A 72,089-nucleotide genomic window follows, 5' to 3' on the forward strand; every position below is an offset into this window, starting at 1 on the left:
AATGTGCTAAAAGGACGAATGAAATACTAATATTTGGGAATATTATCGGAAGGCTTTAAGCACATAAATTCTCGGGTTTTGGCCGGGTTATATTTCTTTAATATTATTTGCTTTTTCACTTGTGCTTTGTAGTGATATATATTTATTATATTTATTTGGACTAGATGGGGGGTTGCTGGGAATCCAAGGGGAACATTTTTACTATCCTAAAATTATGTTAGAAAACAAACAAATTTACGTAAGAGGTGATGTCCTTACCCCCTTAGTTGAACCTATGATTATTATTACAGTAAAACGATATTTTAATTAGCTTTCACTTGATTTCTTTTGTATAAAAAGTTTTTTTTAAATCTGCGATATTTATCTAAAAATGTTAAATTTTGTCTTCAACTTTCTGTCAATTATATAAATATTATACAAATATTTCAAAAACAGTAACAACTCTATTTCATTATAATAATATTATAGAAAACTTCAATAATTATGGTGCTTAAATGACGGTTAAATGAAGACCCCCCCCCCCCCCCTCAAAAAAAAATCTGTTATCTAAGCCTCGAGATTACTCATATAGATGGCAGGAAGTTTTATGGCCAAAGGCTTGGTATATTTTTATTTGGATAAAAACCTTGATTTAGTCATTTTTAAAATCAAATAATTGAGGTTTTTGACAATAATAGTTGGTGGAATTACATCATTTTAGTAGTACGTGTTTTATATGTTATTTATTGTGGTGTTCTTCTATCATAATAATTTTGAATATATACAAAAATAAATAAATGTTAAAAAATTTTGGAAATAAAATTTCTCCATCTATATATATATACTGTAGCACTAGAATGAATTCAAAGATTCTAACGAAAATTGAGTAGGGAATGAAGGGGATCTTTATTCAAAGTTTTATATTGAAGTCATTTCTTTTTCTCCTATATTGTAGGTTGCCTTGTTGCTGCTATAGCATTTATTATCGAGGAATTCTTGGAGCATACTTTTAAGCTCGTTGATATCGCCTCTTATTTTTTCGCTTGTTTGCTTTAGCATGGTGTATTTGAAGTCTATCGGTTGGCCATTAGCGAATATTTAATAAAAAATCCGAACGATCAAAAAGACTAATAGGTAGAAATGATAACCAATGTTAAGCAAAAAATCAATCGAAAAAAAAATAAGATAAAGGTTTACTTTTAAAAAACTAAAGTGCCTTTCGTAAAAGAAGCAAAATCAAAAAAAAATAATATAAAAGCACTCCAGCAAGCAGGAAAGAAAGAAAGAAAGAAAGAAAGAAAGAAAGAAAGAAAGAAAGAAAGAAAGAAAGAAAGAAAGAAAGAAAGAAAGAAAGAAAGAAAGAAAGAATAATTTAAAAAATATTTGAATTTAGAAAATACTCAATTAAGAGAATGAAAGAATAATTATTCAAATATGTGTAATTGGAGTAAGTTTATATGGAATGAGAGTTAATCCTAAATCCTCTTTTGGGGATTCAGAATCCCCCAATTTTATACCATTTACAGTGAGCAATTTTTTTTTAAAAAAACTCTAATTTTTCAGGTTAATTTCAATTTAGCCGTGAACTTTTGAACTAATTTCTTAATTAATATTAATTTATAATATAGATTTTTCATAAAAGTTAAAAAAATACAGAAAAAAAATGTATGAGGAAATTATCCAAAAATCTAATGAATGATATGCAAGCTAGAATTTACTTCCGGTAGAATCATATTTCAAATTAATAATCACTCTTAGTAAATAGTTTTAAAAATTAAGAAATTCCGATTTACCATGGGAGGATTTTGGATTATTCTTATTTCCGATAAACTTATCTCATATCGTCTGTTCTATATACATTATTTTTCTTAATTTAATAAATTTAATCGTGTGTTCTATATATATTCTTTTTCTAAATTTAATAAATTAATCCTAAAGTGCTATATTCTTATATATCTACAATAAAAATGTTAAAATATAATTGAAAAAAGTCTTTTATTTGCATTATTACATTGTGATCTTCTACTTAAAATTCAAGGAATAAATTTTATTTAATAAAATATTTTTATTATACCTTAATTAGGGGAACATTGGTAAATTTGACCCAAACTAAAGACAATAATTACCAGAGTTGTTAAAGGATCTAGATAGATTTTTGATTAAAATATCTGTATCTAGATATTATTTTAGACGATGTATCTGTATCTAGATCCATTTAAAAAGTATCATTTAACAACTCTAATATTTACCGATTAATTAGGCAAATAAAATATTAAGTGGGACAATTTAATACTAATTTTTTTTAAAATTTCAAATGTAAAGTTCCCCATATTTCTTATTCAACCGATATTGAATAATTGCCGATTGGCCTGAGTTAATGAGTAAATGTTTTATATTATTGAATATCCTAATTTCTTCTTATAAAACATAATTAATTAATACCATTATTTTGTTGAATTCCAGAATAAAGGATAGAATGCAAGTACCGTCTTATAATTTTTCGCATTATAATCTGTTGGTTTAAAAATTTTTAATACGTTTGTGTAAGAAATAACAGAAATAATATGTCTATTTTTATGAGATAAAATGTGACTGCACATTCGAAAAAGGCGATAAATTCTTCTTAAAGAAAAACGAATGTATTTTTTTTTCTAATTTTGTAATAATTTTTAAAGTAGTTAAAAATATAAAAAACATGTAAAAATTTTAAAATGAAATATTTTCTTGAATTTAATTGTTGGTTTAAGCAAAATTATTTCATAAATTTAACTTTTTAGTTAATTAAATCTAGAACTAATGATTATGATGCGTATAGGATTGCGATAAAAAAAAATAAAAATCAGATGATATTAGAATAATCAAATAGATCAAACCTAATCTGAAAAGCTTCTTCGAAATATCATTTATTTTGATAAATGTTAGTTTTCACCAGGGAATCAAACCGAACCTGAACCGAACCGTTAAACTTCTAAAAACCTGTATTTTTTATCGAACCTAACTGAACCTAAATCTCTAAAAAATTTCTAGCCGAACCTGAACCAAACCGCTAAAATGCCTCTGAACCGGTTCGAGTCTCATAATTTTATGCTTATAAAATAATGTGTAAGTTATTACTAGTAGTATATTGCAAATATTTTAATTATATTCAAATTGTTTTAAAAATTATTATCAATCACATTTGATTGATAAACGTCAGTCATAATTTTTATAAACTTTAGTGTATTGCCATTTTGAAATATTTTTTAAATATTTAAAGCTTATAAATTATAATGAAAAAAATTAAATCTAATATATAAATTATTTACATATAGTATTATAAATGACACATCAAATCTGATATCATACTGGCAATGCCAGCTACCCAAGTTATTGTGGAAGGATGTTTTTCAACCATTAAATTTATATTATCTCCTTATAGATGTAATTTGAGTGAGACGAATTTTGAAAATATATTAATTGTGCAGCTTAATAAAAAAAAATTAAGTAATTGTTCATATTTAAATTAATCATTGATATATTTATTTGTTATATTTATAAATTAAATATTATTTTATAATTGTTGTAACTGTTGAAAAAAAGAAGAAATAAATTTAATATAATACATCAAATGTCAGTTATTTTCTGACAGGGAAATTAAGTTTTCCTTGGGGGAAGAAGAGGAGATAGGGATTACGGGGTGTGTTTCATTGTTCGGAAAAACCCATAGTTGGAGATTGGGAGATATTGGATTAGATGTCAGCTGTGGACCTTTGGATGTCAGCTGTGGACCTTTGAGAAATGAAGAATTGGATAATTATATTATGTTATATTTTTCTAAATATTTTATGTTAGATTGTTGTGGTTTTATTGGAAATAAAGATAATTATGTTAAATATGGATCGTCGTTAATGGTCAATGGTATTTATTTAATATTATTAGAAAGAATTATTTTGGGTTGTTAAGTTATATAATTGAGAGTAAAGGGCATTTTTATTATATTTAAGGTAACTTGTAATATTGTTACCGTTGACAGGATCGGATCTATCTAGGGATTAATGTGAAATCACAACACAAGTACTAAAAAAAAACTATAGTGAGATTAAGGATTGAGTTTAAAAATTTCTATACTTTTATATTTAACTTTAAAAGGTGTAAGATAGAAAGTATGTAATGAGTATTAGGCAGAAATATGGAAATAAGATCAGGAATTTAAGACAGTAAAATTTGGCATATTATCTTATGTCTAGATGTATATGGTACATATAATTTTGATCATTATTTGGTATGCCTTAAAACTCATTGAATGGTGTTATAGGTATTCCGTCATAGGAAGCTGAAAGACCTCATGAACAGCAGGACAGAAAGGATTGTTAAATATTTAAATATGTGAAATTTATGAAAATATATATGGATATAGACTTTTGTAATAAAGTGTGTATTATTTAATTATGCATTTTGGGTTTGTAAAGGGATGAATATGTATGGGATAATTTATTATTAATTAAGGTTAATATATTGCATAGGTAACATATGATATATTTAACTATGAATTATTATTTATAATGTTAATATATTGTATAGGTAACATATGATATATTTAATTATGAATGAGAATTTGAAGGAATTGAAGTATGATGAAGTCAGAATAATATCTATAATGTTAGATGTGGATAGTTATTTTGATTTAGTGTCTGCATTTAGTGTATATATAAATTGGATAGGAATTTGTATGATACATTAGATGGTGTATAATATTTTTTTTTCCAAATTATGAAATCTTTATATTTATATATATATTTTTTTTTTGTTAAATTATAAAATTTTATAAAAAGTTATATTTGCAATTATTATATTATTTTTATGGTATGCAATGATTGAAGGGAAATATTTTTACAGATAAGGTCAGCCCGTGTTGATGGGTATGCCTTGAGGTGAGAATATTGTTTAGTTTGCATACTGGAGAAAGTTTTTTTTTTTTTGGTGTAAATTTTTTTTGTAAATTTATGCTGCATAATACATTTTTTTTATTTTTGTAATAATTTTATAGCACATCACATTTTACTATTTAATTATGAACATATTTTTTAAAGAAAAGACTCAAATTATTTTATATTGTGAAGGTATATTAAAAATTCTTTACATATATACCATATAGCCCATTATACTCAATTGTTGTTATTTTGCATTCTACATTTTTGTGAATTTGTGCTAACTGTGATGACAGAGTTAGGTAGAAATGGTATATTTTTCTTAGGATACTGAGTAATTCCTAGATGGGAAATATTGTATTTTCTACGTATTATATTTGTTCCTTCATATAAAATATTAAATGTATTTGTATATGGATATATTGTAATTTTAGGTAGAATCTTTGTTTGGCAGAGTTTCGCAATTATTTGTAATACCTAAGGATGGATTTTTCTATTCATTTTAGGAAATATTTACATAAATGTAGCTTTGTTTTTTTTACATGACAGAAGGAAAATTACATGTGTTGAAATTGCATTTCACACACAGACAATATGTTCACATTACATTATTATATGTAATATCATTATTTCTTAATTACCATGAATCATATCCAAATAATGTGTATTATAGCTCATATTTCCCAAATGTCTTAAAATGAATGAATTATTATGTTTTGCTGATATTACATTGTCCATATTAATGTTGCATAGATTATAAATGCAGATACCCCAATGTACAGGTCATTATATATTATAAATCATCATAAGGGAAGACGATTCGACAAATTCCCTGAACGTCTTCAAGGCGTCTCGATACAATTCAAAAAGGTGATTCGATACAATTCAAAGAGGTGATTCGATACAATTCAAAGGGGTGATTCGAAACAATTCAAAGAGGTGATTCGATACAACAACACCACAGAGAGAGGGACGCTGGGCTTGTGAAGGGTGGGCGTGTTGTAACTGTTGAAAAAAAGAAGAAATAAATTTAATATAATACATCAAATGTCAGTTATTTTCTGACAGGGAAATTAAGTTTTCCTTGGGGGAAGAAGAGGAGATAGGGTGGACCTTTGAGAAATGAAGAATTGGATAATTATATTATATTTTTCTACATATTTTATGTTAGATTGTTGTGGTTTTATTGGAAATAAAGATAATTATGTTAAATATGGATCGTCGTTAATGGTCAATGGTATTTATTTAATATTATTAGAAAGAATTATTTTGGGTTGTTAAGTTATATAATTGAGAGTAAAGGGCATTTTTATTATATTTAAGGTAACTTGTAATAATAATGTGCAATTAATAAAAATGATGGTTTTTATTTTAATTATGAAATAAAAAAAAATTTTTCCTGATACATAATCCTAATGTAGGTTTGAATACAAATGTGTTCAAACCGGTTTTTAGAGGTTCGAACCTAACCGATATTTTTATTTTTTGCAAACCGAACCTGAACCTTAAACCATTATTTTCCGAACCTGAACCGAACCGATATTCGTTTCGGTTTGGAACCCTGTTTTACAAAAATTAGAAAATTTATACTAGTACATTATGAAATTTGAAAATAAGACAGATAAATAAGGAAAGAAGTATGAGTAAGATTGAGAGTCAATTTATTGATAACTAGACTATTTAATCAGTTGTTGTTGTAACGGCAATAACATAAATTTAAAACATCTCCCACTTTATTTTACTATTAATCTCCGTTGTTGACTTATAACTATTAAACTAAATGATATTATAATATCTAGTATATTATACTACAACTTACATCATATTTTTCATCAATAATTCCATTCAGCATATTTCCACGTTTCATCCCATTGGTCAAGGCATATTTGCGCTTTTTCTAAATAATAAAATTTCGAAAGATTTTATATCTTTTTTTATTGGTTTTTTATTAGGGCTAAAAACAAAAACAAGTAAGTGCCTTTTGTTTTTTAAAAGGAAATTTGTTTTTTAGTGGCAATATAATTTATTTTTGTTAATTTATTTTTAAAATTAGTAATGTTGTAAAGCGGCTCGAGTTGAGTTGATTTTTAAAAATGGCTACTCAATATTTTATCCATAAAAATATAACGCAAGCCTAAAGATTCTGCGCATAGATGACAAAGGTTTGGATACAACGCTTAGGCAATACTTTTCTAACTAAAATATTGGGTTCACAGTTTTGAAAAATCGGCTCAAATTGAGCCATTTAACAACACTATAAATCAGTTATGGAAGATGAAAAGGAAGACTTATTAATGTCTTAAATAAATTTTCCTTATCACGGATTAAAAAATTATAATAATATTTTTTAAACAATATACAATAATTTGGGTTGGTTTGATAATTCTGTATACTGATGAAAAAAGAAATTAGTTCTTTTATATTTGGTTTTTGATTTAACCTTAGCTCTTAATTTATTTTATAATGAAAAGAAGAATTTTGAAAATATGCATTTTGAATTAAATTGTAAAAATCATAAATAAAAAAATCTAAGATAACGGCATGTGTATTTTATTAAAAAGTGAAATAAGGATTTTTTAAAATATGTAAAAACTAAGCCATTCAAAAAAGAATCTATTATTGGATGTATTTTAAATATTTCAAATCGAGGAGTATTGAATACGAATAGCATATTCCATATTATCCGAGTACGATAAGATTTATTCGCAATCACAATAAATTTTATTATTCGTACTAATACGAATAACAAATTATTCGACTCATTTCGATGAATCGAATATGAATATGAATAGAAACTCAGAAAAGATCTATTTTTACAGCAAATAAATTATAGCCCTTAGTTCTATATAGTGTTGCATCGTGTTATATACCGATGCTTATTAAAATGTTATTTTAGTTAAATATTAGATATAATTAACGTTGTAATGCTTGGGGTCGTTAGCTTCGTGAAGAAATGATACTTTTTGTACCACGAACAAACTAACATGCTTAACAAATTCAGCCACTGCATATAAAATTCCACTCAAGAAATCGAGTGATGGGAGCAAGTTAAACGGGATGGGCAAATATTCTCGTTCCTGGATAAAGGACATCCAAAGCTTAGTACGAGCGTATTTCCATTCAACGTCTTCGTCATCCTATATGATAGAAAGGGGATGATTTGTAATACATTTAAAAAAATCACTAAAACATTTATATATCGTGTCTTGATTTAGGAACTTCTACCACCAGAATAGCGAAGAGTATTCTAGATCATCAATGAATTTAGAGGGGAATAGTTAATTATGATAACTATGATATATAAAATTGAAGAAGGGAGGGGGAATTACTTTTAAATTTTTGTTTCCTTTTTTCTTAAAATTTGATAGGGGTTAGGTAATCCTGTAGCCAGCATCAGTTGGAGGAGGGGGGGGGGTGGAAAAGTTTCTTTAAGAGCTAATATATTTTTGGGGTTATTTTTTTTATAAACCACTAGAAACCAATTTGGGAGCCAAGTTTGGAGGCCAAAATTTGGTAACCCGTGGGCTTACCTCCATGTTTATGTATGGGGCTGGGGTTAGGAGGGATGGTATGGTATGGGATATAATCTTAATTGGATTAGGTGTCTTAATTTGATCATATTAATAGTTAACAGTGGCAGTCACGAGGTAAAGAGCCAAATATCTGAAATGTTTATCCGATCATAATTGGTAAAAAAAAATATCAGGTTAATTTTTATGCTGAAGAAAATTTTATATCACAGGCCATTGTTGAATGAGTTTAGTTACAGAGCTTTATTGGATTTAAATATCTTTAAATAATAGTATGATAATTTTTTAAAAGGTAAGTAAAGGACCGAACATTATTTCGATGTTTTATTTTTGTATAAATGTTATTAGTCAAAAAAAATATACTTGATAAAAATTTTCAAAAATTTCAAGGAAAAAAGAAGATTAAACTTTAATTTGTTGAAAGGAATCAGCCATCATAGCTATAAGCATATTAACGAGCACCACAATAGTGATAGCTGTGTACATTCCGTACAGGATGTAACCCGAATTCTGTATTAAAAGAATCGGCTTGTCATCGAATTTGGGGGTATTTGGATCGCCCATGCCGAAAGTGGACCAAAATAGTATCCGGAAAGTGCCTTCCAATCTATATCCACCAACATGTTTAAATGTATTAATACATAAATATAACGAACAGTCCACAAACTAAGTATAAAATTTATAAAGTCGTTATATGAGTATTATAGTCCTCTATATCAGAAATAGAAATGTGAAATAATCATCTGGATTTTTTTATTCACATTACTATATTATTCCATCTTAATTTGCATAATAGTTTAGTTTCTTTATCCTAAAAACCAATACGAATTAATAATTGATCAATGATTTGATAAATTCGTACTTTTTTAAACATATTTTTTTATTCCTATTATTTATATTATCATATGTTCTTATATAGATAGTGAATATAAATAAAATGGAGAAGAAAAGTGAATTTTCTATAAACCTGAAAAACATAAAATAAGTTTATAATAGAAATGATAATTTTGAACCAAAATCCTTTTTAATAAGTAAAATATCCTTCAACATTTAAATTCCTTATAAATATATTTTTTGTGACTGTAGTAGTTAGATATTTGATGAATTTCATATTGAGGATAATTAGTAATAATTACTTATTAAAGTTTTATGATTAGATTTATATATTTATTTATTGTGACTGAAATAAAAGATAGTATAAATGCAGCAACTCTAAATAATGAATTTTATATTGAAAATTAATAAGTATCTAAAGATCTCAAATTGTATAATTTTTGTAAAAATCTCTTCAATAATAGAACAAACTTATTTTTGGTAATTTAATCTAACCCTAAAATACTTTATTCTATCTCCACTTTTTAAAAAGTATTAAAACACGTTTTTTTTAAGAAAATTATAATAGTTAAACATATGATAAGTGGCTTGCACTAATTATAATCTATAGGAGAAAAATAATTCTAGCATATTCTATAAAGATACAATTGATAAATATTAAAAAAATGCTCTCCTGAAAAGTTAAAACATAGACCACTATAATACTCATCAAACATAATATAAGATTATTTCAATTTTTTTAAGAGGAAAATGAACTGAACTATGTTTTAAAACCGAATTTTCCCTTTTAAAATCTTATTAAACATTAATGAATAATATCTTTTACGATGTAAAACTATCTTTAATTTCTTCGTTGCTATATTTACCATACATGCCGTACAAGTTTGTCATAGCGCAAATGAAGGCAGTTAAAACAAGCACAAAAATAAACCCAAATTTAACTATATCATCTAGCATCCGACCTAGGCTGATTTGCAGTGGACCGACTTGTTCGCTAGCAGGTAAGAAGTAGGCCATACGCATGAAACTCATTACGTTTGCGAACGAAAAGAATACATTAAAAATGGCTACAGGCGTTTCTAAGGATTCGGCTGTATATTGGGATTATGATGTAGAAATAAATTTAAGTTGAGAGTGGATTATGAAATGATTTGAAATATAATGAAGAATTTTAAAATGCAAATATATATTACAAGAAATTAAAAAACGTATAAAAACAGTGATGCAAATATTTTATTATAACTTTTAAAATTTTATTTTTGTTACAATTTTAAATATTATAGCATTTTATCTCGCAAAATATCATTTGAAATCCTCTAAAGTTTCATTATAAACCAGTGTTCTAAACGATATTTTACAAATAAGATTTCGCTATTTTCGTTCCTCTCTGCAAAAAAAGATAGATTGATCGTTACTTTATAAAAAAAATAGAGACATGATGGGTTAATTTTTCAAAATAAAATGATATGGCAGATAATTCCTAACATATTATATAGATACATATATCAAGGAATTAGTTTTATAAGGTGTTTTAATTGATAAATATGATGTCCCGTTCAGACTAAAACAGATTGTGTACACTAAGAAAATTATCTATGTAAACTAGGTTAATTACTGGTGAATATAAATCGCAAGAGGAAGAGAAATAACCCCAAATCGGGGAACAGAGAAAATGTGATAAAAATGGATATTATGATAAGTATAAAAAAAGATGTGTTAACAACAAATGTAAACAGCAATGAGAAAATAAAGTATACGTCTTCTTCCGTTGCGACCTTCGATATCAGACAAAAATTCCTGAACGGTCATGTAATTAATTTTATTGTAAGTTTTAAAGTATATCGTGATAAGTGTAGCGTAAGCGGCAACGTATAGAACGATGAGATTAAAATCCAAATAATTCCACCAATCGGTCAGGTAGTTGAGAGGTCCTTCATTATATATTTGGTTCACTTCATTGACCAAAAAACCTTTTACAATTTGTTTTTTAGGGAATTAAATGAAATGGGGAATTTTAAGGAATATATAATTATTTAATTTTAAGGAGATCCATGAAATAATTTACTGCAATAATATGAAAAATGTCGGTAAATTTAACGAATTTCTTTTATATGCATGAGTTATATAATAGAATTTATAAGATGTACTAATTATATTAAATAATCAGAGGAAGTAAAAAATAAATTTTAAGACTTAATCAAATGCTTTAAGAAAACGAAATTAAAATCAAAATTAGTAATAAAAATAAAAGGAAATAAAAAATTCTCCCGTTTGGCCGGTCTATAAATTATTTAAAAAATTAGGAATACAGAATTTTTAATTATATATAAATAAAAACTATCATTCTGAATAAACCGAATTGACATATTTTATTAATATATGTCGTATTGAATACGGAATCCATGAGCGATTTCTAAATTTAAAATATAATTTATCAGGAAATTCATTCCAGCATGTATAGAGTGTAATTCAAACTATGAATTTCTGACAAATTTTTTGAACTTTTGAGCTACACTTACTCTATAACATTTATATAAATTTTTTTTTAAATTTAATGCAAAAATTGTCTGAAATTCTAAATAGTTACTCTCTATCATGGATTATACATTTTTGATCAAATCAGACTTTATTTTAGAAATCTTTTCGAAATGTTACACAAAATCCCCCACCTCCCTTGAGAAAATCATGGAGATGCCTATGAATATCAATCATTTTCGAAAGCATGTCCCTTTCTTTCTCACCGATATTATTTATTTTCTAATAAATCCATTCATCACGGAAGATATGAAATATAGACTGACATTACACTTCTTATGATATTCCATTAACAATAAGTCGGGAGTGAGGGGGGGGGGGTGTTTATATAAATATCATATATTTATTGTGTATGATGTTACATGCAAATTATTTTGAAAAACCTATGACCCATAATATGACGAGGAAATGAATGATTCCTAACATATAAAGGTATTGAGCCTCTGCTGTTTCTTCATTAGCGTTTTTATTGGAGTATGTTTTCTTGAGTGGCAAGCCCAACATTTTTCGGAACAGATCATCGTTTCTTACACTCAAAAGTCCTAAGAAAAGTAAGAAAAATACTTGGGACGTAGCGTGCATCAAGAATTTCATGATGGGACTCTGCAAAAATCTACGAAACTTTATTTTAAAAATATTTTCGTATAAATATTTAGGATTTATTGATGGTATAAGAAATATTAACAGCATATTTAATAAAGAACCCTGAGCTATAATATCATTTGTAGTTTTACGTTGTTTCTCAAAAGTATAGAAAACTCCAGAAACCTGCAAAAGTCAAATTTTTAAGCCAGGCTGTTATGAGGTGTACAAATAAATGTTTATTATTATTTTCCAACTGATTAATTACTATAAAATATTTTTTTTTAAAAATATTATATTGCAAAGCCGGGCTGTGAAACACTAATTGGATTACTTTTTGGATTATTAGAGCCATTATTTTCTTTTAGGCCAAATGTTAAATAATTTATATAAAATTTAATAATTTGGATCAATAAAAAAATTTCTTTTTAAACTAACTTGTTTAATGGGGACGATGAAATAGGCAAGAACCAGCAAAGGAATGAAAATCCCCGCGAGTATGATTATAGTTATCTTTCCCATCGAATGACAATGTTGCCAAAATGTGAAGCCCTTGTACCAGAATATTGTCAATTGTTGCTGGCAACTAGGATGCGATATAAACTTTTATTAAAAATAAAATCATTCATAAAATTTTTTAATGATATAATGCTGCAACAGTATCATAATGCTTAAATTATAAGAGCTAAAGATGCGTTATCTGTTTAAATTTAAAAAAGATTATGGGTGATTTTTTAATTCTATAAACTGTCAAAAATAAATTTCTGTTTAAATAGAAAATATTTTAAGCATAAATTTACAAGTCGCTTATTTAAGTAGAATGATATCAGTTAAAAAAAATTAATTATATGGATGCTTTAAGCAGAAAATTGGATTTTATTCTTCTATTATAGAAAACTTGGGCAAGATAAAATAAAAATATTATTTTATTTCTATTTCTAGGTAACAAAGACTATTATTAGACTTCGTTCCTAAAAAGGGAGTAGCCAGTAAAATTTTGTAAATTATATTGATTTTTAATTAATAAATAGAAAGACAGGCCAATTTTTTTTATTAGAACATAAAGAATTATTTAAATTTGATATAATTGTGTATTATATATCGTTTTTTTATATAGTAAATGTATAGTTTAGTTTTTAATTGTTAATATGTATATGATACATTTTAATTCCACCTCATCAATGAGAATCTCTCACATATTACAGGACTATCTCTCAACCTCTCCAAATGTGAGATTTGCTTCCTAAATCCTACTTCTATCCCTTTAGACATGGCATATCATTTCATCGACGAGATGGCACATCTTGGATCACCTATAGGGGGTGAAAAGGCCAGCAAAACATTTTTAAACAAATCACTTAACAATTTATCCAAATTAAACATATTATTTAATTACCTCCCAGCCCATCAATTTTTTTTTTTAATAAAAAACTATTTCAATATAACTAAAATTCTTTACGCCCTGAGATCCTCTCCAATCTTTAAATGCTGCGACTTACTCGTTTCCCATGAAACCCAAATTAAGGGTCTCCTTGAAAATATATTAAACCTAAAATTTTCCAATTCATCCTGGCTTCAGGCCATCCTTCCCAGCAATTCTTGTGGTATTGGTATCCGATCCTCGATATAACTTTCCCTCTCAGCCTTTATCTCATCTCGTCTTGCTGCTCAATCTATCATCGATAATTGACCTCTTGCAGTCCTTCACCTTTTGGAACAGCAACTGCCCATCCACCCTTTGTCGTCCCGCTTCCAGCATTCAAAGATGCTCCTCTGATCGCCCGCTCCGTTGAATACCTAATTTCGAACAGGCCCTTTGAGGACAATCCCAATAATTTAGTATTATAGGCAAGCTCAGGTTACGAATGGCTGGAAGGCATCCTCAGTTCTAATCTTGGCCTCCTCTTGACTGGCGAACAGCTAGGCATTTCCATAGCCCTCCGCCTTGGCTGTAATGCTGTGGTTCTCTCCATTTGCATTGACTGCGGCCATCCCATCGAATCGAAAGCTTACCATCCCTTGCACTGCAAGTTCTCCCATAGACGACAACAGCGTCATAAATCTAGTAACAACATTCTCCTAGCTGCTTTTAAAAAAGTTAATATTCCATCCACCCTCTAACCAGTGGGTCTCTCAAACAAAAACGCCATACGCCCCAATGGCATATCTCTCATTCTCTGGACCAATGGTCTCCTACTCGCTTGGGACTATACATGTGCCGATTTTGTCGCCAAGTCCAACCTCTCATTTTCTGCCATCGAAAAGGCCGAAATCCTAAAAAAACAAATATGCTTGCCTCACCAACACCGTGTTTCTGCCAATCGTTACCAATACCCTAGGCATGTTCGGAAGTGATCTCAATTTCATTAAAACCATAGGAAAGAAATGAGACAAATTTAAGGGGGCCCCAATGAAGGATTTTAACTTGGTCAGCAGACTACCTGGAAATCTGCCGGTCCAATTTTTTAAGCATTCACTCTTCTCTAGGGTGATTTATACCATTTTTTTTAAATATTTTTTTTTTCTCAGTTCATATATTTTTTAATTCATTTTTAATATATGCTTATTTGTTTTTTAATATATGCTTATTTGTTTTTTAATATATATTTTAATTATAATTTGTAAAAGAAAAATTTGTGAAAATTTGTTTTTAAATAAATTAAGAAGATTTCACAAAAATAAAAGTATATTTTTTATAATAAAAAATACTAAAGTATTTCTTTAAAAATTTAAAAATATACATGATTTATTTATAAAATGTTCCTATATTATAATTTATAGGTTGTGAAAAAATATGTTAAAAAAAATTAACATTTTTTATTATATTCATCCATTTTAAATTATTTATGAATTATAAAAAGGTAGCTATGTAATTTTATCTTAAGAAATCTAATAATTTATCTTTTCTCCATAAATAAATTATATTAAAATAAGTGAATGAAAGAATTAATAAATGAATAAATGATTGATTGAACGAATGAATAAATGAATGAATGAATATTTGTATCAAACTTTTTTCTGTTTGGTTTTGATGGCGATTTTGAGCATATTTAATTCCGAACCATTTATCTCATCGTCGTCGGTAGTGTCTATATTTATCATGTAGTTATTGTCCTTGTCTTTAAAGAATTTGTTAGGTTTTGGTAGGGATTTTCCTTTTAGGATGGTCAATACTTCATCGGTGGATCGGCATAGGTTCTCAAGATCAACAGAATAATCTTTGCATTGGTTGCTGAGATTGACGTATTCCATCTTAGATTGAGTTTTTATTTTTGTAAAAAAGTTGCTTTAGGCTATAGATAGAATTATTTAAGAATAAGACAATTTATTTTAAAAATAATGATTTGAAGGATTAAGATGATATTAAGAATGGTGAATATTTACAAAGGTATGAGGGGAAAGCTATCCAAAAATTAATCCCCCCCCCCCAACATACTTTGGAAAAAATTGTACAGTCCAAATAAAAAAATTCCAACATAGTATATTGGTGAAAATGTGAAAGAATAAAATAATTTGTTTTTTTATCATTCAAATCATATAAATTAATTTACCATCCTGTCCTACAATAATAAATTCTTAAATTGTAGTTGTATTAAGTTTTCACTTACAAATAAATAAATAAAGTTTAAAAAATATCTTTAATTAATTTTAACTTTAAATTCCTTCTCGACTTTTGACAAATCGGCAAGCTCCTTGCTGAGTTCAAAAGCTGTGTTGAGAGGATCGTTGCTAGAGAGGCTTATATAGATCGGACTCGCTAGACCTTTGTAAGCGTTCAGCCTGGAGAGCGAATGTCTTACGGAGTCGAATGTTCGCTGATTATTGCAACTTATACATTTACAGTCGTAACAATGAGGTCGAGGTATTATGGCCCCATTAGCCAAAAGCAGTTGGATAAGTTTCACATTGTTTCTATGGGCAGCCAGTATAATTGGCGACATATCAGCGGAAAATTGCAAGTTTTCTGTCTCCATACTATAGAAGGAATCGTTGCCGAGAAGTTGGTTCTTAACTCTAGTATTTTTATGGAATGGGTGCAACAAGATTTGCTCGCAGATGTGCACGTTGCCTTTATCAATGGCGTGTAGCCAGGCTTCTCGTACTTTTTGCAACTGCATCCGTGGGATAAGAAAGTCTATCATATCGCTTTTCTCTTCCAACACTGCCAGTTGCAATGCACTTCTGCCTAAGTTATCTACGCAATTGAGGTTCAGGCTAGGACTATCTTCTATTATCTTGCAGAGGACAATTAGGTCACCCTTTTCCGCAGCATGTAAATATATACGCTCTATTTCAGTCGATGCCGTTTCACCAAATATTATTTGCGATATTTTTTTATGCATGTTGTTTTCGGGTCTAGTTGAACTCTTATATTGATTTGTTTGATTACTACGGTCCTCTAAAGGGGTAGAGGGAAATGTTTAAGAGTTTGGCATTATCTTTATACTACCATTCATGAGTTTGTGGTCTAGGAATTATATAATAATATTTTCATTGAACTTTTATTGAAAAATATAGCATTTTAACTGAGATATAAATATATCACTCAAACTAATATTTATTTTAAACTTAGGGTAAGTAAAATTTTAGAATATTAAATTTTCTAATTTTTGTTGTGGATATCGCACATAATTTGCAGCATAATTTCTGAAAACTTATTTTTTATTAGAATATATCATAGAATAGAATTCATTCCACTGTAGTATCTTTATTTAAATATATATTAAGCCCCTCGCAAATGGGCCCAGCTCCCAGAATTAAGCTATTTTAAGGGTCGCCAAATTATGTTCCTTATGCATTTAAAATTGATGCCTTTTGAATTATAATTTAATTTAGAAAATTGTAAATATTTCATAAATTATACTTAACATTTCATTAACTAAGTAAGGTTTATATGAAATATGACCCCACACCCTTTAAATGAAACTATTAATTATTTGAGTCTTTTAGAAATTTAATATTGTTGTCTACCAATATTCATATAAAAATTTGTAAATTTTTGATAAATACTTTTTGAGATTTCAGCATTTATTACTAACAAAATTCTCTGATTTTTATACGATTCAATATTTTGAGTTAAAAATAATTTTAATGTTTTATTTATGATAAGAATAAATTCTATGATTTATTTTAAATAATTTTTAATTTGAAGGTTTGAAATTTAGATTTTTTTTGCATATATTAATTGATTTTTGACCATGCTTGATAACTCTTATAAATGCATTATTATTGGATAAAATTTAAAAAAAATAATCATGTTCGATAAAATGAAATTTTATTTAACATATTATATATAAATTAATTTTATATCAACCCACTAAAGTAGTTTTGGATATTTCTTTAACCAGGGGTTGATATTACCTACTTCAGTCATTTATTATGTAAATTATTATATTTTATTATATATTCAAAGCTGCTCATTAACAACTTAAATTTAAAAAAACATTAAGGCCTAGGTAAATGTAAAGTTATTTAAGGACCACAGAATTTCTTTTCGTCCCTGGCTGCCAAAAGCCTTAGCATGCCCCTATTTTTTAACTTAAGGGTTGTCAAAGATATTCCAAGAATTATATAAAATGTAAAAAGGAAACAGTTATCAAGTTATCAATTAATCTTTAGAAATATCAGGGATTTAGAATGGAGAAGATTAATTGTTAAAATTTGTTTTATTGCTGTACCACTTTGTCAAAATTTTTAATAAATTTGACTATTATAGGAACGGTTTCGAAATTCGAAACGTTCCGAAATAAATGATCATCGTAGATATTTTTAATTTTTAGAGGAAACTAGAAAGGAAAGAAAATTATGTGCTGAATAAATTATTCGATTTAAAAATTTCGAATCGACTAAAAATAATAATTGTAAAGATCTTCGAATGATATTCAAAATGTTCTTAAATATTAATATATTATCGATTTATTTTTTAAAAAAAAAATAGGATTAGATCTCACTATGTTAATTAAACGTTATATTTTTTTTCCAGTAGTTAATATTTTAAGTTCATCCAAGAATACCTACAGAAACTAAAAATGGCTTCTTTTAATTTAAAATTTTAAAATAGTATATTATTGAATTATATTTGATTTTTCATTCCTTCTAATTATAAAAATTAAATTTTGGTTTATTTCTAAGGTAAACATTTCACAGTGACAACTCTAGAAGAATGATTGGGGGCTCAAACCCCCAGAAAAGTTTGAAAAGGCCCTCCCACTAATATTTGTTATCGTATGAGCCGGATGAAATTTAATCCTTTAAAAAAAATTGTAAACATACACTTATTGTCTATATTTTTGTTCGCTAATTTTAATTTAGATTTTTTCGCTATTTTTTTAAATTTATTCTTAATGTTCTTAAAAGATGCGTTGCGATTTCAATTCCACCTTTAATGCTAAATATAATTGATAAGCATTCCAGAATATTAATGACCTCTGGTTTGATTCGCGTCCATATATAAAAAAATATTAAATTTACTCACATTATTTTTCTAATTTTATTCGATTGGCTATTAACCAATGGGCCTCAAAAAAATCATATGACATATTTAATTATTATTCGTATTTTATTCCCTACAAATATTTAATATTTGTTCGTATTAGTTAGTTCAGGGGCGGACTGGCGACGCTACGGCCTCGTGGGCATTTTTTTATAGCAGTTTCATTTATATGGGGGCTTCGCCCCCATACCCCCATTTTTGATTTAAATGATTATTACTTCTTATTTTTTGAAAATAAGTTCAAACATTTTACATGCTTAGTAAAATAAAAGTATTATACGATAATCATATATTTTATTTTAAAAAAATGCACTAAAATCATATTCATTACCTATATAAAATAATATTCATTGAAAATATATATTTTATATTAGATTTACAACGATATTGCACATTAAAATCAAAACATACATCACAAGTTAAATATAAAAAAAATGTATACTCAATATATTAAATCAATTAATTATAAATATAAAATTATTGCAGTTATACAATATTACAGAGAATAAAATTTCTGCACTTAAAAATCCTACACCGATCATATTGTAAATAATATTAATAAGATTCTAATAAAAGAATTAAGAAAATATATAATTTTACGTAAATAAATCTCTCATTAACTTTGAACCTTTGCGCAAATATACAGGAATATCTTCTAGTTCAATCTACGCTAATAGTTCTCGTTCAACTGATATCATTAAAAACGCCTCTAATTTTTCTTGGTCAATATTAGCTCTCAGCTTATTTTTATAATTTTTAATTTACTAAATGATTTCTCGCAATTAACCTGCGGAAACGATAAAGTTAAAATATATTTATATGCCAAAAATTAGTGAATGCACTCGTGTGCATATTGTATCTAAGAATTTCATACACGCATATTGAACACTTGTTACATTTATTATCACACTGAGTTATTATCATATTCTGATATTCCATCTTCTTCATTTGACTCCTCACTTGTACATACGATATCATCTTCCGTTTCATTTAATTCTGCTACCAAATCTTTGAATACACTGGCAAATGAACATAATTCGTTGCGTAATTTAACATTCAATATATATGCCATTTGTGCCAGTTTTTCCAAGGCCTTTTCAGAAATACCTTTACTATTTATTTCATCAAAATGTCTTGGATGCTATTGCACATTCAAAATAAGCTCTCAATTCGCAGAAAGCCGTTCCGAAAAGCTGTTTATAATTTGATCAATTATAGGACGAAATACTTCGAACTTATAAAGGACAATCGATTCTTGGGGATGTTCATCTTGGCATTTATCACTATATATTCTCTTCGCTCGTCCTATTCAATTTTTGGCAGAGCTTTCTGTACCCTGATACTCTCCGGGAGCTTTAATATGAAAGTGTTTCATTTAAATTAGAAGCCATTTCTTTGCTTTATTTTGAATCGATGATACAGAAGACTTAGCATCTTCTATCATTTACCATGCTGACAAAGTACCTAATTTTTTAGTTTATAGATATGACAGTAGCCACATTATTTCAAAATTTTCCAAATATATTATAGCTGTACCAAGAGTCTTAAATTTACATAAATTATTAAGTTTTTGTCTCAAATAATTTATTATCTATTATAAATCGAAGTGCATTTATCGTTATTGGGAGCAAGCTCTCTTTACCATATATCTATCTAAGGGTTTTTTCACGTGTATCTCATCTATTTTTTACAGCCTTCAACTTATTTTGGCCAGATGAATTATTCTATTTTACCCAAGCATCCATCTTTTTATCTGATTCCGACCTGGATTTTATTTGATTTCAATTAATTAAGAACAAGTTTGGCTATATTATTTCTAATAAATCAATGTATAAAAATATAATATAATAAATTAATCAAAACTTAGCTTTCACTCTACTCAAACGGAAGCATTTTCACTTCATTTGAAAAAAAAACAAAGAAAAGAACTTGGTAATAATGTGTAGCGTCAAGCGACGTTTTTGATATATTATGAATTAAAATGTAGTAAACGACATGACAATTCTCAAGGAATGTGATATTCAAATCATAGAGATATTATTAAAAATAAATAAATGATAAGAGAAAATAATGTGAACATAATAATAATTTTTTTGTAATCGGCCTCTATTTTGATATTTTCCTCTGATCGGCCTCAAAAATCGACATTTTCTTGCAACCTCGTGGGCAAAATGCCCACCGGGTCATATGGCCAGTACGCCCCTGAGTTAGTTAAATAACAAATATTCCAATTTATAAAAAAAATAGATTTTTTTAGAATAGATATATGACGTTTGGTTCTTGGTTAATTGTTTCGTTCCTTTAAATTATATATAAAGGCTAGTTCATGACTAAGTTTTAAAGAAATTATAAAGGTTCATGCCGGTATAACGGTTCAGTCTTGTTCTCTCCGGGTCCTGGTAAACTTACATAGTAAATAACGCGTGAACGCAACTGCCCAAAATTAAATAGTTAATAAGGACAAGCTCGCTAACTTTTACACTGTGGAAGTGGGAGGTGGGGGAAGTTTTTTTTTGAATTTACACAATTTTAGACCCCTTGATAAACAGATTGGGTTTTAAAACCGACTTTAATATCTTGAAATGTAATACCTTCCTAAAGGTCATTTATATGAAATTTTCCTTGCTACGCTAAATTTATCGATTCATCATATGGGATCATTTCCCTTAAGTTCCATTTAAAATCCTTGATTCCTTGGGAACCTATTCTGCTTTGAATTTTAATCCATAATTTGGTAGCTGACTTAAAATATTATTTTAAAATTTAGACCTTCAATTCCAATAAATTAACTCTAGGCCCTCTCCTTAGACATTAAAATGTCGAAGAATTCCTAAATAAAATTTCCCTATTTTTTACAACCTGGAAAACATTTTTACCTAAATTCCTGACGCATCAATCCTATATTTAGAAAATGTTTATATATCCCAAAATATTTACGAATATTTCGAAATTCAGCATTATTTCGAAATTTAAATCAAAATAATTAATAACATATTCAAAACCTTCATTGGTTAAATTTTAAACATAGAATTAGCAAATTTAAATTGATCACTTTTAAATTACCACCAAATTTAGAGGTCTCGACTTCTTCCCCCTTTAAATCATTAAATAATTCCTCGTTCTTATCTCCCTAAAAATTCAAATATATCAGGATTCATATCCCCTTTCTGATCGTTTATTGGACAAGCTATCAAATTTGGAAAACTATTTTGCCCACAATGCTTTATTTCACCTAACCATAGCATTAGAAACCCTATATACACTTATCATAGATAAAGACATTTATTAACCCACCTATGAAATATATACAGCTTCTTTATAGATTGAAAAATCGGAGGGCATAAATGGCTAGAAGCACTACTTAATCGTTATCTTGGTAATCCCTTATTAGATAATAGTTAAGAGTTGACACTGGGGTTGGTTGGGGCATTACTCAACCTCATACTTTTGTTAAATGCAATAGGTTGGTAGACTCCAAGGGAAGACAAGGTGTAAACTAGGCATCTACATCGGGCCTAATTTTTCAAACCCTCTCGGCCCAAAACCTTTTCATATTTGTTCGACCAGCCAGATTCCTAACAAATTTACTATTTATGTCCCGACCCGTCACGAAATAAAATTTTATTTTTCCGCCCGGCCCTGTCTAAATTTACTAGAAAATTTAATATTTTTTTAACAGATAAAATATATTGGCGCCTTGTTTCTTGCAAAAATTTTAAAATATATTAATTTATTTCACAAAATTCTGATAATATATTTTAAGATTTAAGCCTGTCCCTGATTTTTTTTTAAATATTAGGCACGGTAGAGATTTGTATCAGGACTAATTTCTCAAATTCTGCTCAGCCTAATTTTTTTTGAAAAATTTATCCTGCCCGCCCTATCTCAAACGATAATTTTTTTATTTGTCTGAAAAGCCCGACCCGAAATAAAAATAAAGATTATTTGTCTACCCGGCCAGGCCCGGTACGAATTTATTTATATATAGAAAAATTTAATTTTTTTTATTGTAAAAAAAAATTCTACAAATAAAAAATATTAACGCCTTGTTTCTTGCAAGAATATTAAATATCAATTTGTTTCATCAAATTTAATGATATCTTATTTAAAATTTTAAACTCGACCTTGCCCGGCCCGAATTTTTTATAAAATATTATGCCCGACCGTGCTCGAACCATAATTATTTTTTAAAAATGGGCCGAACCGGGTTTTACAGATCTCTAGTCTCAACTCTCTTTACATTCAGGGAAGGCACAATTGCACGCAGTTATTAACCATAATAAATAGAGCTTTAACAGTTTCTCACGTTTCAAATACCATAGAATCATCTAACCTGTCGTCTGAGGGCAGCCTAAGACCAGATGGCATAGCTACAATCAGGAGTCCGGAAAAATTTTACCTGAGATTATAATTATGCAAGTTGTCATTCCCTTCAAATATAAGCTCATAATCTTCTTATTTTGATCGAAACAAAAAAAAATCAACAAATATAATAATCAGATTAAATTTATTTTTTAGCCCTATAGTAACATAAACAAATGACCATTCTATCCCAATTATTTTTAAATTTCTAAAAACCCTAGGCCTTAAAATCAAACGCCACTTTACAAAATAGACCATGATATTTTTTATAGGTAAAAAATTCAAATTGAAATTTTTAGATATGCCTAGGCTGTCGTTTTGGGATTATAATTAATTGTAGAATTTTTTTTATCTTAGTATTTCCGTAGTTAATAATTATTATATATATTTTTTTTGTAAATATTTCAATTCGTTATTTTTTAAATATTATAATAAATACTTTAATAAAATATTTAAAAAAGATATTATATAAGCTGGTTTTTAAATTTTTATCAGAAATATAATAATTTAAACATACCTTTGATGAAGAATATTTAATGGTATAAATCCATCCTATTTTGTAAAAGTCTTTATTCTAAGATATTTCGGTTATAAAGTAATACCAAATTTTTATTTTCCACTTCTTTTTTAGAATTATTTTATTTAATAAATATGGTTTACCTAAAATTAATATATAAATTATCATATAATTTACCTGGAAAAACTACCAAACAAAGGAAAAAAGAATCAAGAGATTTTAATAAATAATATTTTGCAACTTATTTTTGTACAAATATTTTTTAAAAAAATTTTGCAAACGATTATAAACATGATATCTATAACTTCACTTATGAATATCAGATTAGTAGAAAATGTTCCATCGATAATTTGTAAATGAATGTGTAAATATTTTATCAACCCAAAACATTAGAAAGAGTATTGGCAAAGTTCATTATTATATTTGAATATCTACATTATTTATTTTAATTCCTTTTTTTAAATTATTTTTACCCCCCCCCCCCTTCTCACCTCCTCCTTTTTCCAAATTTTGTCAAAGAAAAGTTACTTCGTTTAATTCTCTCCTATTTAACATTTATCACATTATTAATTAATATTATACAATACATTATTCCTCGAATTTTTCCTTATAAATAATTAATATGCTCGTCGATTTAACAATTCATTAAATTTGGCCCATTTTAATAGAAAATAAAGATAAAATATGTTCAAAAGCAAGATTATGAATAAAAAATCGATACTCTTGGTGAGATTTTTATGAACTGACTAGTTAGACAAAGTCAAAGGTATGTTCTATTTGAAAAATTATGGTAAAGCATTTAAGAGGCACCAACTTGTCTGGAACAATAAGGAAAATATAACATTCCAAAAAGTAGCTCATGTATGATTCCATGATTTATATTTAACATATCAAATTATATTAGACTCTTGAAAATATAATTTAACCTAATATTAATTCCCCAGTTAAGATTATGAAGCCATAATTCTAAAATTTTAATATAGCTGATTATTCTCTACCCTTCCCATTCCATCTCATTCTATCTCACCCCGTCTTAAATTTCGCACATTTGAAAATTATATTAAAATAGTTTTTTCTAAGTATATCGAGATTCCAACCAAAATATTTTTTTTATTTTCCATTTTAGGGTGAGTGGGTGTATAGTTAGTAAATATATATATATAATTAATATATCGAGCAATTAAAATCCATCACTATAATATAATCGAAATATTTTATGAAAATCGAGTGGGAAACGAAAATGATTTCTGATTCAAAGTTTCATGTTGAGATCCTTTCCTCCTATGTTAAAAGATCTCCTAGGGTACATGTTGCTGGAATATTTGTTGTCTATAAACTCTGCAAGCATACCTTTGAGTTCATTGATGTCGCTCTTCATTTTTTCGTTAGCTTGCTTTAGCATACCGTATTTAATGTCAATCGTGTCACCTTAAGCAGATAACATAAAAAAGGGGGGGGGGGTTTATATTATGAGTTTTACTCAAAATTAAAGGTGTTTTTTTAAAGTGAAAATTAAAAAAATCGGGAATGATAATAACCATCTTTCATAATAATTCTGAGTTGTCGTTAAGCACTTTTAACGGTGCTCTTTGGAACCCCAAATATACTAATTGGTGACATATTTTGATCTAAATAGTATTAAAAGATATAATTTTGAACGAATTTTCAATAAATAATAAAGATTTCATATTTCATATTTGATATTTATTTTTTTAACTGTGAATGTAGGGTTACAGGACACTTCATTATCAACAATATTGGGTGTAATATAAATATTTAGATAAGTAGATGAGCTTTATGGTAAGATAATATAATATGACGCATTAAGCACCGCTTGAACAAATCGCATCTACTACAAATGAGACATAAAGCTCTTGATAAAATTATTCTATAGGCTAGATTTTACATTATATTATAATTTATATTTTGACTAATTTGAAAAGTTTTTAAAATTAAAATTTTATTTAATAAATTCTTTAAATTCCTAATTAAAAGAAAATATCTAATATTACGTCTATCACACATTAAATTTAATTTTAAAAGATAAATAAATATAATAAATTGTTATATACAGTATTTGAATTTTTTAAAATGAGATTTCCCCTATCACATCACACTGTTCTTTTATAATAATTAAATTTCCTTCATTAACTAAAACTTCTGAAAATCTATAGTTTCTTTTAGATGGGCAAAAATATTTTATTTATTTCTAGCTTTTAAATATATTTGGCCAATTTTTCTAATATTCTGGATGAGTGATACAGGATTTCAAATCTTCTAATGAAAACATTCATCATATTAAAAAAGTTTTGAAGAAAAAAAATTCCCCTCATCCCCTAAAATACTTATATGTACTTAGGATAGACCTCCTTGTTGTACAAATTAAATAATGGGAAAATAGTTTATAACAATGGATAGCTAGGCATATGTTTTCTTATATTTTTTAATGATGTTATCAAAGTATCATTCCTATTAACTAAATTTCACCCAATTTTTAAAAATGATCCTTAGAAATTATAAAGACATTACAAATATGTATTTAAAATGACACCAACCAAATAACTAATTTTATAGAATAAACAAATATTTGGTTTGGGTTAATTTAAGACAAAACAAAACAAAAGGTAGCGTCATTAATCTAAACTTTTTAACTTAATGATATCAATGATACAGCATACGAAATGTTTTCCAGCAATAAACAAATTTTGGATAGCCATATCCCCAAAAATATATATTCACTTAGACAAAGTATGTAGGTTACCTAGAGATCTGTCTCCCACTCAAAGGAGGATTAGACATTAAATCTTCACCTGACTTAACTCTTTCAAAATTAATGTGCAGAGACTTCTACATCCCTCTAAGCCAATGACGATTTTACCTTTTTAAATATTCTACCCGCTATCCCCTTCTACCAAATAATTAGTAAAAAAGACGAAAAAACAACTTCAAATTAAAACAACCCTCTACCCCCCCCCCCTACAACCTCACAACTTTATTTAAATATCAATAGAGTTTTTATAATTACCTACATTACCTACCCCCCTTTCTGAAATATTCAAAGAATTGTATTAGCTAGAACTATTCTAGCATTGGCGCCTTCCAACTAAACAGCGAACTTTGCTGAGTGAAAGAAACAATAAAATATCGCCAAAAATTTTAAAATCTCTAAGGGTAATATTTCCATATCTATCATTTTTACCCCTCTTAAAACTTCTGGCAAATTTTCCCCTGTCGTTTTCTTTAGAAATCTAGGGGCAAACACATCCTATGGTAAACAGAGATACATTTTATGAAGGCTGATTTGAGGCAGAGGCTAACTAAAGCTATAGCCACTCTCACGGCAAATTAAATTAGTCTCACCGATGGGCCGCTATCTGAAGGAACTATCATAGATACTTTCTTTTTAATTCTTTATATATTTTCATGCATTTTATTGGAATAATAATGTAATATTATATATTTTTTTTATTAAGATGTGATTAATAAATAGTTTTTTTAAATAACTTAACTTTGATGAGTTAAAATTATAATAAATGAATACCTTCATTTTGGGGAATTCCTGTGTACAGAATTGCGTGCAAATAACGTCTTATAATTTTTCTCATCATAATCTACCGATTTAATAATAAATTAAAAATCCAATTTTTATCAATTTACATAAATGACTTGTTTAGTATAAATAAAGTTTAATTTTTATCAGAGACCTTGACGCTAAGGGGCAAAAGTAAATTTGGTATCTCTTTAAGAACCCCGATTTACATAAGTTCTAAGAAAAAATCCAAGCCAAAATTAACAAAGGGAAATATGAAAATTAATAAATTAACAAAAAAAAGGGAAATTCTAAATTAGTAAAAAGGATATGCAAATATAATTGAAAAAAGGAAATTTAATAAAAAATCATTGCACAAGAACCAAAATTTGATCATTTTGGCAGCCAAAGACACTGCCCAGCCTGCTCCCCCATATGCATGGGCCGGAGCCCAAGCAATCTATTTATGCTGGCATAAGTTGAATAGAAGGAGTATTTATAACAACATTGTGATTTTTTTTAAAAACATATGATATGAAGTTTACATATAAATTTAAACCTGATCCCTTAAAAAATTATCTACTATTCCTTTAATAAATGGAAAGCCACCCAGTTGACTTACATCATATTTTTCGTCAATAATTCCATCCCGCATATTTTCCCGGTTCAGCCCATTGGTCAATGCTAATTTCCGATTTTTCTAAATAATAGAATTTACAGTTTTATCTAGAACTTCATTGCAATAGAGAAAATAACCTGTGAGAAAAAAAACTGAAAAATAAACTCAAGGAAAAAATATACAAAAAAACTGAAGAAAAAAAAACTAAAGAAAAAAATAGGAATAAAATCTGCGGAAAATAAATAGAGGGGAAAATGCCTGAAACTAGAGAAAATGTTTAAAAATATCTCTATTAATTAAAATAAATATATAGTTAAAAATATAACAAAACTACTATCTTTTAGATAGACTGGAACTATTTGTTGATTAATTTAAATTGTATAAGTTCTTGATATAAAAAATTAATTTATGTTTTATTTCAGATACCTGCAGAAGTCAGAATAATTCAAGATTATATTTCGAAATCGGCCTGGGGACAGTTTTTTTTATTAATAATCATTTTCTAATAATTTTTATATTTTTTTAATAAAAATTGTACAAATATTCACTAAGTTTTGGATTTTAATTCGGTTTTAAAAAATAAGGATTCGGGGTCAAATGTTTTTTAGATTTCGATTTGTTACAAGTTCAAAAAATATCCTGAACCCAAATGTTTAAAACTTTGCAAACTTTAAAAAAAATTAATAATTAAGCTGTAAAAGAAAAATCTTAATTAATTTAAGATAAAAGAAATTCTTCATTTAAAAATAAATATAATAATTTAATTTCCACTTATTTTTTAACATTAATCTTATCATCAGACATAATTACAACCAATTTAAATTTACCAATAAATAGTCACCTTAAAAAATGCTCCATTTAAAAGATGGTATTTTTTTGTTGCTTGTTTTATTAGATATTTTTTTGTTTGAGATTTTTTCCCCAAGTTATTTATTCCTAAGTTTTTCTCTTTCCTTAAAATTTTTTTCTGCAGTTTTTTTTCTGTCACGTGTTTTTTTCCCAGTTTTTTTCGGTCAAAGTTTTTTTTTCTACAGGCTTTTTTCCCCGAGATTTCTTAATTTATTTATACTATATAGAAAAAATAATTTTGATGTCTTAAAATAAAGAATATGAATTAGAAGATAAGGTTATCCAAAAAATATAAAAGTAACTAAATTATATTTTAAAATAATCAAAAATTGGTTGAACTCCAATTACTGATTCGCTATTTAGGATTTCCCTAAAATTGTACATTTATAAAAATACTTAGACTTCAAATTTAACACTTAAGTATTATAATAGTTAATATATTTAATGTAACTTTGATTTTAAGATGCTGTTGTAAGAAATTCAAATTTATAATAAAGTTTTATTTTAATACTCTAATTTACGATTCTTAAAATGTAATTTTACATTGAAAATCTTGGGGTCATTAGCACCTCGATGAAATGACGCTTTTCGCATTATAAATAAACTGGTGTGCTTTACAAGTTCAGCCACGGCAAATAAAATTCCACTCAAGAAATCGAGCGATGGAAGCAAATTAAAGGGGATAGGCAAATATTCGCGTTCTTGGATGAAGGACATCCAAAGCTTAGAACGGGCGTATTTCCATTCAACGTCTTCGTCATCCTGTACGATGGAAAAAGAACTAAAATATAAGAATGCAAAGGAGGGGGAAAGGTATGAAAGGTAAATAAAAGCGAATCCCGAAAAAAAAGCCAAATGAACTGCAGGGTAAAAAAAAACATGGAAAAGAACTATAGGAAAAAAAATGCCGGAAGAAAAAAAGGAATAAAGATTGTGGATAAAAAATCTCAAGGGAAAAAAAACTGCAGGAAGAAAAAATTTAAGAAAAATAACTTCAGATTTTTTTTAAAATATATATTTGAAAATAAAATAAAAGCTTTTATTTCTGTTAATCATAGACAAATAGCTTTTGAACTATGACATCCTATTTTGACTTGTTTTAAACGTTTGCGGCATTTTTATTTCCGTATTTTTTTTCTCGTTTTCTTGTTTTTAATCTCTTACTTCTTAGGCTGAAGCCTCAACTAAATAGATCGCAAGTTTTTTCACATAGCCAGTATGGGGGTTTTCTCGGGTACATAGTAATTTATTTTAAAGAGAAAATCATAAATTTGCATTATTCAAGGTTTAAATAAAATTTAAAATAATGGCCCGGTACAAAAATTGTGCATAAGTAACACGGCTCGAATTAAATATTTATTGTGTGGGCTGAGCTGTACATGTTCCTGTGTTTAATTTCTTCACCGAACATATATGAAATTAGTTAAAATTCCTTTTAAAAAATATTTATTTTATATCTTTCCAAATTGGGGTTTAATAGCGTTATCTAAGGTGTTCTAGCTATTTTTCAGCGTTATTTCTCATGGGCAATGGTTTATTTAATATAAATATTTTTATTATTACGGGAGACCGGGGTCAGGTGGCAGGGATTTCCAATTTTTGCGATATTGTTTTTAATCACAAGTCTAAAATATTGATTTTTTTTATTGCAAAAATGAGAAAATCGCTTATTTATTATCCTAATTCTAGAGGAAGCAATATCATCTTCTATTTTTGTAAGATTCTTTATATATTTTTTAATTCCCTGCTGACTTTTAAAACCCAGCCATAACCGGCTTATTAAATTTATGAACCTGAACTAAGCCACCAAATTCTGACTGGCTTTCGGGCCAATTTGTTAGTCTGTAGATTGCTCATAAATAGCACAAAGGCTTGAACATATAGTAGAAATATCTCGATACTTAAGCAATATTTTTGACGAAAATATTGAGTTAGCCGTTAATAAAAATCGGTTCAAATGGATATTGTACTACTAGTGACATGTTCTTTATCTCTCATAAATATTGACCTACTGGATATACATGCGCAATTAATAAGATTCTTGACTCTAAATATTACCTGTAATTTCTTTCCACAAATTTTCTCCCATTACCAGATAAAGTATTTATAATTATATTATAAATGCTAAATAATTGTCAAAATGTTTATTATTATGCTATAAAAAATAATTTTCAAAATATTTATTATTTTATTATAAATGCTCTTTGTCAAATTTTTTGACGTTATATAAATTAAAAGACAAAAAATTGTCAAAATTAAGAATATGTCGTAATTGAGATATGGTATACCTAAAAATTATGAATTTCTCTATTTTAAATCTGTTAAAAGTGATATTTAACTTAGAAAATTGCTTGACCAGGAAAATATTCCAGCATGAATAAGGTAACACTGTATATTTCAGAAAATTTTGCTGAGAAAGTTTGAACTATTTTTAATTTATATTAATTTTTATATTGATTTTCATAGTTGATGGGAAAAACTGAAATTTATAAGGTATGTATTCTACAGATTTTGGAATATATTTGTGATCAAATCAAAACCCTTTTAAAAATAGTCTTCAAATTGAAAGATTCCAAACTCCTATGGATTCAATATCTCAATAAGAAATATAAATCTTTTTAATTTTTATAAAATTTAAATATGTCTATTTAGTTTAGTTTATATTTATTCAAAATTTTGTATTATTAGAAACTAATATTTAAGTGGCTATGAAGTCGATTAATTTACATAACATCATCATCATGATAGCAATTTTCTAAAAAACGTCCAAATTTTATTTACAATATAAAACCTATTCTTAATATAAACTAAATCTAACCAATAACTCTCCAAACTATAAGAAATCTTAGTCGTAAAATAGTAGATTTTAACCCTATTGTACCATGATGATATCAAATTAACTAGTTGATAAAAAATATTTGAGATTCATTCATTTCCTATATTTCCTATTTTGTTATCAAATTTATATAGAGTGGCAAAATTTTAAGAATCCTAATAGGGGTGTAAAATGCTAAAATTTTGAAAACCCAAGTCGGTTTTAAAACAATTAAAACAAATAAAAAAATTGGGGTTAATTGAAAAATGCAAAAAATTTTAATAGGTATTATTCCAAATTTCTTTGATTGGGAGATTTAAAATGATAAGGGTATTGGCTATAAGTATCGTCGTAAATATAAAGGATTGGCCAAAAAGTAGATAAAAGGGAATCAATATATTTTTTTTAAATTAATAACTTATCCTGTAGCAATTTTGAATATTGTCAAAAAAGGAAGGCAAAAAAACTTTGATTTGTTGAAATGAATCGGTCATCATAGCTATGAGCATATTAACGAGTACGACTATTGAAGTAGCTGTGTACATTCCATAAAGAATATAACCCGAATTCTGGATGAAAATCCTTGATTTATTATCGAATTTAGGAGCGTTGGGTTCACCCATGCCGAAAGTAGACCAAAAGAGTATCCTGAAAGTGCCTTCCAGTCTATATATATACAAATAATAAAAATAATTTATTTATTGACGCAAAATACTTTGCAAATTGAATAAACCAACAAGATATACGAAGAGTATTAATTATCTTTCTATTAGAGGTTGGTGCGAAGGTTCAAACTAGCCCGTGTAATTTTAAATTTTTAAGTTACAAGTCCAGCCCGAAGATAGCGTGCGGGCTTTAGGATAGGCCGACCTCTAATTTGCTGTATCAACTGACTTAAAATGCACTACCCTCCCTTTTAGTTAAACCATATTATATATCAGTGAATAATATATTTTACGATGTAAAACTGTCGTTCGATCCTTCTTTACTGTACATTCCATACAAATTAGTCATAGCGCAAATGAAGGCCGTCAAAACTAGCACGAAAATAAATCCAAATTTAACTATATCTTCCAGCATCCGGCCCAGACTAATTTGCAATGGACCGACTTGCTCGTTAGCGGGTAAAAAGTAAGCCATACGCATGAAACTCATTACGTTTGCGAAAGAGAAGAATACGTTGAAAATAGCTACAGGTGTTTCTAAGGATTCGGCTATATATTATATTTTATTATAAATTACACGAGCATGTATGGGTAAAATATTATTTTATGAATATTGAGATTTCGACCTTATTTATCATGGATAATATAATTTGAATTCGTGTTGCACCTGACTTAAGGCTAACTTCAAAATGACTTAGCCAAGTTTTTATACTAAAATTATTGGTCTCGATCTTCAAATTGAGGCTCAACTCAGAGCTTTAAATTCACCTTTTTAGGCTAAAAGCTTAACTAAGCTGCATTAAAGTTGGGAAAAGTTAGGTGAAGTTCTGACAAGAGTTATAAGTAGTGCCGCTAACACGAGGGGTTATGAATCAATTGCATCAATAAAATTCTAGAAGGCGCCTGCATACAAACATAGTAAGTATCCATTTTATATTTTAGTTTCATGGAGAGGAGGGTTTCATATTATCGGCAGGATAGTGAGCAGAAAGAGGGGTTTAGAGGGTTTTGGATAAAAGGTGCGACAAGGATAACAAAAAAATTTACATCTTTTTCCATTGCGGCCCTCAATATCGGCCAAAAAGTCTTGAAAGGTCGTGAAATTAATTGCATTGTAAGTTTTGAAGTATATGGTGAAGAGTGTAGCGTAAGCGGCAACGTAGAGAAGAATGAGATTAAAATCTAAGTAATTCCACCAATCAGCGAGATAATTGACAGGTCCTTCGTTGAAAATCTGGTTCACTTCATTGACCAAATAACCTTTTAAATATGGCAGAGAATTTTAAAATTAATTTTAAGTAAGATTTTCATATATAAATGAAAGCACAAACCGTATGTAGATATATATTTATATTTTAATGATCCTACCTCCCCTCTCCCCCCCCCGTGCCTTACATTATTTCAAATTATTTTAAATAACCTATAACCCACAGCACGACTAACAAATGAATTATGCCGAACAAGTATAGGTATTGAGCTTCATGTAATTCTTCCTTGGTGTTATCGTTTAAGTATGTTGCCAACGGTGGTAAACCCAACATCTGTCGAAACAGCTGATCATTTCTCACACTCAAAAGCCCCAGGAGTAGAAGAAAGATCACGTGAGACATGGCATGCATCATAAAATTCATAATAGGACTTTGCAAAAATCTACGAAACTTTTTCCAAATAATTCAAATTTTTTTTTAAAGCTTGTGAAGCATTAATTCTTGAATTATTTACTTTCACAATTTATCTTAAATAATATTTTAACACTAGGATATGAAAATTTTTAAAAAAATTCCAGATTCAAGGTCAGTAAGTGTTGAATTTCAGAAATAGGGGGTGGGGGCAAAAAAACCTCTCCAAATAATTTTTTTTAGTATAATTTTAATTTAACAAAAACTTTAATACTTTCACTAACTTGCTTGATAGGCACGATGTAATACCCCAGTGCCAGTAAAGGGATAAAAATTCCTACTAGAAAGACTATAGCTATTTTTCCCATCGAATTACAATGTTGCCAAAAGGTAAAGCCTCGATACCAAAATATGGAGAGTTGTTGTTGGCAACTAGGATGCGATATAAACTTTTATTACAATAAAAAATAGTACATATAATATTATTTCAGTCATTTTTATATATATATGTCGTAATTTTTAAAGGGATCATGACTATCCGGGATCTTCACGGGATTTAAAGAGATAAAAAATTAGGGTTTTAAGTTAAGGAATGATAATACAGTATTATCACGTTTTAATCGTGATAAAGAGGAATCTTATTTTAAAAGCATTTTCCACGCGTTTGGTTGCGTTTTTTAATTTTATTGTTATTCATTAATTTTCAATGTTGTTTTTTTTGGCCTTTTGATATAAGATATGTCTAATATAGGGTATCAATCGATAGCTAATCAAAAGATCTATTCAACTGGAGGTCAATCTCTCCTCCCCATAATTGGGTCTAGGTCTTGGGGGGTCGAAAATATTTTTATCAACATAAAATATCGATATGGGTATCAAATAAAAGCTAATTTTATTATGGTTTGACTGAAAGTCTTCATTCTTGGCATTCTTGGTCTTGATGGGTATAACTTGGTCTGAGGGGGGGGGGGGGGTGTAAAAAAATTTTTTTTTGGATATGGGTATCAAATAAGCTAATTTTAATATGGTTTGATCAAAGTCTTCATTCTTGGTCTTGATGGGTATGACTTGGTCTGTAAGAGGTGGGGGTAGATGGGGGGGGGGGGGGTGTAAAATTTTTTTTGATATGGTAAAATATTTTTTTTATTGTAATAATAATAATCACTCATAGAGGGCGGGTCTAGGTCTTGGAGGGTGAGGAATATTTTTATCAACATAAAATATATATATGGGTATCAAATTAAAGCTCACAAATATCTTTAGATTGAAAGTATTCATTTTTTGTCTTGATGGGTATGATTGCCAGGCCCTCAACATATTAACAAAATGTCTAGTTGGATAGAATTTACAGAAATAAAAGAGAATGAAGATAAAACAATTTTTTAAATCTTTTTTCGGTTCCAATCCTGAACTTGAAATATATAATTTGCAGTGTAGCACAATATTCCATAGCTATTTTTTTTAGTATCGATATCATTAGCGTGCAACATTTTTTTAAAAAGAGAGATAACGGTAGCTCGTTACTAAATAAATAGGAAAAATTATTATAATAATTTTATAATTAATTCTAAAATCATAATCTTTTAATTTAATTTTATTTTAAAATTTAAATTTACATTTAAAAATATGCATTGTAAATATATTTTTCAAAAAAATAAAAATTTTTAAATGTCGACAGTAGAGAATGATAATGAAAATAATTTTGGTACAGATCATATCGACAAAGTAATATCCCTTGAAAATGAAGATGATAAGGAATTTCCTTTTCTTTAATTCACAAATTATTTTAATTTCGATAAAAATTAACACAGGGTATAAATTTTCCTGTAAGATGTGGTCGAGGTTTTATCATCAAACAAGACTAGTTGCTTCAACTTAAGAAAACATTTAAAGGTAATATATCAACCAAAAATTAATATGTATAGCTCAATTCTTAATTTTTAAAAAAAAATTAGAGCATCTATAATAGTTTTTGAGTTAGATGAGTTTATTCTGGCATAGTCTAAACTTACTATATTTCAACTGGCCATAAGATAGTGAATTTTTATGGGTATCTAATAAATAGTAATTAAAAAATCTTTTTATTATATTAATTTTATCAGGTTAAGCGGGCATCCTAAGATGTAAAGAATATTATTATTAACGCAGAACATAAACATGGGTATTAAATAAAAGTTAAATACATTTAGACTTCATAAATACAATTATAAGCAGGGGTTAAATATAGTCATTATTTATAAACTCATTGTAGCTTAATGATAAAATTATTTGCTAGCAACTTAATCTAATTTGTAATTTTTAAATTTCAAAATTTCGGTTATATTTGAAACCATCGATTCACAAGTTTTATGACATAAATTTTTCTTATTGCAGTTATAAATTATTGCACTTCTTTATAAGCAAATCATCTATATTATAATTTTTTTTCAAGCCATATAATCAACAACATATTTTATTGATTTTGAAAATTAATTTAAAATATATGAACAATTATTTATTATTTACACAAATAATATTTAAGTGACATTTTGTGGAACAATTAATGCCATTTTTAAAACATTTACATTCTTATTGTTGCAACTTTTTTGGCAATTGCAAATTGATTTAAAATTACCATAAGAAGATGTACTTCTTGATGCTGTTATTATGGAGTTGATCTTATTAGGAATGGTAAAATTGGTAAATTTTTTTGATTTATGAACGTTCGTTTTTATAAATGGGGAACCAATTTTTCCCAAATTAGTTCAGTCAAACCATATTAAAATTAGTTTTTATTTGATACCCATATCAAAAAAAATTATTTTTTATACCCCCCCCCACCCCCCAGACCAAGTCATACCCATCAAAACCAAGAATGAAGACTTTCAGTCAAACCATATTAAAATTAGCTTTTATTTGATACCCATATCAAAAAAAATATTATTTACACACACCCCCCCCTCCACCCCCCCCCCCCAGACCAAGTCCATCAATACCAAGAATAAAGACTTACCGTCAAACCATATTAAAATTAGCTTTTATTTGATACTCATATCAAAAAAAATTATTTTTTACACCCCCCTCCCTCCCCGACCTTCCTCTTCCTTCAGACCAAGTCATACCCAGACCAAGAATGAAGACTTTCAGTCAAACCATATTAAAATTAGCTTTTATTTGATACCCATATCGATATTTTGTGTTGATAAAAATATTTACCCCCCAAGACCTATACTGGCCCATTATGGGGGAGAGATTGACCTCCAGTGAATAGATCTTTTGATCAGCTATCGATTACCCTATATTAGACATATCTTATATCATAAGACCAAAAAAAACAACATTGAAAATTAATTAATAACAATAAAATTAAAAAACGCAACGAAACTCGTGGAAAACGCTTTTAAATTAAGATTCCTCTTTATTACGATTAAAACGTGATACTGCCGTATAGTTCTTTATCTTTTAAAAAATTGAAATTTTAAAGGGATCCCTTTAAATCCTGTGAAGATCCCGGATAGTCATGATCGCTTTAAAAATTACGACATATATAAAATCATTAAAATAAATATATTTTTGTCTTGTGCTCTCTTAAATTTATGAATATTAAACCTAGGGGCAGTCCACTTTTTTTAACACCATCCTACAACTGAATGTTACAAAGATAGGAAATAAAATCCAATTTATACTTCTACAATTGCAAACATTTTAAGCGTACCTTTAATGAATTGGACCAGACCTAATAAATAGTTTTATAAAATTTAAAATTACAAAGAAAAGAGGCACTAAAAATAAAATTAGTAAAGAAGATGCCTCAACCGAATTAGGGAAAGAATTTTTAGGCATAGCTCGTAAAATTCTTTGTTCAGCTCGGTCTGAAAAATAAAATTCTAAGCCGCCACCCCCCCCCCCTCCCTCCCCCGGAATAGAATATCTTTTATTTGCAGTATTCTAAGTTTTAAAAAAACTTGTAAAATTTCCACAAGTTTCACAACCAGGCCTGATTTTTTTTAACCCGACCCTATAAGGATATCGAATTTCCAAATGGGTACAATATAATGGTAATAATATCATAGTTATTATGATCCATCATGCATTCAGATTAAAAATGGACGAACAGGTAAGGAGATAAAAATAGGGGAGACAAAAATCATTTTTTACATTAAAAAAAATGATAATTCCCCAATACAGAAGTGTATTACTCAAAAAAAACCTTCATTGTTTTAAAGGATCAATTTTAGAAGAATCAATCAAATTGAATTTTGACAAGGTGATTTAGTAAACAAATAATTTTCAACAAAATAATAAGATTATAAATATTATATACTAATGGTAATTCTGATAATTATAAAAGAAATGCAATATATTCGATGTAAATATGATCAATACTGCATTTGCATAAAAAAAAATATAGTTAAATTTGATTTAAATTAAAGGAATTGTGACAGGGGCTAGCTTCTCTTAATGATATTGGAATGGAAACCATCTCCATTTTAAAAACTTATTCTTATTAGTTATTTTAAAGATTCTAAAAATTATTTTATTAACTCAAATTTATTTATTAATGAGATTTAACATCGCCTACCTATTTCCTCCTTTAAAAGGATTAAAAAAAAGGTTTATTATATATAGAATTTATATATAATAGTATTATATATATATTGGGCCAGGGGGGTGAATCATATGTGGGCCTACTGCTATACTATTTGATACAAAGAACTGCCAGCCTCTTATTTTTGATCTTAAGACAAACCAATTATGTATGGCCGCCAGTCCCGCTTTCATTATAATCCCTATTTCCCAACCTCATAGAATTTTCCATCCTATGCTTATCATTCTTATAATAGTATTATATATATAACAGTATTATTCTAGTCTGGTAACATTTACAATATAATTGATTACATAATTGCCTTTTATCATTATCAATTAACCTAGTAATTGTAGGGGGTTTAAAGAAAATCGCGTTTATTTTTTTTATATAACATATACATTATACTAAAGTGTTTTTTTTGTAAATGTATGCCAAAGTGTTTATTGCATAGGGGATAATTATATAATTATTAATGAGATAAACCACGATATATTTGTGTATGTTTTTCGTCGAATATTTAACTGTAGTAAGAAAATTTTAGCTATGCTTTATTTACTATTCTCCCCATCTGCATATTATTATCTCGACCTCGTTTCCCCATTTTAATCACATATAAAAGTTAGACTACTTGTTAAATTCAAAGTGTCAAGCCATACTTTTATATCTTGTTCCTGTTCTTATATTTTTTGTTTGTTGTTAGATAAAACCTATACCAGTATATTTTTATAATGCCCCCGTTCTTATATTTTTACTACTCAAACTTGTATGCTCTTCTATACCTAAGCTAGGCGCTGACAAGTTCTTAGCGAAGTTTATTTGGGTTTAAGTTTTCTGTCTCTAGTTGAAGTAAAACGGTAGCTGGCAGGTACCCTCGACCCCACTAAGAACTCGAGTAAGTCACACTGCGCCTTACATTCTCTAAGCTGGCGGTTATAATAGTTGAGTTGTGACTCAATTAATATATTATATATAAATTTGTTATAGCTATAGGTTAGAACAGGAAAGTTTAGAAATATTTTTAGTTCAGAGATGATAATTACATTTTATATATGGATAAAATATCGTCTTAGTTACCATATAGTTTGGGTTTAAAAAATATAAAAAGGTAACTTAAAGTAATAATAATCTAATATTAATTATGCATAAACGACGAATTCATATTCTACAAATTTATCTTCAAAATTAGGAGTTATAATTATCAAATTCATGAATAAAAAAAAGGGTATTCGGACCTTATACCGCAAGCTTTTTCAGCAAAAGTCATAATAAAAAATATTTGCTTACGGATTAATCCGAAAGTATTAATCGTACCGCAAATGCATTACCGACCTTGAAAGTGAATGCATTACAGCAAAACAAAATATTACCAGGAAAACATTACTCCGAAAACGAAGCTATTCCGATATATTGGTAAACATAAATGTTTGTTTATTTTTACCGACATGAGGAACGGGCTTAGGTCTGAATCTGGGAACTGTCAAGGGCTATTAAATATTGGGTTAGACTAAGATTTATTAAGAAATATAATTAGGATATATAGACTGGATGTGATGCAGCTTAATAGGACCGTAATCACGGGGGGCCATGAGGGATTGCCCTTCACTCCCAAAAAATTTTAGGCTTCTAAACCTGGCCTCGGAATTTTTTTGGCCCCCATAAATGGCCTACAAAAATATTTCCGGCCCCTAAATATTTGATAAATTTTTAGTTATTAAATTTTCATGTATCATTAATCATTAAATCTAAATGGAAAAACAATAAAATTCAGAGAAAAATAGAGCTAAAAATAGAGCTATTAAAACATGAAGCCTTTAAAGGTCATTTAAATTCAATATGGCTTGATAAAAATCATAATATAAAGAATTACACGGAAATACCGACTATTTTAGTGAATTATCAAGTTTGTTCTAATTTATATTTTATGAAATATTTGATTTGACACAATTTCTCAGCACACAAAAGCCCCCTTTTTATGTGTAAGCTGCAGATAAAAATATAATTTATTCTTCAGGACCTTTTATTAAATGTTTTCATACACCTGCCAAAAAGTTGAAAAATTATAAAATCAATTGCCTAATACACATCACCATAAATTCAAAATGAAGTCATATATTATCGCAGAAATGGTTATGGAATCTATCTCAATTTTAACAATAGTGAGATGCCGTTTTTTTGAAGGTTAATAAATTAGATGTAGCAGGCTTGTGGAATAATCGATAATTAAATAGGGATAATTGATTTAGAAAGTCTTTCTGCTGAAAACTTTATAAATTACATTTTAAAACAACTTATTTAAAGATTAATTCATCTAATATAAAGAGTGTTATGCTGCAAATGTCATGTCTAGTTTAATTCATCTAATATAAAGAGTGTTATGCTGCAAATGTCATGTCAGGTTGAAATGGAAGTTAACAAACTTTGCTCCAAAATTATTACTTAGAAGATGTATATACATTGTTTCAAACACAACTTGCATCGTGTTAATAATTGGTATAACAATATTTATGTAATTTTTAATTTTTTCAATTTAGCAAACGAATTGTACAATTTTTTAGGTATTTTAATGTTTCCTGTAAATAGAGAGACCATTCTTTTAAAAGACTTTTACAAAGATGTGGACTGGTATTAGGAAAACATCTCATCATTTATGAGAATTTTGAGGATATTGGTGAAGTATTATTTTACTATTATAATAGAACTCTCAACTCGGAAGTTTCCACTCATGATTTAACACTGGTCTTTTGTCTCAATCCATGAATATTTATATTATTTGGCCGTTGCAATAAAATATTCAAAGATTATAATCTTGTATATTATTTTAATTCATTGACCCCCCCCCCCCGACTTAAAATATTTTATTGCTGATAAAAACGCCTCAATGCATCCTTATTAAATCTTAATATTATAATATCACATCATAAAATGAAAATAACAAAGAGATTATTAGGGGCTGAAGTAGCAGAAAAACATGATTTTGAAAATATTATTAATGAATAAAAAAATAATCATATGGCAAGGAAAGAATTATATAAATGCTTTTCAGCAGGTTATATCATTGGGATATCAAAAGCTTTCTGGAGGCTTCATTCTCTGCACTCAGGAGGGTTTTATCAAGCAGGAGAGAATCGATGAAAGATAAAAGAAAACAAAATTTAGTTTTGATGTCTTATGAAATAACCCAAAATTTATTTATTGTTAAAATTTAAAAATAAAAATCGTAATAGTATTCATAATATTTGCATTTAAAAATTTGGGTCTAATTATTTGTTTTATTTTAAAAACCCCCAACCCTCCACTAAATAAACAGACATCCTTCCCCTCCCAAATAAAAATTCCTGGCTAAGGGTCTGGGTTTAACATTTATAACTGGCATATACTATATATTAGATATAGGGTATATTATAACTCATTTTTAAATTAAATAAATTTGATAATCAATTTTCTTGTAGTAATGTAATTACGGTAATTTATTTGCTGATATATTAGCGGCTATGTATTCATGAAAATGCTTTAGCGGTAATGCATTATTGAAAATATACTTCAATCAAACATTTGTGAAAAAAGTTTTACGGTAAATGACATGTAACCAAAATTGTATAATTATTTCACGCATTCCTTGCCTCTCCGTTACTCAAGAAATACCCTATAGCCATTAAAAAATATGGAGAAAAATGGCTCCTATCAACCCCTCCCCCAAACTCCCTTTATATAGAAACTCTCCATAGTTTTAGGATTCAACATAACTATTTTTTAAAATTGCCTTGAACTTTGTTCTTTAGATTTTTTAATGACCGTCCGATTTCAAAAAATTGAAAATTTTATATCACAGAATCTTTAAGGATTGAGAATACAAAAGACTGAATCATCTGTTAGATTTTTGTTTTTAATTCCGTCACGAGGGGATCTCATTAATTTCAAATTTGCCAATATTGATAATGGATCTGAAGAAATTAAAGCCATCTCCGGCAAAGATCCTAGACTTATCTTTCATCATAGCAATTTAGGAATAGTTCTACCTAACGATTGTTGCAACATAGTATTTTATTCTTTAGCTCTTTTCTTCACAAGGATTTCAACATTATATCTTCTTTTCCTCACGTATTTAAAACATTCTTAAAAAATAGAATCATCATATTCCGTGAGAATAAAAATTCCATGAATAGCATATCCAAAGGCCTAAAAAGTTCAAATATCACTTGGTGAGACTCGAAAAGGTGCAAAATAACTTGTTGCCTATAACCCATTTATCTAATAAAAACTATTGGCAATAGAACCTACACTACCCTAGGGAAAGGGTTCACCATTAGCATGGATACACTTGCACGTCGACATTATAACTAAATCAAACAGGTTGAAATATTCGCTATATCACAACATATGGGAAACATATATTTCTTAATAAACAAAATGCATTTCATATCCGTGATCATATACACCTAGGGAATTCATAAAATTCTTTCTAAATAAAATATATATATTTTTAAACATATTATGTTGATCGTAATGAATTTTATATCTGCCAGAACATTATTTATTTTTTTAAAATCGGTTTATATATTGTATTTATTTGTACAAAAGAAAATTGCATCTTAAATTAAATTTTATAAGTTATATGTTAGTTTTTATTAGGGTTGGGTATTTGATCGGTTAAATATTATTCGGTCAATTGTATCTGACCGGCCAAATATGGTAAAATTAAATTAGGATTTTATAACGCTTTGTTAGGTATATCTAATAACTAATATACAAAATATATACAAAAATAAATATATTTTATTGAATTTGGTAATATATTGATTCATTCTTGAAATATTGTTTCGTTTTCACTCTATGGCAGGGTCGTTTTCTTGTTCAATTGAATAATCATTTTGTTTTATGTTTTTAATTGATCGTAAAATATAATGAACGCTAACTAATTTCTGGAAGTCAAAGTTTCCGATCGATTTCGGTTCTTTATATGAATATTACCCCAACCGGTCAATTTTTTCTGAAGTATAAGTTAATATTTCCTAATTCTTAAAGGATAAGGAGGGCAAAACGTTTTCCACCAACTTCGAAGTCGGATTAATAGTTATGGATTCTACCACATTCCACATTTGTTTATCAAAAACTGCTTACAACAAGAATTTACTATTTAAGATGGCTTGATTATAACCACCTTGCAAAATTCCTAGTTCATTGATTATATTACAAGTTTCGTGGAGTTCATTATTCGTGAGATTTTATTCTTAAAATTGAGGATCTAATAAGTAAGCAGCATCATAGTAATTGTATTTAGATTATTCTTTCTTGTTTCAAACATATTTATAATTTCTTCTGATGGAGAAAATATGTCCTTGGCATGATTGTATAATATGTTGTTCTAAAGATAACCTCTCATTCCATGGGACAAAGTGAACATGTCTTTTTGAATTCTCAATAATTACATAGCTAGCGATTTAAGTAATTTAATTTACATTTTTTATCCAAAATTGTTCTTCATTTAAGATATGTGATAACTTATTTCTCTTGAACATATATCACAAACAGTTTCTTCAACGATGGACGCTTTCAAAGCTATTATTAATCTGTATTTGTTGCATACACGAAGAAACCCAACTCGTTAAACAAATCAAACATAAAGTGTGGGGTGTTAACCGGCTCGATTTGTGCCGATTTTTAAAAGTTAACTCCATATTTTAGCCAGAAAAATACTGTCTAAGCCACGATATTTCGTTAATAGATGTTCAAACATATGTGCAACCTATGAGCAAAATCTTAAGGTTTGGATAATAATTTTCCTAATAAAATATTGAGTTAGCCGTTTTTTAAAATCGGCTCAAAATGAGCCTTTTAACAACACTATTAAAGTGGGTGATATGGCATGTTGATTTCTATAGGGAAAAAATCATGTCCTTGGTATATGTTTATTTTAAAAAAAAATTAACCATTTTTTATTTATGTGAAATAAATAACTTCTTGTTCAAGATATGACATTTTAGGACATTTGACCATAATTAACCTGTCAAATATACTGGTCAATTGACCAACTGGCCAACCCTGTATTTCTATTTTATTTTAATATTATATTTCAATTTTTATATAAAAAATAATAATTTCGATTCTTTTTTTATATGTACATGTATTATTTCGTTGTCGTTGGCAGTTTATCGATATTATAAATATAATGCTAAATTTATTATATAATATCTTTAACTCGTTAATTTTTTGAAAGAAATATAGACATTTAATTATTATATTTTTTATTTTGACAATATGTTTTTAAAATATTTTTTTATAAAAGAAGCTATAAAATACTTTATATTTATTTTCATTTTTTTTAAAAAAAAATAATAGAAAAAAAAATTAAATTATATATCCTTTAAAAAATGTTAAACAAAATATCATTTAATTGTTAACATAAATTATTTATAAAATGTCCTATCTGGGAAAAATATTAAGGGGATGGTTTAAAAAAATGTTGTTAGATTAGATTCGATTAAGTTTAAACATTTGCTTTAATTATTTATGAATTTTAAAAAGGTGGTGGTGTATTTTATATATGAAAAATCTATTTTTTTTCTTTTTCCCCATAATATAAAATTATAAGTGATTCAAGGAATGAATAAATTAAAATTAATGCTCAAATGAATGAATGACGGGGTGAATGAATCGAATGTTACGAACGTTGTACCTTTTTCTGTTTAGTTTTGATGGCAATTTTGAGCATATTCAACTCGGAGCCGTCTATTTCGTCGGCATTGAAAGCGTCTATATTCATCATGAGATTCTTGTCCCTGTCACTTTTAATAAATTTGTTTCTAGGCTTTGGCACGGATTTGCCTTTTAAAATTGTTAGCAGTTCGTCGGTGGATCGACATAAGTTCTCAAGATCAACGGAATAATCTTTACACTGGTTGCTGAGATTTACGTATTCCATCTTTAATTAATTTTGTAACGATAAAATAACTAGTTTACTTTTCAATTTAAAGTTAATTTTCAAGTTACTAGCTACATATTAAAATATGTTAAATATTTATTATATAATATATATCACATCATTCATTATTTTTACAATAGGATTTCCCAAATAAAATTCCTATTCACTTACATCTAGGGATAGACTGGCTATATACTCTCTGGGATCTCACCACGAGGCCCCTTAAAAATAGAGATTGAGGCCTCTCGAGGCCCCCAACAAAATATCTTATAGATGGGAACATTTTAAAGTTCGAATTATATTAGAAAGTTTAGCTATTCCAATTTTATTTTCAAAAATAATTATTATTCAAAGGAATGAATATTAACTGCTATTATATATTTGTATATTTTGTTATAAATTATAATCAAAAGATCTATATAAGCAAAAAAAATGCATAATGGCCTTTTATCAAACTTATATATATATCAGGCATTGTTTTTATAGTATTACATTATCGCCACTGTATTTTATTTTAATTTTTTCTTATTGATATAGACATTTTAGAGAGCAATCTATATAAATTTAACCTATTTTCTTTAATTTTTGTCTGATTTTTATTTTTTAAAGTTTCCAAATAACTTTATCAGAGATTATTGGGTCAACTAAAAAATATATACGTTATAATTAATTTTTATTAAAAAACCGAAACAAATCGAAAACACCGATATGTCACCCAAAAACCGGTATGAATTTATTTGAAATAACCGGAAACGAATTAGACCTTTTTCGAATTTTAACCAAATGCCGGAATGGAATTGAATCGCTTATGTTTAACGGTTTGTCATCTCGCTCAAAAATGACAAAAAATTAACATATTTTTTTTATATAAATTTAAATTAAAAATGAATTCTAAAAAATAGCCATATTATATGCCCTCTTCAAAAAAAATATAGTATCATAGCACTAGCTAGAGTTCTGTATCCCGACGCGAATTTATTTAATTATTTGTAGACCCGAAGCCTCCTGCCAGACCGTAAATTTTTAATTTAAAAATTATAAATTATTTAAGGCATTTTTATAAATTAAATAAAAATAAAAAATCCACAATTGCTTATCATAATATCAAAGAAAGGGAAAACATTATTTTCAGACAATTTATTTGAAAAAAAAATGAATATTAATTTAATTCTAGTCATCTCATGTAGGCTAATCCTATCCCACATTAGATATTTTTTTTAAAACCCCTAAACATATCATATATAATTTTAGTCTATGTCAGGAGTAAAATCGAACTCTATTAGTGAAAGTCAAACGTCCATCCTAGTTGAAAAGCTTACTGTCTGTCTCAAAAAAATTTCTCATTTGCATAGTGAAATAAGTTATTTTTTAGTATATCGTGTTTATTATTATTATGCAAATTATAATTTTTATTTTTGTTGTTTCATGTAAATTCATTCTTCCTCTTGCTTAATTAAAAGTTGTTACTTTTTTCTATATAGATTATCATATTATTATAAATAAAATTATTATAACTTAATCATTTAATTTAAAAAAAAGGATACAAGTACTGGTCTCATTTCGGTACGTCATTAGTGTTGTTAAACGGCTCGATTTGAGCCGATTTTTAAAAACGGATAACTTAATATTTTAGCCAGAAAAATATTGCCTAAGCCTCGATATTTCGTTAATAGATGTGTAAACCTTTGTGTCATCTATGAGCAAATTTAGGCTTGCATAATATTTTTCTGAATAAAACATTGAGTTAGCCGTTTTTAAAAATTGGCTCAAATCAAGCCGTTTAACAACACTATACGCCATTATCACAATGCAACCCAAGATATCTACGAAAATATTAGCAAATTTTTATAAATTGAACCTAAAGCCTCGTTTATAAAAACTAACAGCGAATTGACATCACTCTCCATCGTTATGCTTTAAATACAAAATTAAATATAAATTATAGGAAACATTTATTATGGTGTTGTTGGGCTAAACGATGAGACAACTGTGAATATCGCTTAACTAAACTCATTACATGTTTAAGCTTCCTCATGGTTTCTTTAAATGAAGCCTAACATGGTATAGAAAAAAGGAATTATTTATTCATATACTTTTATAGTGAAGAGTTTTATTATTCCTTTTAATCAATATATATTTTCAATTTTTTTAAAAAAATATTAAATTTTATTTACAAAATTATTAGGGACGTGAGCGAAATGTTCGCATCCCTTTGTGGGTGTTGTACATTTGGAATAGTTCTATCCCATCTTTTGCCACCTTTGGATGTGTCCTGAAAATTCGGACGTTTAACGTTATTAAATTCATAGACTATTCCCTTAAGAATTGGAGCACGGCAGAGATGAATTCTCTCTAACGGGTCATCTTTTATTTCAAATAGTATTTGGGCTGATTCCTTCATAATATCGATCTTTTTCCCCTATGTAGCGGGTCTATCTACTTTTACATTTCGTAAGACAAGGGACAAAGAGCACAAAATTAGGACTCACCTACATTATTTTTTGCAGATCTAGACTTAAGAATTTGTTTGTACGATGTGCATTTAACCATAATTTGGCCTCTTTTCTTTTTATTATTATTAAAATTTTTCATTAAAAATTGACAACTTGAACCTAAATTTTGATTTGTAATATTATCTACGACTTCAACTTCATCATCCGAATCACAATTTTGCAAATTAAATCGATGAACGAGGAAAAAATTGAATTTATAACTGATTTATACATATTACTTAATTTATTTAAAAATTGTAATTGTAAGTTGCAATCCTTAGATAATTTTTTTGTGATTACCAATTATAAGTTACTTTTATTTTTTATTTTTATAGTTATATATAATTAATATTATAAAATTACTTTTTCCTACATATAATTGATTATAATATTTATTAATAAGTAATTGTATTCTATACTTTATACTTGAGTAATCAATTACTATCTCGTTCTGTGGGAAATATCCTCTCAATAATTTGTCCAAACGAAAATATAATAGGAAAATTTTAATTATAGTAGCCAATGGTCAATGAGATAAAATTAGATATGTTAATCTTTCAAGATAGAATGATGCAAATACTAAGTAAACCTTTTTTTTACCCTTAGACGATATCTTTTCTTTCTTACATTTGAATCATCATAAATTATGGTATTTCGTCAATGGACTCATGGTGGTAAACATAGGTTCGAGGTTCTCCTCAAAGAATATTTTAATCTAATTATATTTTGGATATTATATGCACTACCGTACAGTGAAAAATGGTGGATTATCTTTAAGGGGGATGTTCGTTTTAATACCGACAAGTATATTATAAATCAAGCATAGCTGTTCTATATGGTTTAAATGACTTTATGTTATCAAGATTTTACTTCAATAAATAGAACAAACAAGGTGTAAATGATTATTTTTCTTAGGCAATATATTTTAACCTTAAATTCTTTTTCCACTTTGGACAGGTCGGCGAGCTCCTTGCTGAGTTCAAATGCCGTGTTAAGTGGGTCATTGCTAGAGAGGCTTATATAGGCCTGACTGGCCAACCCTTTATAAGCGTTAAGCCTGGAGCGCGAATGTCTTACGGAATCAAATTTTCGTTGATTACTACAGCTTATGCACTTGCAGTCGTAAGCGTGGGGTCGTGGTATTACGGCCCCATTTGCCAAGAGCAGTTGAATAAGCTTCACATTATTCCTGTGTGCAGCCAGAATAATTGGTGACATATCGGCTGAAAAACTCAGGTTTTCCGTCTCAGTACTGAAGAAAGAATCGTTACCGAGAAGTTGGTTCTTGACACGTGTATTTCTATGGAATGGATGCTGCAAGATTTGTTCGCATATGGCCAGATTACCTTTGTCAATAGCATGGAGCCAGGCCTCCCCCACCCTTTGCAACTGCATCCGAGGAATTAGAAAGTCGATCACATCAATCTGCTCCTCAAGTACTGCCAGTTGCAAAGCGCTTCTGCCTAGGTAATCGACACAATTAAGATTCAGGCCCGGATTTTCTTGTATAATCTCGTGAAGAGAAATTTGATCCCCCTTTTCCGCGGCATTCAAATATCTCCGTTCTATTTCAGTCAAGGAGGCATCACCAAATATTATTTGTGAGAGTCTTTCGTGCAAATTGTTTTTGGGGTCTAGGGAATTGTTGGTGTTTTGATTGCTATATCCACCGCTTCCAATTTTTGGATTTTGAATTTTTTGGGAGTATGAATAAGGATCTTTTGGTTGTTTCATTCTTTATATTATTGATTGAGTTTTGGATAGTGAAAAAGAATATCATAATTTTCTAAGTTATAATTGCAGAAAATCATTTTGGCTCTGCTTTATTAGTATGAGTGTCAGCATGATCGCCTTAAACATCTCAAGGAAAAAGGTTAATAAAAATATAGATCTTTTTTTAAAAAAAATTATATTTATATTATCTGTTTTTTTTAAAAAAAATTTAATAAAAGGAAAATGATATAAATCATCATACCTGTTCAATATATAAGGTATCAAATATAATAATATAAAATTTGAAAAATAAATGAAAAAAATTTATAAATATTTCAGTGTTTTCAATTTTATGTTAATAATTTTAAGCGTTATAATTTTTATTGAAGAATATAAAATGCTTTTTGATTAAGAACTAGACCGAGCTACATATTCTCTCACCAATGTTTACCAATTCCTCTTTTCTGCATTTTAAGAAATATTTTCCATAATAGTCGAACCTAGACAGACATACTAAGAGAGACATTTTCTCGGGCTCGATTTGACCAAACTTCAATTTAGATTTTTTATTCTAGTTGGGTCAAACTTTAACCTCAGGGAAAACGTAAATTATTTTGGTTTTTCAAATACTTATATTAAATTTCAAGAAAAATGAAAAAGATATTTTCAAAAAAAATTTATTTTTAGCATCTATAATTAGTAGATTTATTTTATTTTTTAAAAATTATATATATTTAAAATAATATGTAAACTATTTATAAAATAAAATTTATATAAAAACTATATTAAATAAAATAATAATTAAACATTTAATTGATCAACGGGGCTTATAGACCCATGTATAGATATGCAGTTAGAACGGCAGATTTCAGTTGATATTCTCTGTCGAAGGTAGAAGCCTTTTTTTAGATCATCTGTGATTAAGCGTAACCTTTGCCCTATTGTTTTGAATAATTTTAGTGCTTTTTAGCAAAAATTTTTCTTTAGTTTTCTTATCTGATCGGACAAGTTTTGATCCAGAACCTTTAAAAAAATAATTGTGTCGGATCGATGGAACAGAAAATATAAATTTTGGTTCTGAACTAATTATGTTTGCCGCCAAATTTTTATTAGACATTCTAAATAAAAATATTTAACCCTAAATTCTTGCATTCACACATTCATATAAAAATTTGTCGAATATTAATGGCGTATATTCTTTGTATTTTTGTAAGTTTTTGACTCTTTTTTAAAAAAATTTATCGCTTGAGGCTAAAAAGTATCTTAAAATATTGGGTGGTACCGGGCTATTTGTGAAAGATATTTTGTCATGGACCATTGTAGATTTTTTTTTTAATTATGAGTTATTTTTTTTAATCACAAAAATAATTACGGCCTGACCGGAAAAAATTAAATAAAATTACACCAGGCCAAAATATTTTTCTGGCAGAGCATGGTCCTACTATGCGGAGGGCATGTAGATCTCGCAAAATATTTTTTCACGGCCCGGGTCCGAGACCCGAGTTCGACTTTAAACAATTTTTGCTGTCCGAGTGCGACCCGGGCCCGAGCCCAAATTTTTTATTCCAGTCCCACCCGATTAAAATTATTTTGAAATTTGAGTTTATTAAATATTATGATGTCTAAGAAAAAAATAAAAATTATATGTATTTATTCACGCATTGCCACCTCAAATAAAAGTAAATTTATCTCCCATAAATAAACTCGAATCAATTGTCAAATAAAGTTGCAAAACCAAGTATAACATTTCATTAATTTGTATATATTTATATATAACAATAATAATAATAATAACGATGATATTAAATAGACATATTAATAGAATCAGAATGTGAATAATTATGTTATATAAACAATTGTGATTCTGATTGATATCTTGCAGAAACAAAATGAATATTGAGGCTATTTCTTTCGGGTCGAGTTCGGCCTCGGATAGAACACCTCTTGTAACCTGAAGACTGAGTCCGAGAAAAAAGCCTGCAACGTCCGAACCCGATCCGAATCTTGAGTCGGACTTTGGGCAGCTGTGTAAGCCTCTAGGCACGACACAAGATAACCATTAAAACTTTAAAGCAAGATTGAAGCCAGTTATGAGAAAATAGGAAAGGGGAAGAGGTATATAGATGTCGCTAATTTGATTTGGACATCTTATTTTGATAATTTTGATGAATTTTTTGCTAGTTTTGATGACTTCGAAGAAGATAAAAAGCGAATTTTTTTAGGAGGAGGGGGGGGGGGCATATCGTCATTGCATTGACTTGGTGATGTAGAAATTCTTAGACCGGGCTAAAAAATCACGGGTGAAAACACCTTTCTAAAAATCTTTATGGACTGGGTCATGCTGATATCTAATAATTATAATAAATTCATATGTAAAAATTTAATGTATTTTAAGGGAAAGATTTTTCATAAACATTCATAATTTATAATTTTATCTAATTTTACAATGCAAGACAATAATCAATCGATTTTAATATTAAATTATTTCGTCAGTGTTATTTATTTTATTATACAAAAAAAAACTTCTTATATGAATTTTAGACAATTATAAACATGATATGCGTATATCTATACCTCTCCTCAATTAGCATTAATATTTTTTTTCCATTTAAATCATCTTTTCAAATTAAAATTACATTTTTGACAATTATTAATTTGCATTCAAAATTTCTTTGGTCTTTTTTGGTACATGAAAATCTTTTGAACATCAATTTTTAGTACCGAATCTTAAACGTTGCACACGATTCTCAAACGGGAGAGCTCGTGGAACAACTGCCCTGGGCTGTCAAAAGGCGCTATGATTCTTGTGTACTGATTTTCAACTTCATTTTTTTAATATTTAAAATTTCCCATTTTTATTACTTTTATTTACTTTTCTTAGGGCATGGAGGAGTTTTTCCATCAAACTCATTAGCGCTTTAAGCTTCCAAAAGTCTTAATCTTTTCGCATTTTATTTTGAAAAAATTTTTTATTAAAAATATTTCCGAAAATGACAGTTTAGAATCTTTGTATATATACACTATTTTATGTATATAGAAGATACTAAATATTGCATTTTTCGAATTTTTTCTTATAAATAATTAATCTTTACGTCGACTTTATAGATCATGAAATTAAATTCTCCTACCCATCTATTTCTCCTTAATTTTTTTAAAATCGTGTAATAAAATATCTGCAAAGTTTAGAAGTACGAGACTAATGAAAGATTTTAAAAAATCGATAATTTTTGGGGAAATTTTCTAAATTAGCTTTTTTTTGGAAGTGGAATATGATTAGTAGAGGCAATAAAAAACTAAACATTCATTTCCTACGCTAACCAATTGCCAAATCATGACTCTTCGATAAGCAAAAATAATCTTTTATATATCAAAACATAACCCTTGGATACATTTTCACTAAATATCTACAGTCCAGCCCAAAATCACGGGCCCTCGCAAATTTTTTTAACCCAGGCCGAAAACTTAGATATTTGTATGTATGGACAGGCCGGAATTAGACTAATTTTTTTAAGTCTAGTATTTGGTAATTTAAGACACCTTCCTACTCAAAAAATTATTATGGGCCGAGGCGGCTAAATTGTACAAAAATATTTTACCAGCCCTCCGGGTTCGGGAAATCAAACAGGCTTAATATATATTCTTGGTTCTCGATATGATTTTAAAATTAAAATTTTTAATAATAATCTAGGTGCCTTACTAACATTTCCCTCTCCGTCCAGGATTGTCACTCTTGTTTTTCATTAAAAAACATGAGTTTATTTTCTAATTGTTGGGGGCTTCCCCCGCCTTTAAGGGGTGGGGGAGGGGTACTTTTTTAAGATTTATATCTTCATATATATCATATATCCCCTTTTATTAATCATTATTATCTTGATTAATTGAGGTTTTTATATGTGAATTGAATAATTTGCCATAATTTAATTACTTTAGCACGCGAATATTTTTATTTAAATAAAGGTGGGAGAAAGCTCCGGGGTAGACAATAATATCTGAAATTGAGAATCACTGCCTAATCGTAAGATCTGTCAACCCTGATCATTTTTATTTAATCTATACTTTTTTGAAATTAGGTAACGATATAAATTAATGTTGTTAAAAAGCTCTAAATTGAGTTGATTTTTAAAACGGCCCGATTATAACCAAAATAATATTATCTAAGAATGGAGATTTTGCTCATAGATGGCAGAAAGGTTTGAACATTTATTTACGGGTTTAAATAATATTATTTTGGCTAAAATCTTACGGGCCGTTTTTTAAAATCGCAAATCAGGCTTTTTAACAACAATAATATCATTTTCATATGCAACTTATTATACGTAACGCATAGAATGTCAAAATCTGCTTTCATTTTTTTTGATTATTTCTACTTGTCCTTCTTCCCATCTTTTGAAAATTCTACCAAAATGTTTATCCGTATTTTTATTCGTGGAAAAATTATTTTGAATATTAATAAAGAGAATTCTTAATTATTGAGGGTTCAATTCCATTCGATGTAACAAAATTAATTATTTATCGACAAGAAAGTTTGAGTTATGTTTTCATATTTAAAAAAAAATAAATGGATTTTTTTTTACTGAAGAGTGCATAGTTAATCATTTTCTTTGTTTGATTTAGATTTAGTCATCTGGTTTTTTTATTTTCAGTAAAATAGTCCAGTGTTCTAATTGTAAAGATTATTAAATACTGTAATAAGCATATGATTTACCTTTGATTGCTTTTTAAATACTATATGTTTTGAAGTCTGGCTTACTGAAATATTAATAGTTAGTTTTATTATCATCCTTTTGTGCAAAATTTGTTTGATATAATTAATTGTATAAGTAATTAAACTCGAACAGATACAAAATTTATTATAAAAAAATTAGAATATAATATCATAAATTTAGCAAAATAAAATTGTATAAAAATGCATAGGTCGAATAAAAACTAACACGTCTTAAAATGTATCCGATAACGATACAAATATATTTTATATATATCTATTTAGATACATATATCAGAGAGACCTCCAGTTTTTTAAAAATACCAGGGCCGGGCCTATATTTATAGACCAAATATTATAAATCGTCATTATTAGCTATAAAAATTAAAATTATATATTTCAAAAAAATTCTGGCCGGGAAGGGCCGAATTCTTCAAAAAATATCCAGGCCGGGTAGTGCAAATCATGCCTCTGAGGTCTCTGATATATATATTATTAACCAATTTTACCATAGATTAGATATTTAACAATTCGGATTTATTTAATTTACCAGGGGCGTCACTCTTTTACAATCTCTGCCCCCCCCCCTTAGTGGTGCTAATATTTGCTAAACGAGCCGATTCTTATCAATTTAAAAAAACGGTTCGATTAAGATTTTAGACAAAATATATGTTGAGATTTGGAATATAGAGGTCCAAACTTTTCAGCTATCTATGAACAAAATCTCCAAGCTCTTAATATTATATAGGATAAAATCTTAATCAGGCTGTTTTTAAAAATCGACCCAAATCACCGTTTTAAAACACTGGGCGCTACTGTAATATACCCAGTTTCATGTTGTCCCTGAATAATAAATAAACACAGAAAAGTGGCGGCAGAAAACTTTCAGAAAATTTCTAATCTTATTCTTGGTATTCATTACATACAAATCTAAATTTTAATATTCTATCTTTGATTAAAAAAAATGGTTTTCGGACATAATTCATTATGCTAGATAATTTTTTTAAAAAGTCGAAACACCTGGTTAATGTTAAAAAATATGTATTTTTATGTCATAATATTTTTATATTTAAAAAAAAGATTGAAAATATTTTCAGCGTTTTTTTAATGTTTCCGTAAACAAGTAATTTAAGATAAAAAAATTGACAAAATAAAAAATAGTTATGTATGCTCTTTTAATTGTCACCATCGATTCGTGTATAAAATATTTTTTTACGAATATAGTGTGTATTTAAAATTTTGGTCTCTGTGTGTTTGTCGGACTAAAAGTTGTAATGCGCAGCAAAGATCTATTTGGAATTGTCAAGGTGATAAAAAAAATAGCATAAATTTAGTTTAAATCCCCTAAAATTTTGCATGTCTGGCTCACAAAAATAAAATATCGATCTTTAAATTGGCCAAATATATTTATATAATTATTGCAGTCAGAAGAGAGAGGGAAAGATAGTGTTGTTAAGGCTCGATTTTTAAAAACGGTAATCCATATTTTAGCCAAAATATTAGCAAGCCTGGAGATTTTGCTGATATATTACAGAAAGGTTTACATCTATTAACGAAATCTCGAGGCTTGCGAAATATTATTTGGTTTAAAGTCGGGTAAACCGAGCCGTTTAACAATACTAGGCAAAGGGTTTCTAAGTACCCTCCTAAATTACAATTGTGTGTATACCCCCTAAAATCTATCAATATTGTTAGTTAACAAAATTCTTATATATATTAATTATATCTTAAATCTCTGTATTCTAATCCAAGTAATTTTTTTTTACTTTTAACAAAGTTTCCATAGCGTTAAAGTGCTGCATGCGAGATAATAATATAAATTAAATAGTGCAAATGAGCATAGTATTTCGTATTTTATTTTTAATTAATGTTTGTAGGGCCCTCTAAAAAAATACTGAGCAGCATTCCTGAATGGATCTAATGATACCTCTATATCAGGCGCGTACGCAGCGGGGGGGTGGGGGGCAAATCCCCCATCTCCCCCTCCCCCAAAAGCCCAAAAATGGAGATATCGGATATATTTAAAAAAAAAATATTGTTTATATTAATTTATATTTGTTAATATTTATTCCTATCTCATATTAAATATATATTTAATTATATTTATTATCACATTCATAAGTTATTTTATCAATTAATTTCGATTTCAATTTTTCCTGCGTAATATTTACTTATTATTTTCAAATTTTTAGTGGCATAATATTTATCTACCATTTTCAAATTTTTAGTCAAATAATAATTATTTCTTAAACTTCTTGTCCAACAGGGAGAAAGAAATTGCAACCTTGTTCAACGAGATAGAGTCTCCGCCCAAGCAGTAACAGCTTTTATGGAGTTAGAAGAGCCAATTATTTGCTCTTACTGAAATATCACAATGGCCTGAAAGAAATATTTCCTCAGAAGCAAGAAAATTATTGGATTCAATGCTTATTCCAAATTTTTTTTTTCATTAGAATGTGTTATTTAATTATACAACTATTTTATGTATTACTTTTCAAAAACATGACATTGACTTGATTAAGAAGATGAGAATAGCGGAGAGTATTTTATTAGAACTCAAGGAAATTAGGGCTAATGTTGATGAAGAATTTCATTTTTATATGTTATTGTTGAGTCAAAAACAGAGCTATACGTGTTTAATATTTGTCTCCCTCTTGTAGCAAGGCAAGCTTATCGTTAAAACCATCGTTAAAACATTAATATAGGATCAGTAGACGAGTATATCTGAGATACAGATACATTTATAATCCAAATAAATCAATGATTTTTAATTCATCATGCAGCACTTACCAATCTGCAAATATTACTTCCACAAAAGCCTTCCCAACCTTTTTCAGATGGATATAGAAAAAAAATATATTTGTTAGATTTTTATCATTAAGATGTTAAAGTATCTTATGATGCCTTATTAGCTGAATAACTATGTTTATAAGATTAACTATGGTTGATATAGTCCCAAAAAATGTTATAGATGCTGTGCATTATTTCAAACACATTTTTGATTATATTCTCAATGTATTAAAAGTTTATATATATTAGCAACTCTTCCCATTAGTAAACTAATGAGAGAACATTCTCTTTTTTAAGAAGAATTACAGAACCCTGCAGAAATACCATTTGCAGAACACGGCCCGGATTTTTTTTAAAATTATTTACGACCCGACCCGGAATTTTTTTAAAAAAAATTTCGGGCACGGCCCGGGTATATTTAAAAAAATTAAAATACAGTCCGGCCCGGGGCCGGGCCTACAGGTCTCTGAAAAACATACCAAGAAGTACAACTTCTGAAAGTAGATTGAAAGGTTTGGATCTTTTGAATATTCATAGGCATTTGACGACAAGCAAGGATGAGATAATTGTAAAATTAGCACAATCCCAACGAAGATTGGATTTTACATTGTAAATATATAACATACAAAATACAATTATTCCTAAGAAACTTTTTGTGTATTAATTTATATTTCCAACTTTTATTATTATATAAATTATAAAGGCTCAAAAAATTCAAATTTCTATTTTGGGTCATTTAAGTGATTCTTATAGTGGTTATATTCACTTTATATTTTATAATTCACATTTATTTTATAGTTTTTCATATACCGCCAGTTATATCCGTTTATTATTTTTTAATTCATTATTTTATAGTTTTTTATATGCCGGTTTATACATATAATTTTTTTATAATTCACATCAATTTAAAATTGTGTATTAGAAATAGTTATTGGTAATAATAAATTTATGCTTGATATTTAAAAAAACAATAATATTTCTTAAAAAATTATTATCTCCCCCCCCCCCAGACCTAATTCCTGCGTATGCGCCTGCTCTTTATATATCCAGTTAATTTATAGTATTCATTATAAAAGGTTTTGCTTATTTTAAAATGGCGATTTTCAGATAGTGTAATTCCCTATTTGGTATTATTCTATATATATTCCACATTTATAGAATTTTTAATCGTGTGTTAAACATTGTGCTATACAGAGAATACATTAGATGCAAATCTTGGCCTAATATATGTTAGATGGGTTATTATATAAATATATTAGAAACGGAGGATTTTGGGTGTTAGGTTAATCAAATATGAGTATTTTTAAAAATAATATTAATGAATATTTAATATATGTATTTTTTTTACTCTGTTTGGATATATTTAGGAGATTAAGATGTAAGAATCGGCTAGGTTGATAATTACTTTCTATATTAGATGATTAGGGTAGCTTAATATATTTTTTATTGATAAATTGTTTTTTTTCTTCTTCTGAAAGCATCATTAAATGCTGCTCTTTTTTTGGTAAAATCAAATAAATATAAAAGAAATATTAGTCACTGAATCTTCCCAATGAAATAAGAAATCTAAAACTAAAAGAAATATGGGTTAGCTTTGGTGTTGTTGAAGGGTAAGCATTTTTGCGGAAAAAATAGATCCATTCGCATTTTTCAACCTAAACCATGAAACTACAACCAATGCATAACGAAGCAAACCAATTATACTTCTGCATTGCCTTCACATCATTGATTAATACCAATCAAAGCTACAGTGCTAACTCTCTTAGACACCTGCTAGCCTTCTTTAAGTATCTAGGGTATAGCATTGCATCGATAATCAAAACCAAAATTTTTACCTTAGTCAAAGAATTGCAATGAGCTTCATTTTCTTCTTTGCTGGCTAAAACAATAATTAATGGATAGATTCTGATAACCATTTTTATGTCACACTATCTCCTATTTTATAGGCATTATTTTATTCCATTGTTCTCGTCTTATTTGATCCTTACGAAATCAAGCTCTCAGGTGATGTCTCATATCCCTGCTCCTATATTCTGAGCATTTCGCAAGAAAATTTATAATTAAATTTTGAAAATATATTTTTATTATAATGTATAATCATAATTATGAAATTAAAAAATAATTTAAAGATATATATATACTTAATTTTTTAAGGATATAGGTTATGATTGTAATGAGTTACTTCTCAAAGTTAACTCTAATAACATTAATAAGCTTTAAAAAAATTAATACATCTTGGAATTTTCCCCAATGAAATTAGAAAAGTTATAACAGAACGGGCATCTATAAATAGAGATTTCAATCATATTATTATAAGTTTATTTCTTCAAATATATTGGGGACCTTTTGAATCTAAAAATATATATACTTTGATGGCTATTTTACATTTTTAGTCAATCAAAAAAACCTTTAGATTTATATGCAAACGAATTTATATATCACATATTTTTATTTACGTGAAGGTTGCACGTTATCTATTTTTAGCTAGTAATAACTCAATATTGTTAAAAGTATAAACTAACCATAACCAATCTCTAACCTTTAACCCCATCTTCTTTCCTAAGCCTTCTTCGCAAGGAGGTTATTTAAGGTAAAATATTAGGCTTAAGCTTCAACATTAAGCTAGGTACCGACATGCCTCCGTTGGGAAGAGGAGGGGGGTTACTTCTAGACTTCCATCCACCCTTTTTTTAAAACATCTTTTTCATTAAAATAATAATTTACGTAATAATTCTGTTTTGTAAAAATAGTGCACGCAAATTACCTGGTACCGGGTTCGAACCCCCACCTTCCCATAGTATATGTTCCTAAGGTTAGCTATAAAAAATACTGTGTTTCAATAAAATTTGAAGATTGTTTAGCATAATTACTATAAGAATGAAGTTACTGCATTGGGGGGGGGGGGGGTAATGACATATTAATAATTTGGGTTCATCAAATTACTAAACAACTCCCAAATTCGAATTTTTTTAGATTATTTCTTTTAAATATATTGTTCCTTACTCCACATCTGACGATTCGATGATAAAACCAAAATTCTGCTGAACAACCTACCCTTAGATCTCCACACTCTGAGTCACAGTTCCCATTAAAAAACAATGATTTTTTTGAATATTTTTCATTAAAATAGGGATCTTCTACTAATATCTTTCCTCGAATATTTTTAAAAACATTTTAATATCATCCATGAAAGATTATTAAATTTATTAACAATTTTTTAAATTTGAAAAAATAAAATTATTAATTATGTCATAAAAACTTGGCTAAGATTATACATTTAAATCACCATAAATTATTTATATGTTTCGTGATAGATATAATAAAAAAAATATAAAAAAGAAAAGAAACGATTATTAAAATTCGTATTTTTTAAGATATTTTTTTTAAATGATTTTTCTATTTCATATGAATTATTATTTTGATATAACTGCAGTTTATAAGATGTCATAAAGTTGGAAATCAAAAATCTAGAAATTAAAAGATCGTGAGAAATTTAGTTAATTTAGATACTAAATCGACATTAAAAATTACGTGATTCGCGAAAGGCTTATATTAAAAAAAATAGATGTTCGGTTTTAGCATTAATTATTGATATTGGTATATTAGGAATGATTTGTATCTAGATGAAAGTATTCAGGGAGAAATTTTACCTTATATTTCTCTTGGAAATACCAATGATTAATTTATTTAAAACCTTTATTATTAATATTTATTTAAAAAGCGCTTTAATAAAAAATAAAATAATGCCCTTGCATAACCCGGCTAAAAAAATTTCATCGGGGTTGGAGAAATTGAAGGATATTTAATTTCATGTTTGAGCAGAGCCTTAATTTTAAAACAAAAATAACAATTTAATTACTAGTATAAAATCTTATAAATAAATATGAATTAAATTTATTTAAATACTGATTTTTACAAAATTTTATGTACATATTTCTTATATAAAAATTTAATAAAATAGGATTCATGGTTAAATTCTTATTTCTGTTTGAAAGAATCCAACCCTGCAAAATACTAATATCAATAATAGTCACTTATTTAGAAGATATATACTTATAAAAAAAATACAGTGCCCTCTAAAAATAAAATTGGTAAGATTTTGATAGTATAGTTCTCAGGGCGGGTCTAGCTTTTTTTCTGGCAGAACAAACGTCATTTAGCCACCCTAAACCTTAAGCCATCTTCTCCACATTTCCTTTTGACGAGCATTTAACTAGATTTTGCTCGGTTTTTATTCATAGATTTACATCTAGTATTTAACTATATTTTTATACAGATGTATTTGGTATTTATGTTTATAATAATTATTGTTAATTTAGAAATGTGACTAAAATGAACCCAATTTCTGAACTTAAATGGAAAAAATATTTATATTAATTTATATTAGTTATTTCTAATTATTTTTTCACTATTAACTAATTAATATTTTCTTTGGTCTAATCTACCATAGGCAGCCGGGAAAATCTGCTAAGCATTGAACGGGATAATTTATTTCTGCTCTACCCAAGTTAAACTATATTTTTAAGACAACCCCAAGTTAAGGTGATAGTTTTTCCCCAAAAATAATATATATTTTTAACCGTTTTTTAAGCAAAAAATAGCTTTTAAACGGCTCAATTATACAAAATTATAATCCAGCACAATATAAAATATATATATCATAATTAATATTGTTGTATTCCATATCAAATCAACTGAAGATTCAACCCGACCCCCTTCGATTTTGGTTAATAAGGTACTACCTATCAAATTTGAATTTTGTTTATTTTTCATTTGGATAGGCACTACCAAATATATTTATAATATATATTTGAAAAATCGTTATTTTGGAAAGCCTCTATGGCCTAGTCGGCAAGAGCTTCGCTTACTGATCCTATGGTCACGGGTTTGAATCCCGGTAATGATTATGTTTATTTCTTATTCTAACTTGGTGGTTCCATCCTTGTGGGGATGATATATAGGAGGCCGGACTCGACCACGTGATTCCATTATAATACATTAAATAATAAGTCTTATTACATTTTAATAAATTTTGGTCGGTATTTAGCAAATTAGGTTGGTATTTAGAATATTTCCATACATTCACTTGGTAGTAAGCATCGTTAACCTTCGATTATTTTTAAAATTTGTATGATGGTAGTATATACACTATAACTAGTAAAAATATAAAATTTTAATTCTCAACTCAGCTTACTTCATGAGATATGGTCATCTTTAGAAATGCTGAAATTCCAAAATACACTATATTTAATTATAAATATCTCAAAAAGTAATTAAGCTAAAGACATGATTTAAATTTATTAAAAGCTCTAGAATAGCTCTTTAATATGACATAAAATTTATTTTATTGAAAAAAAGTCTATTACCAAAAACCGTAGATAGAAAACCGGAAATGGCTATAAAATAAAAATTGCACTTATTTTTCTTTTAAATTTTTTTACAGATAGACATTATACATCTTAAAATTAGTACAAAATCCTAGATTGAGACGAGTATAGGGCCAAAAGTTATTAGATTTTAAATATATGAAGTATGGCTTATATATTATACCAAATATAGAGTAATTATTTTTTTAAAAAAGTGGGCAATATAGTGACTAATAGCATTAAAACTAAAATCCTAAAAAATCTGATTATTTTGCATTTATTAAATGTTAAAAAACTCAAAACAACATTTACCAAATTGTATTGTATTATTTTAAATATAACGCATAAAACCAAGTAGAATAATTCCGAATGACGTTGCAAATAAAGTAATAGAATTTTATAATTCTGATGAAAACAGCAGACTTATGCTAGGTATGAATAATTTTATATCAATGAAAGTTAATGGAAAAAAGAACGAAGTGCAAAAGAGATTAGTTTTATGTAATATAAAAGAATTATTTACCAATTTTAAAGAAATAAATAGTAATATAAAGATAGGTTTTAGCAAATTTGCTATCATGAGACCAAAAAACTGTATTTTAGCAGCGGGTCTGGAACGCATACAATGTGCATCTGCACATTTCATCAAAATTTTAAGTTAATTATAATTGGTGGTAAATTAGATAAGTTAACTGCAAACCAGCATAACTTTCCATTTCCTCCCTTAAAAGATTATAAACACTACATTGCACAAAGTCTATACAATCCAGCCCAGGATTGCTGTTACTTAAGGAAATGCCAAATGTGTCCCGGCACTTTGGAACTTAAAGAAAGATTACACTTATTATTTGATAATAATGCCATAGATTATATAACATTTAAACAATGGTTGGCCGTACCACACTCGAAACTTTAACAAAGTCCGCTAACGAATTTGTTGAGTATTAGATTGAAAAATTAAATATTTTAATTCCTCATGCATTTATTTCTTCGGAACAATCTTCATTTTTTAAATCATTAAAATCGAATTTGAGATGGGGAATATCTAATAATATCAGATTTTGCAGAGAACTACTCTTTTGTAGTTCAAGATCACGCTCAAGGTTTCCATTGAATTAATAATCAGGCAACATTTCATCCATTTATGATTTATTACCGCGAAGGCGATATCATCAAACATTTCAGTTACTTGATTATATCAGATTGTCTCAAACACAATACTTGTTCCTTTTATTTATTTCAAATAAAATTAATTCTATTCTTGAAAGAAAGATTTGATAATATTTCAATAATATTTTATTTTTCTGATGGAGCTGTTACCCAGTATAAAAACAAAATAACTTTGTAAACCTCTACAACCATTATAATGATTTTGGGATCAAGGCAGAATGGCATTTTTTTGCAACTGCACATGGCAAAACTTCATGCGATAGTTTAGGAGGAATTACTAAGAGGTTGGCGGCTAGAGCAAGCCTGCAACGTCCTCATGAAAATCATATAACTCCTATTGACTTATATAATTATGCGAGAATCAATATCCCGGGAATTAATTATGTATTTGTTAGCAACGTATAATATTTAAGAATGGAAATCAATCTTGAAAATAGATTTTTAATGGCCAAACGAATTTCCGGGACACAAAAATATCATTCATTTATTCCAATGGAAGGAAAAATGAAAGTCAAATTTTATTCTAATTTATTAGATTATTTAATGAATGATATTATTTAATAATATGTTTATTAGAATATTAATTTCCCATTAATTAGCTAAATAAAGTTATAAATATTTTTACAATTATTTTCCTTCTAAAATAAAATAGCTAAACTTATGTGCTAAATGTGACACAATGTCTGCCTGTGATCTGCTAGGGCCTAATTTTTCCACGGCCAGAAGATTTATAAAAAAATATATCCGGCCCGATCCCAAACGAATTTTCTTTTTATTTGTTTCGTAAATTACTATACATTTGGTATAATATATGATTTAAGCCATACTACTTATATTTAAAGTGTAAAAACTTTTGGCCCAGTACTCGTCCCAATCTAGGATTTTGTACAAATATTAAAAAGTATTATGTCTATCTGTAAAAAAAATTTAAAAGAAAAAAAAATAGCAATTTTTATTTTATAACCTTTTTTGGTTTTTGGTAATATACTTTTTTTCAATAAAATAAATTTTATATCATAATAAAGAGCTATTCTAGAGCTATTTAATACAATTAAAATCATGTCTTTAGCTTAATTACTTTTTGAGATATTTAAAATTAAATATAGTGTATTTTGGAATTTCCGCCTTTCTAAAGATGGCTATATCTCATGAAGTAAGGCGATTTGAAAAGTAAAATTTTACATTTTTATTAGTTAGTGTATATACTACTGCAAATTTTTAAAAGAATCGAAGGGGGTCGGGTTGAAAATCGACTTTTTTGGTTGATTTAATATGGACTACAACATTATAAATAATTTAAATGTTGAAAGTGATTATGATATAAAAAAAAGTAAGAGGTGAAAAATGAGATATGAAAGAATAAGTCAGAGTCAAATCATGACTGGAAACACCGTCCCCACTCATACATAAAATAATTGATATATTAGCACTCTATGTAATTAAAAATTATTACAGTTTTTGATCAAATTTTACCTAAAAATGTTAAGGACGAACTTTTCGTAAAATTTTAACGGGCTGTGCCAAAAATTTAACGGGCCGGGCAAGTTAAGTAAATTGTTTTAAGGGGATCGACCCAGGCTTGCAGATCGCTAGACAGAATAGACATAACTAAACTTTTAAATAATCTTAATTTTAAACTTGCAGACTTTGGTTAAAAATAAATAAAATCGAAAAATCGCTTTGGATTCTTTATTTTCCTGCATTCGCAGTAAGCGAGAATTCGCTGGAAAATATATAAAAGCATCATGCCAAGATAATTAAGACTCTCTCCACCACTTTATTATTAACTAATAATATATTTCAGGGGGTATGCAAAATATGAAGGAAAAATTTTTTTATTTTCTTACCGATTACATTTTAATCCATAATTAAGGTAATAAATAAGGTGGGAAAAGAATCAGTGATGAATACAACATCCGCATAAGAATAAATACAAAACTCCAGGCGAGCCATATTTCTTAAAAAAAATTCAAGCAAAGATTAGCATCTTTAATTTACCTTTTGAAATAATTTACAGAATATAACTAAAAATATTTAAAATAAACAAATGTAAAAAATCCAGGTTAAGCCATATAATGATCAAAATTTTTAAAAATATGACCAAGCTTAAAAATAACAAGCTAAAAAATAATATTTAATTTTGGAACTGGCTTATTAGTCTTGGCCTGATATATCAATCATATTTGAACTCGTATAATTGATTGGAAAAGAATCACGATTTACTTTATATCTTATACAAATAATCATCAAAAAATTTTAATATCTTGATGCAAAAGATATTATCGGCCAAACTTTTTAATTTTTAAAAGATACCATTACAATTTATTATTAATTATTTTAAATAATCTTTATGCTTTCTAATATCATTTGAAGCAAAATGTTAAGATATGCTCTAAGATTTTTTTTTAAAGTGGATAACACGATGTTAACTAAGCATAAATATTCTTGCCAATAGTATTCTGGTTAATTTTATTTAAAAAAAATATAATACTTATTCTAAATTATATAATATCAATTAATTATTGATTATTTTTTGTGCATAAAAATTTAAATATCAATTAATTAATCAATATCACTTGGCCAGAATTTGAACTCAGGCCTTAGCTTGGAGAAAAAGCAGATAAAGATATTTATAAATTTTTTAACTTTTCTAACTTCCATATACACCAAATATAAATTTTTTATAAAGTATTCAATTGGTACTTTCAAAGTATCGACATCAGCTTTAAAAATAGTATTAGCTTATCTATCTCTGACATAATTATTTTAAATTTAGTCATGTGAGCTTATAACGCATGACGAGCATAAGAAATTTACTAATTAAAATGAAATTTTTGAGAGGTTAATGATTACCAGGTAAGGAAAACTACAATTTAAAATGGCTATTTATTGGTAGATTTCTTACACTTATTACAAATAAGTTTTATTACTCCTAACAAAATATATTATAAATTTAAATATAAATAATAAAAATATTAAAATATTTTGGTCACATTATACTAGTGGGTAGGAATCAATATTTGGAATATTTTTTAAAGCATAATATATGTTTAATTGGGGGTGTGGAGAATTTAAATGTAGATGTATTGCGTGAAACCCAGTAAATAATATAATTTTATATATAAATCTTAGCATATATTTTAACAAATTTGGTCTAAAATACTACATACAGTGAAATCCAGTCTAAATTCTATTAAGCTGCAACTATAAAAACGTGTAAGTTTTTGGCCCTTTGAAATAATTTTTTTAAATTAAAAATTAACATTGATTAAACAACTTATGTATAGATAGCAAAAAATGATTTCAAAAAAAAATTTATAATAAAAAAATTGATGTATGCTTCTGACAAGATTTCACTATACATATTATAAAATCACATTTATATAATATTTTTTGGTAGAAAATACTTTTTAACAAAATATACAAAACATATTCAAAAAATCATTATAATTCTTTTAAATTATAAATTCAAGTATATGCAAGCGCCGTAACTGGGCTCTGTTCCGAAAATAACGTTTTCTAAATCCATCTTCGTTTCGGAATTTTGTCCTTCCAACTTATAGTAAAAAGATTCAGCGACATCTTTAATAAAATTTTCGACGTTTTTCTTTTCGATAAGACTAACGCAGCAGCCTCCCCAACCAGCCCCAGTCAGCCTGCTCCCCAAAGCTCCTTTCTCTCTTTACATATTTTATATAAATATTTTTTTAAATTTTATTTATTCATTAATTCCTTCATTTCTATTTAGTAGGATTAGGAAATAACAAGTTTCAAATTTCAAAAAATATACTTGGTTTTAAAAAGAAATAGTTTGAATTTATAACGAAATACAATCTGAATTCCAAAAAGGTGAAAATTTCCAACTTGAAAAAAAATATTTTCCTTTAAGATATGGATTGATAATACCAATAATAACCTGATAGTTTTCAAATATATTTTTTTAAAACTTTTGAAACAAGAAATTTAAATTTGATATATTATGCCGTAAATACATACAGATATAAGTTTTATATATAATTAATAAATTTAATTATAAACTCTAACTGATTAATTGAATCTTTATACTTTTAAAAAGAGAAAATATATATTTAAAAAGTGAAGAAGAAAGATTTTTGATCAAATTTTCCCTAAAATTGCCAAAATCTTTTATAAATCTTTCGAGGTAAAATCAAAAATTTAGAAAGAAAATAAATCTTTAAAGATGTTTTAAAATATTAAATAAAATTTTAACAGAAAAAAAAACAAAATGATGCAAAGGTTAAGGAAGAAAAGGACAAATTACGTGTAAAAAAATTTAGAAGAAAAATTAGATGTATCAGTGAAATTATAAAGACGATAGTTTCATTTAAAACATTTCGCACAGATAAATTCTCAAAGAAATATACAAATTGATTTATTTCAAAATTAATATATTATATAAAAATAATTCAATTTTTTTAGATTCAATTTTTGTAATTTTTTTTTATAATTTAATAATTTATAAATAACTCGTATCTGCAATGGGTGGGGTTTTCTTATCCACCCCCCCCCCGCCCAATGGGCGAGCTTTCTATAATATTTTAAACACTTTCGGGAGAAATGAGTGGGCGGGCGGGTTAAAAAATTTTAAAACAACGAGTGGGAGGGTTGCTGGCTAAAACCCGCCCATTGAAGACCTTGAATTCGCATAGCACAGCTTTACATCTTTAAATATAATTAAAAGTTTTCGAATTAAAAAAGCAAAATATTCACAATGTTGAAAACCAATTAATTCAAAATCGGAACATCCAAAAAGGATTGCTCAGCCCTACCCTACTATAATTTTAAAAACTACTTTTAAAATTCCATTTCTGAACATTCTAATCTTCTCTTATTGATTTCTCTATTTTCTTATATTTGTTTTCGTTCTTTCTTTCTTCTTCTATCCTTCTTTATTCGTTTTATTTTTTATATGTGCCTCAATTTTTATTTATATTCTCTTCTCGTTCTTCTATTTTACAACAAAAAAGCGCACACAAATAAAAAATTTTGATATACCTACAAACATCGACTAATCGATCTAGCAAAGGGTGACTGCATTCGAACAGCTCTTTGCAACTCTCGTGACTGGCATTCATGAGCTCCCCCAGTTTCGAAGCCTTCTCCTTTTCTCCCAACATTTCTACATTCCTTGATTCGGTCTCGAGTGAATCCGAGCAAAGTGCTTCAAAATCTAACACTCTCTGGGCCTCGTTGCAAACGTGGAGGCATCGGTCTAGCACTTTAAAAAGTCCCGTGTCTTAAAATCATCGATGAAAAAAACAATTTAGCAAAAAATCCGCGAGTTTATGATTTTAAAAACGATTCTAATTTTTAATTCGGCATGCATTCTACAACTGTATTCATTTTGGTAATAATTAGACATGATGTTTATAATCTAATGTCGAAAATGATCGTTCAATTTTTTTTTAAACATTTTATCAGAAAATTGATTATATTAGATTACACTTATTAAATAATATTTTATTTAGCACAATAAATTTATAATTCGACCTTGAAATTTTATTAAGAAAATAAATTAGTTTTTATTTACAAGGAAAAACAAAATTCATTTACAAATCGTATCCGCATACCATTTATTATTAAATAATATTTTGTAAGTAATTACTAAAACGATATACTCTAACAAAAAAAATACTTGAAAAAAAGGCGCAGCTTAAAATATTTATTAATATCAAGTCATAAATCTCAACCTAATCTAAAATGAAGCCATAAAAAAACCTGACCCATTTTTTGGAAAAAAAGAAAATGGTGATAAAAAAATCGATATCGATACTTAATTAAATTCAAACATTTTACCTGGCAAAAATTTCCCTTTCAAGCAATATTGCATGAAATCATGCCGGTTTTGAAGGCCCAACAGTTGGCAAATCTCCTTCTCGTTATAAGGTTTCGGACTCAAGTGTTCGGAGAAAATGCGAGCCAATTCCTTCAAGTCGGTGATTCCCAATAACTCCTGGAAGTGATGTATATTTTTTATGCTTCGCCAATCGGCGTCACCGTCTTTCAACTGGTGGTAAACGATCTGCGATTGCGTATAAAAAAACATAATTAATATCATTATTTTAGCATACGTTTTTATTTTATTTTTGCCATACTCATTAGCGAGTAGCCCTCTATTCATTATAAATAAATGTCATATCAAAATCATAAATTTTCACCAACCAAAAAAAAATTTAAAACATAGTTTAAAATAAATTTTTTTTAAAAAAACCTGAGCTCCTATTCTGCATTCACTCACTCGTATATTGTAATGCGGCGTATTGCCTTTGTCCATGTGCACTAAACTATTCGAAATCACGAAGGAATAATTGAGAGGTAGCTTGACTGGTCGAGTCCGAACAGGGTCAAATTCTATCAATGTGGCCTTTAATTCGAAAAAAAAATCATTTAATCTCACTTTTCTTTCTTATATTCATTCATTTATTTAGCACGTTGACCCGTCTCGAGAAGAACGTACATGAATTATGCCCGGCCCCTCACCACATAATCGTCAAGGGCCTTTAATTGGCAAGGAAACCGACCTTATTTCTCATATTAGTTAAAAAGAACTATTATTTTTTCTCTCCTTTTTTTTAAATCTACCCCAATATTTTTTCCCCTCATTCTTTTCTTCCCATATTTTTTTTAAATACTTGATTTTCTTTGGATAAAAAGCATATGGCTTGGTCCATGCCCCCGCCGACCGTTCCTATGTATCTTTCGTTCAAAGCACACAATTCCGCCATTTCCAGCTAAGGTTAAATTACGAATCAAATTTATTTAAAATTGTTAAAAAATATGCAGTAAATATTCTTATCGCTTGATTATTTCTTTTCATCCCTTTCGTTGAAAATGTGTAAGGAATACAGATCGTATTATCATATTGTGAATTTTCTTTGCCCATTTCAATTCAAAAATTTCCCAAATTTAAAAAAATTTATAAGTTTTTTTTATTATAAATTAAAATTTTTATACGCGGGGAAAAAAATGAAATTTGATATTAGAATTCTACCTTTTATAATTTGCTTCTTATAAATACTTTAAAATATTTTTAAAAGCTCTAAATACTACTTAAATATACATTTAAGGCTGTAGCCTAAATATATAAAAAACTTATCTAAAGTTTTAAGAAATGCATAACTTTCGTGAGTTTTGAGAGATACGAAACATGTCCCGATTCTTCTATTAAATTTTCAAAAGTATTGTTAAATTCTCCATTTAAGTTCAAAAATGCTTGATGTGAATGATTTATTAATTCTATGTTTTATATTATTAGATATTTTCCTGGCAAAAATTATATAATTTACAAAGTTATTGATATAATGAAAAAAAATTTCATAATACGTAAAACTTTTAAGAATCACAAAACTTAGCGAATTATTTTAGATTAAAAATGGCTTATATTTTTTACCGATATTTTTTACCGTTGAATTCGCATAATTTTGGATTTAATTTTCTTGGTTGTCTTTGATTAAAAAAAACACAAAAATGAGCTGTTAATTTTTGAAAATCAATATAAATTTAGTATATTAGTTATAAAATAAAAATATTTTATATAGTTACAACGACGCGTAGCCAGAAGTTTTCCTATGGGTGGGGTGTGGGAGGGGGGGTGGGGTGGCAAGAGATAAATTTGGTAAATATTGAAGCAATTATTTGTCTTTTTGAAGCAATAAAATTTAAAATTTATTAAATAGTATATAAATTGGATATCATATGATGAATCACAGATCTATTGATTAGGTCAAGAATGCATCTAAAAGTCGTATAAAGACGGTTATGTCGTAAAAAAATCGTCAATTGAATTCCAAAATCATTATTCGCTTTAACAATCGCATATATCTTGCGAAATTTAGTTCGAAATTATCTTTTATTTTTCTAAGTTCTACTATAATAATATCAGCGATTCTCGTAGTTTATGTCCTGTCGATCTAATTTCTTTCTTGTCTATCTTATTAAATTCTTCTTTATTCAATAGTTTTATTTGTGAGGATTAATGGTACATTTGTTTGTTGTGATGATTCAGTTTTTTTATATAATTTTTGGTAACTATTATTGGGTTTGGGTAATATATTTCTTAGATTAATTTATCTTTACTTTTAAATTTTTTTATTTTTTGGCTGATTAAATTCCGTAGGCCCGTCATTATTTAGGATGCATGACTTATTACTAAACAGAGCTGTTTGGCAGGCAATAGATTCGACCAAACTGTCTATAAAAATAATTTAAAAAATTTAAAAAGCAAAAAATAACAATGCCACAAACACTTAAAACAAACTAAAATAGGATGTCCTAGTTTAAATTCTGAATATCAAACTAGCTACTATAATTTAACTATAATATGACTTTTTTGAAATAGGTATACTTTACAATTCACGAAAGTAACCCCTATTATATTTTTCCAAAAAATATTTTATAAACGATTTGCATCTTTTGACTATGGAATGGTGAGGGGAAGATTTGTCTCACTGTCACCTCTCGCTGGCTACGCGTTCACAACTAATGTACTATATAATTTTATACTTTCTAAAA

At 27.7% G+C, this 72,089-nt stretch overlaps 3 protein-coding genes across 3 annotated transcripts in view; all 3 read right to left on the reverse strand.

Annotated features, from left to right (window-relative positions):
- Positions 1–897: 897 nt before the first annotated feature.
- LOC135930508 (short transient receptor potential channel 7-like) lies at positions 898–19,932 on the reverse strand. The gene is made up of 13 exons (XM_065467313.1): positions 19,821–19,932; positions 16,021–16,766; positions 15,380–15,619; positions 14,059–14,181; positions 12,806–12,970; positions 12,169–12,406; positions 11,008–11,220; positions 10,077–10,341; positions 8,825–9,023; positions 7,805–8,023; positions 6,706–6,783; positions 2,422–2,491; positions 898–1,052 (listed from the first exon to the last, which is right to left on the reverse strand). The coding sequence occupies exons 1-13, from the start codon at positions 19,930–19,932 to the stop codon at positions 898–900; spliced, it is 2,823 nt and encodes a 940-aa protein (XP_065323385.1).
- A 4,931-nt stretch (positions 19,933–24,863) lies between these two features.
- On the reverse strand, positions 24,864–49,717 carry LOC135931119 (short transient receptor potential channel 7-like). Its single transcript, XM_065468003.1, has 11 exons — positions 48,747–49,717; positions 45,079–45,324; positions 34,120–34,284; positions 33,637–33,874; positions 33,264–33,476; positions 32,510–32,765; positions 32,019–32,217; positions 29,280–29,498; positions 27,891–27,968; positions 27,281–27,350; positions 24,864–25,167 (listed from the first exon to the last, which is right to left on the reverse strand). Exons 1-11 carry the CDS (start codon positions 49,548–49,550, stop codon positions 24,992–24,994), a joined length of 2,664 nt encoding a protein of 887 aa, XP_065324075.1. The 5' UTR covers positions 49,551–49,717; the 3' UTR covers positions 24,864–24,991.
- A 16,707-nt stretch (positions 49,718–66,424) lies between these two features.
- Positions 66,425–72,089, reverse strand: part of LOC135922439 (N-acetylgalactosamine kinase-like) — a 9,407-nt gene continuing 3,742 nt past the window's right edge. Inside the window, exons 6-10 of the mRNA XM_065456814.1 lie at positions 70,211–70,309; positions 69,790–69,942; positions 69,375–69,600; positions 68,574–68,814; positions 66,425–67,237 (exon numbers count right to left, since the gene is read on the reverse strand). Coding sequence (XP_065312886.1) covers positions 67,018–67,237; positions 68,574–68,814; positions 69,375–69,600; positions 69,790–69,942; positions 70,211–70,309 — 939 coding nt within the window. The 3' untranslated portion in view covers positions 66,425–67,017. The remainder of the gene's footprint in view (positions 67,238–68,573; positions 68,815–69,374; positions 69,601–69,789; positions 69,943–70,210; positions 70,310–72,089) is intronic.

The sequence above is a fragment of the Gordionus sp. m RMFG-2023 genome, chromosome 1 (genome assembly GCF_954871325.1).
Source record: "Gordionus sp. m RMFG-2023 chromosome 1, tfGorSpeb1-WG-v2, whole genome shotgun sequence".
Lineage (NCBI taxonomy): Eukaryota > Metazoa > Nematomorpha > Gordioida > Chordodea > Parachordodidae > Gordionus > Gordionus sp. m RMFG-2023.

Excerpts from the sequence above, each read along its gene's own strand:
- LOC135931119 (XM_065468003.1), bottom strand. The coding sequence starts at position 49,550 with ATGAAACAACCAAAAGATCCTTATTCATACTCCCAAAAAATTCAAAAT. Across the intron at positions 34,285-45,078 it reads TCAAAACTAAACAGAAAAAG|TTTATATCGCATCCTAGTTG; the intron begins GTACAACGTTCG and ends TTGTAATAAAAG. Across the intron at positions 32,218-32,509 it reads TCGAACGACAGTTTTACATC|ACTGGAAGGCACTTTCAGGA; the intron begins GTAAAATATATT and ends GTATATATATAG.
- LOC135930508 (XM_065467313.1), bottom strand. The coding sequence starts at position 19,932 with ATGGCATATATATTGAATGTTAAATTACGCAACGAATTATGTTCATTT. Across the intron at positions 16,767-19,820 it reads AGATGATATCGTATGTACAA|AGGACCGTAGTAATCAAACA; the intron begins GTGAGGAGTCAA and ends CTACCCCTTTAG. Across the intron at positions 1,053-2,421 it reads TGGAATTCAACAAAATAATG|ACTTCAAATACACCATGCTA; the intron begins GTATTAATTAAT and ends GCCAACCGATAG.